The sequence below is a fragment of the Triplophysa dalaica genome, chromosome 5 (genome assembly GCF_015846415.1).
Source record: "Triplophysa dalaica isolate WHDGS20190420 chromosome 5, ASM1584641v1, whole genome shotgun sequence".
Taxonomy (NCBI): Eukaryota; Metazoa; Chordata; class Actinopteri; order Cypriniformes; family Nemacheilidae; genus Triplophysa; species Triplophysa dalaica.
This window is the reverse complement of record NC_079546.1, coordinates 25637538-25709626: the sequence shown is the minus strand read 5'-3', so window position 1 is coordinate 25709626 and position 72089 is coordinate 25637538. Positions and strand designations below refer to the sequence as shown.

Here is a 72089-nt window from a genome sequence, read left to right as displayed (position 1 = left end):
GTTAAAATTGAAGTTCCAGCTAAGTTCGAGGATGCTATGTCCCCCTACCTACCTACCACACACACACACATTACTCGAAGGTCAATTTAAATTCTACTGATATGCATGTTTGACAGTACTTATAGAGCAGTCAAGAAAAGAAGATTAGTAGACAAAAGCCTGAATCTAGAGATAATGTACAATCTTTTAAATGAAGAACTTTCTAAGAGCCGAAACTAGAGCACATCTATCTTGGAGGCTCTTTGTGTTTTTGAAACATTTAAAACACAATTTACAGCGTTTCACAAGACACATTGTCTACAGAAGTAGCACAATTGCCTGCTTGTTAAAGCCATTTTTTTTTATTTGTACATTTATTTCAACTTTAAGTCTAGATTTTACATGTAAAAAAATATTTTAAATGTAACTCAGTTTTACCACTTACGCGTAATTCCCAATCCAGAACACAATCTGTCGGATCTGTCTGGAAAAAAACATAAAAAGCACTTTGCACATGGAGAAAAATATAGACTTTTATTGCTCTCATTCACAGGAGGTCATTGACCAAACATTCTCAAACCAATTCCTTATCACTTCCGCTGTGAAGGGGTGTGTGACAGCGAGGTCTGGACATTACAAACATCTTTTATGATCAACAACAAAGGGTCATAAATGTACACACGGTGCATGATCAAACGGGGTCATAATCATAAAACACAGCAGGGGGCCATAAATTAGGGTAATAAATCACAATTTTTGACACACGGTGTATAATATATTCATCTGCTGCTGTTAGTCAAATAAATAGTTTGACCATACATGTACTGTGGAAAATATTGATTTCCATTTTGTATTAAACATCAAAGACAGTGAGAAAAACTGAAGCAAAACAGTCACATTGATGATCATCTGTTAAACAGTCAGGGTTTAATAAAGCAACTACACTGTAACCCACTGCTTCGCAGGGCTTATTACTTTTATAAAACGTGTAGCAAGGTTTCATAAAATAAAGTAAATAAATGATATTTAGTCTATGTAGTGCAGTCAGACGTTATAAATCGGGGTTTTTTATAACAGGTTATAACTGGGCTTATCCAATCAGAATCAAAGACCAGAACTGAGCGTTTTATAAATAATAATAATGTGTTGAGACTTGTCTGTTGTAACTATCACAGTGTAATAAGAAAGTCTCCTCGACTAACAAGCAGCACAAGAGAAGAAAATCCTGTTTTAATGTCAGATGTGCAGCTATTGTTAGTGTTCTACTGTATCTATCTGATTTGTTCTTCTGAAATGTATTTTTGGTTAAAATGTTGAAGGATGAAGGAGCAATGAAGGAGAAATGAAATAAAAATTCATGATAAAGATTTATATATGAGCTCCGATTTTTCTTAATCTGTTTTTTTTTCTGGTGTAAATTCCAGCAGAAACACTCGGGAGACAATATGATGAATTAATTATTATTATTTATTCATTCTTCCTTAATCTATCCTAAAGAACAGTTGTTGTTAAAACAAAATGAGAAGTTGACAAATGATTATTTCCATTTGTATTAAACACATGCAGCTGTTGTGTTAAAAAGATTGACTGTAGATTTGTGTAACTGTTGTGATGTTGTTTTCTTCACACTTTATATTAGTTTAAAATTAAAACAGCTTTTAATTTTCCTGCAGAGACCAAGAAACAGATTGTGAGATTTGAGGTGAAATCTGGTCAGAATGTCAATGATCCTGCAGTGATGGAGACCATCTTACAGTCGGTGAGTATTCAACTATTTGTGTTGAAAGTGTGTCCTACACAACACAATGAGCTGACACACAGATAGTAGAGTTTTTCAGACTCACTCAAGCATGTTTGTTTCTGGCTGAAGACACAATCACACTTGACTTTGCGTTCTATTGACTTTCATACATACTCATGCAAAGTTGTTGGAAGATATTTTTCATTTCGCTGTGTTTCAAAGTTCAAGTTTGGTGAACTCAATAGTTTGGGGTGAGACCAATAGACGAGGGGTTTTCAACTGGTTCTGTGCCAGGGACCACCATTCTGACTAATAAGTAATCTGCGGCCCATTATTGTGTGTGTGTGTATGTACCAGGGTTGCCAGGTCCAAGAAATATTTAATTATATGCCCATAACCCCTCAACCCGCCCAAAAGGAATGAATACTAGCACAATTTTTTCCCGGTGTCGAATCAAAGTTAACAACTCCCTAAAAACGTTTCTATTGCCATATTTGTTTTATCTGAATGGTTTCCTGGATGTTGTATATATCGTTTTGTTCTGTTGAACACAAAATAAGTTTTGGGATATTTAGGAATCAAACAACTATGGGTCATGTTTGACTACCATTATTTTTTTCTGCTATGGTAGTCAATTGATGCCAAAGAATTTTCAGCAGCTAACATTCTACCAAATATCGTTGTGTTCAAAACCGAACAAATACATGTATACAAGTTTGGAACAACTAGATTAATTCATAACAGAATTTTAATTTTTTGGGTGGAGTGTCCCTTTAAAAATTATTCCACGTGTGCCACGCACGCAAATGGACGAGAAACATGTTTTCTCTTCGTAAGACATTAAGAAACTTGCTTAAGAAATAAGGATGGTTACATTTACTGCATAATGTATAATTGTGTACAAAGACGACAATGTTTTAGTTGTTCTAGACTACCTTAGCGCTGCTCAAACGTTGATATTTTGGCAGCGGGAGAATCAAGTGTTGTACACTCAACGAGTGATTTCTTTCATTGTGCAACGTGACATTCACCTGATGAAAATATTGGTGTTAAAACAAATTCGTATGTACTGTGGCTTATACCACCGCTAATTTTCTCCTCTTTGGTTGAGCTGAGCTCCCGCGATTCCTCCCTGTACTGGAGCCTGTCTGTCAGACTCGTTCTCCACACTTTTGAGAACGTGCTGGTCATGGAGTTGCCAGGTATTCATTCGGAGTTTGAATACACAATTAGAAACGCATAATTATCGCCTTAGATAATTAATAAACATTTTGGCGGCCGCAGTACATTATGAAAGTAGCCCAAAAACTCGCAACCCGCGGCTCCATAATTTTTCCCGCAACTGCATTCTCAACATAGCCCAATTGTGCGGGAAAACCACGACCCTGGCAACACTGGTATGTACATATATGACGTTGGGGAGGCAAAACACAACGTTAGCAAAGCATAAGATAGACCTGATAGGTGCAAAGCAAGCCTATCCTGTGTCAGTTTGAATCTCAAACTCAAATTATTTTAAATATTTTCATTAAATTTAGTATTCACTCCAATGAGCAAATATTCTGGAAATGTTTGGAAAAATAACTTATGGAAAAAAAGTGATTTTAATAGTGAAATTAGGTAGGCTGGAATGCATGTCACGGACCACATGCAATGCCGCCGCGGTCCACCCGTTGAAAACCCCTGCAATAGACGATCAAAACATCACAGTGTGACCTCTCTGTACTGAAATGTAAAAGATGGAGGAATAACTGATGCACATTTTCACACCGTCTGAAGGAATTAAACATGCTCAAGTCTAGTGTGACCGCAGTATTACTGTGTCACTGTGATTATTGTGTTGTCACCTGGGGCCCGTTTCAATAAGGAAGTTCAACCAACACCGAGTTAAAATCTGATCAAATTGAAGGAACTGTTACAAGCGTACAGTGAATATGAGCAGATATTTAGAAAAAAGTGCAACACAGCCGCAGCAGCAAATGAAAGAGAGTTGGCGTGGGAGAAAAGTGCTTGACGTGTTAATGCGCAAGTTTATATGTCAATCACTTTTATATTTATTTTGTTGAAACTGTGAAAATGCGAATTATATTTAACTCTCTCGCTTTCATGTAGGTGCTATCCTTCTGCAATAAAAAGATCTTGGCAGCAGCTGAATATGAAATACGACGGTGTAAAAAAAAAAAGATTTCGAGAATAAAGTCGAAATGTTACGAGAATAAAGTCGAAATGTCAAAATCTGACATGAACCACGAATTAACTCACTGATTCAGATGACGTACTTAAACATAATTTAAACTCTAAAACTACAACTTTCACGAAAATAAAATACGTATTACGACGAGTTTATTCTCGTAGCATTTTGACTTTATTCTCGTAAAATTTCGACTTTATACTCGTAATCTTGAACTTATGTTATTTTTAACGTGGCACTAAAACGCCGTGGTAGAAATACAATAACATCATTCACTCAGGAAAGTTTAAAGAAATAAAATGCTCTTGCTAGGATGCCTGATTGGGAAATGTTAAATATACTTCTTGAACTGGCCTTAAAAGTTAAGATAAAACGTCCAAACGGGGCCTCACAATTCCTTCCCGACATAAATGTAACTCTGCGAATTAATGCAGCTTCCTCATCTATGGGTTCCTGAATAAACGAACATAACATTTTAAGTTCTGTGTCACTAAATAGAGCGCGATTAGGAACACGAATCAATAAACAGATGACGTATGTCATTTCAACACCGCTCGCGCTTCGAAAAGGGGGCGTAGATTGTAACAAACCCTGCGTTTGCGGAATAAAACCTGCTCCCGACCAGGTTAGGTTCACGGAGTGTGTTACTCTGGTTACTCACTCGGAGTATAAAATACCTAGATTTCTGAAATGGGCTTGACTTAGTCCGCGGTCGTGGGTTTGACATACCTCGCGTTCTGAAACCAAAAACCCTGAGTATTCCGTTTTCTGGGGTTGACTTACTCTGAGTTTGCACTTACCCTGCTTTCTGAAACGGGCCCCAATGCGTTACTTAAGAAAAGAGTTTAAAGATACAAACAAAGATAACTCCAGAAAGCAGTCTTGTGACTTCACTGACTTTACTGGTTCTTTTCAATTGCAAACTTCTGTCAAAAGCAGCTCTCGCCTTCTTTCATTTGATTGTTCAACTCTGTTAAGTTCATAAGCGCTTGTAGAAAGCTGAGGTAAATCAACCGCTAGATGTCAGTGTACCAGACGGTTTCTTTAAATATCACAAAACTACAGGAGCCATTGAATATTAATAAATGTACATTAACATAAATAAAACTAAATAGATAATTGTTAGATAGCCAGACCGATAAACAAACACAGACCGCAAGTTAACTGCAGTCCAAGCACAAACTGAAGATAAAACAATCTAGTCATGGCTCCAGTGAATATTTAACACCCACAATTTAAATTCTGTCATCATTGACTCTCCCTCAGATTGTTCCAAACCTGTTTAAATGTATTTATTCTGCTGAACACAAATGAGGATATTTAGAAGAATGTCTGTAATCAAACAGATCTCATCCCACATTGACTCCCTTAATATTTACTGAATGTTCCCTATTATGGCCATAAATGTGGGATTAGATTAGATTAGATTAGATTCAACTTTATTGTCATTACACATAAACAAGTACAGTGTAACGAAATGTGGTTTAGGTCTAACCAGAAGTGCAATTAGCAAGTGCAGGATATACAGTTTGAATAAATACAGAATACAATACAAATGTTCTATGAAAATATGACAGTCTGTATGTACTATGGACAATATATACAGAAGGATATATACTGTGAACAATAATGTACAGGTGGTTATGAACAGATAACAATATAGACTATACACTAGTGCATGTGACTTAAGTGTGCATTAATTACAGACATTAGTTATTAAAGTTACAGTGCAGTAGATGAGTTAATGCAGTTATTAAGGTTACAGTGCAGTAGATGAGTTAATGCAGTTATTAGGGTTACAGTGCAGTAGATGAGTTAATGCAGTTATTAAGGTTACAGTGCAGTAGATGAGTTGATGCGGTTATGAAAGGTACAGTGCAGTACATGAGTTAATGCAGTTATTAAGGTTACAGTGCAGTAGATGAGTTAATGCAGTTATTAGGGTTACAGTGCAGTAGATGAGTTAATGCAGTTATTAAGGTTACAGTGCAGTATATGAGTTGATGCAGTTATTGAAGTTATGGTGTAATAGATGAGTAGATGCAGTTAATAGAGTTACTGAGATACTAATACAGTTATTGAAGTTATGTTGCAATAGATGAGTAGATACAGTTATTGAAGTTATGTTGCAATAGATGAGTAGATGCAGTTATTGAAGTAACAGTGCAGTAGATGAATTAATGCAGTTATGAGAGTAGTCCATTAGTGCAAATGAGCATTCAGTATAATATTCCTTGTGTGCAATTGAGCAGTATAGAGTGCAAATGATGCTGTGTGTGTGTAAACAGTCCGGTAGAGCAGATAACATGAAGTACTGGTGTGTACAGTTCGGTCATGCATGGCAGCCCTGTAGTGCAGTGTAAACAATGTAATAGCAGCATTAAAGTTATGAGGGTAGTGGAATCAGTAGAGGAGCAGAGTTCAATAATGAAAAAGCTGTTTCCTAGTCTGCTGGTTCTTGCACGGAGGCACCTGAAGCGCCTACCGGAAGGCAGGAGAGTAAACACTCTATGAGCGGGGTGAGAGGAGTCCTTGAGAATGCTGCGAGCTCGACGCAGACAGCGTTACTTCTGGATGTCCTCAATGGAAGAGAGTGTAGTCCCTGTGATGTGCTGGGCTGTTTTCACCACCTGCTGCAGTGCCTTGCGCTCAGCAACAGAACAGTTCCCGTACCAGACTGTTACACAGTTGGTCAGGATGCTCTCTATCGTGCAGCGATAGAAGTTCACCAGGATAGTTGAAGACAGTTGGTTCTTCTTCAGTGTCCTCAGAAAGAAAAGACGCTGGTGACCCTTCTTGACCAGGCATGAGGTGTCAGTGGTCCAGGACTGGTCCTCCGAAATATGGGTCCCCAGGAAATTAAAACCTGAAACACGTTCAACAGCCATCCCATTAATGTGGATGGGGTCGTGTGTAACTCCTTTTGCCTTCCTGAAGTCCACAATGATCTCCTATGTCTTGGAGGTGTTAAGGAGCAGGTTGTTGTTTGAGCACCATGTGGCCTGGTGCCGTACCTCCTCCCTGTAAGCAGTCTCATCGTTGTTGCTGGTGAGACCAATCACTGTTGTATCGTCTGTGAACTTGATGAAGGAGTTAGATCCATTCACAGGTCTGCAGTGGAGTTTGAAAAGGGAGTAGAGAAAGGGGCTCAGTACGCAGCCCTGTGGTACGCCAGTGTTGAGGGTGATTGTGGTGGAGCAGATGTTGCTTAACCTAACAAGCTGAGGCCTGTTCGTCAAGCAATCCATAATCCAGTTGCAGGTTGAGTTGTTAATGCCTAGGTTTCCAAGTTTGATGATTAGCTTGGAAGGGATGACGGTATTGAATGCAGAGCTGAAGTCTACAAACAGCATGCGTGCATAAGTCTCCTTATTGTCCAGATGTGTGAGCACGGACTGCAGCGCCATGGACACTGCATCATCTGTGCTCCTATTGATACGGTAGGCAAATTGGTATGGGTCCAGTGTGGATGGTAGAGAGTCTTTTAGGTGTGACAGGACCAACCGCTCGAAGCACTTCATAACAATGGGTGTGAGTGATACAGGGCGGTAGTCGTTCAGGCATGTCGGGGTGGAATTTTTTGGAATGGGCACAATGGAGGTGGATTTAAAACATACTGGAACCTCTGCTTGGGCGAGGGACAGGTTGAAGATGTCCGTGAAGACCCCAGCGAGCTCCTCCGCACATGCAATGAGTACGCGACCAGGGATGCCATCTGGGCCAGCAGCTTTGCGTGCGTTTATCCGGCTTAGTGCAGTGAAAACATCTGCTGAGTTTAGGGTGATGATTGGGTGGTCAGTAGAAGGTGTGAGCCTGGTGGCGGGTTCCTTGTTGTCTCTCTCAAAGCGTGCATAAAAGTCATTAAGCACGCTCAGGAAGGCGGTATCTGTGGCTATGGGGGTGGAGTGGTTGGTTTTGTAGTCGCTTATGGCCTGGATGCCCTGCCACATGCGTTGAGGGTCAAAATTGGAAAAATGCTCCTTTAACTTCAACTTGTAGCAGTGCTTGGCCTTTCTGATGCCCCTCTTCAGATTTGCCCTTGAAGCACTGTAGGCATGTGCATCACCTGATCTGAAGGCAGTGTTGCTTGCTTTCAACAGGAGGCACACTTCCTTGTTCATCCATGGTTTCTGATTGGGGTATATGGTGATCTGCTTCTGAGTTGTGACACTATCAATGGTGGTATTGATGTAGTCCAATACAGAGAAGGTGTAGCTGTCTATGTCCATGTGAGAGCCACTGATGGCCTGAGAAGCAAACATACTCCAGTCTGTGTGGAGAAACCTTTCCTGGAGTCTGAAGTCTGCCCCCGCAGGCCACACCTTGATGGTCTTCACTAATGGCTTCACACGATTAATGAGAGGTGAATTCTTGGGGGTGAGGAACAAAGAAAGATGATCAGATTGACCCAGGTGGGGGAAGGGTGTCGCGGCGTAAGCTTCAGCCATGTTTGTATAGATATGATCCAAAGTTTTGTTTCCTCTTGTGGCAGGAAACATGCTGGTGAAATTTAGGGAGCACTGTCTTTAAGTTAGAGTGATTAAAATCTCCCGCAACAATAAATGCAGCCTCCGGGTGAGCAGTCTGTTGTTTACTGATGGCTGCATGAAGTTCTTTCATAGCAAGCTTGGCATCAGCATCCGGTGGAATATAAGCAGCCATTATAATGGTGGAAGTGAATGCCCGTGGCAGATAAAATGGTCAACATTTAACCATGAGAAACTCAAGGTTATCCGAGCAGTGTCTCCCGACAATAACAGAGTTCATGCACCAAGAATTGTTGACGTAAATGCACAATCCATCTCCTCTTGTCTTACCGGATTCTTCTGCAGTTCTATCCGCGCGGTGTGTGTTGTAGCCCGCTAACTCAATAGCGTTGTCCGGTATGCCGCTGTGTAGCAATGTTTCCGTGAAGATTATGACATTGCAGTTCAAAAGTCTTTTGTTGTTTATGATGCCGAGTCGAATCTCATCCATTTTGTTCACTAATGATCGTACATTAGCAAGGAAAATGCTGGCTAAAGAGAGCCGGTGTGGTGTTGGCTTAAGCCTAGCTCTTAGCCCTCCGCGCTTCCCCCGCCTTTGTTTATGATCTCGGCGCCGCCGGCGAGCACTTCCGCCCGGACGTGTGAGGTGTTTGTTAAAATTAATTAAGATGATCTTTTGTTTCTATTTGGCTCTCGTTTGTCTCTGTGTCTCTGAATTGATATAAAAGGACACTCAATATACTTTACGGATGCGAAAAACCAAAGAAAATCAAACTCAGTCGGAATTATTTTATGACGGACGAAAAATCGGCGGGAGTGTGTAAATGTGATTGACACAACGTGAGGTCATATTTATTTTTTAACGTAGGGAAATTTCTGACTCTATGTGCAATGGGCTTAAGAGTGTGTGTCATGATTCTGTGTGTTGTGTAGATTCAGCAGAAACTGACAGATTTGGGGGTACACAAAGACACAACAGTGACCTGGAGAGTGCAGCCTGATGGAAATGTTTTCACACCAAAACATGAAGATGAAGAGAAACAGAAAGTGTGTTCAGACTTCTGACCGATCACGTCACAGTCGTTGTGTTTAAAGACGTCATTTTCATCACTTGAGAGAAACTTTGAAATACATGTTTTATAGGATTTTTGATTACATGTAGATGTTTATAATAACTTCAGTTAGTCTCATTATTTTGTTATCCAGTCAAATATATTTAGATATTCTTTATTGATCTTATAATTCAGCTTTGAAGATGTGTGTTATTAATGATATTATAGTGATAGTAGCGTGACAATCTATTAAACTACAATCTAATGATTACAGATTAAGTCAATGACATGTGACAATGTGAGTTAAATGTTTATATTCTGTGTGTTTTATCTTGTGTGTTTGTGTTTGGTGAGGTGTGTAGACTGTAGCAGCTGAACATGTAATGCTTTTAGATAAATACTTTTACAACATACAGTAGTAGTATTCACAACATATAGTAGTAACCATGTGTGAAGGGTAGTTCAACATTCTGATAAACTGTTTTGAATCATTTGGTTGTTTGAGAACATGAATATAAATTAAAGCTTCTTTATAAACACTGAATAGACAAAATGATCTATGAAAATATTTGTGTTGAAATAAACTGTGCAAACACATAAATAAATAATAAACATGTTAAACATATTGTTGAATGATGTTTTTCTGCCTCTCAACAACACAATAAGATATTTGTATATTTTGTGTAGTCGACTCTGTGCTGGTTTGTATTGGCCGCCTCCAGTTTCCCTTTGGTTTTTCCTCCAGCTAATGTTGTGATGTAAGTGTGACATTGACACTAAAAGAGTCTTTGGTTTACTTCATAATTTGGAAAAAAAACATCTGCAAACTTAATAACTAAATAATTGAATAACAGAATAACAGAATTATATTAGTAAATGTTTTTAATGGGGTTCTTTGTTACATAAAAAGATAATATTCATAATACAATTATACTTATCAGGTGAGGTGACAAATATATCTCAAATAAACACCTAAAGCTTGAAAGTAGTTTGTGGTTGTAGTAGAGTAAGCAGGGCGAGACCGTGGTTCGAGACCGGTGAGTAATTGTAAATAAGCGCCAGCTGTGCACACACTGGGCTCGAATCACGTAGGAGATTGGAGCATATAAAAGGAATGAGCGACCGGACCGTCGAGGAGAGAGCCCGAACGTGTGTATGTTTGTATTTATGTTTATGTTATTGCGCCGGCAAATCTACAATGGCGGGATGATCTTCAACAGTCGAGATTGGTGTAGTGCGCAAAATGAGTGATTCACACCTGTGGTAAGTGACTTATTACGTTTTTTTTCATATTTGGTAACTATCATACTGGTAACTTTATATAGAGGTACATTCGAATTTCATATTGGTAACCCCGGATTCAACCTCCATCCGCGGGGGGCGAATAATTCTTGCGCGGGGTTTCAGCAGTGCCGTCGCTGTCATGATTCCACCTCTCCTTGTCATGTATTTCTTGGTCTAGAGGTGGAATCATACAGGATCCTCTGTTTCATGTGGGAGAGAGACGATTTTGGCACCTAATTTTCACCATACTCTCTCTCGGGTCTGCGTCTTCGTTCCTACCCTCCTGTTTCCTAGTTTGTGTTGATTAGCTTCACTTGATTGTAATCCCTTGCACCTGTTCCCTCTTGTTATCTCTCCTATAAAGAGCCCTCGTGTTCATTGTCTCGTGCGCGTTCATTGTTTGATGTAAGACTTACCTTGTCTGTAAGCTGTGGTAAATTGTACCTGTAGTTTGTACCTTACCTTGTTGGTGTTGGAGAAACTGTATTTGTATCCTGTGGAATTACTTGTTACCTCATTCCTGTCCTGTTCTCCCCTGTCTAGTAAGTGTAAATTTAGTGTTCACATTCAGTGTTTGTTTTGTTAGTTTAGTCAGTCTGTGTCCTAGTTTACATTATTATTTATCCTGTATTGTTTTCCCCCATCGTGGGTTTTGTTTTGCCTTGTTGTTATGTCTTGTTATCTATATATTAAATCTGTTAACCCTGTACCATCTCGTCCTGCCTGCAATTGGGTCAATCCCTGAGTCATAACAGTCGCGGTAAGATTTCATACATTCTCCGTCACTATAGCACCTGAGGACAGAAATTGTTCATATTATTTAGAGTTTTTGTTCACACCAGGAGTGAAGGCGGTATGTGACGAGCTACAGTTCATTGTATTAGTAAATTGACGGTTGTTTTTTTAATGTTGAACATTGCGCACGCCCTAGACACGGTAAAAGTTGCATGCTTCGACTGTTGGGATTCACAGGAATTTAGTGTTGAATACCACACTCGGTCGTGATTGTGTGTGGTGTAATTCAAATTTGCATATGCAGTATCCGTTAAATCGAGCACCCAAATTAAAACGAGTCACCAAAGCTTACGGTAAGTCGATATTCACAGAGGATAGCCCAGTATAGTGATTAATGTACGTAACCATCTAGATATACAGTATATATATATATATATATAACGGAGGCCAGCTGAGAGCTTGAGCAAAAGACGTTAGCGACACCCTCATCGTTAAAGCGGGTCTGTCTCCCAGATACGACCGTTGGAGGGTAGGAGTGAGGCGGCCCGTTACAAATAACAGTGTGACAATCTCTTGATCGTGACATCCCTTACGTAAATGGCTTACATTTCTGTATAAGTACGGTTTTAAGTGTAAGTTACTCTGTGTAATTTGCTTAGCGTTTGTTTGTGGAGTCACTTATACTTAAATGTAGTTTAAATGTAAAAAGCTTAAAGATAAAATTGTATAGTATCTATTAACTATTGTTACATGTGGTAATGTTTGTTTTAGGACACACTTGCAGGCCACTGGATGCTGACTACTGAAGGTTAGGTTGTGTGTGACGGTGCTCAGCACAGCTTCATGTCTGGCCTTGTCACTCTGTTCATAGCGTGTTACATATTCAATCTTCAGTACCAGGATGGGGCAGCGTCTAACTTGGAGTCCACTGAAAGGTATTAGTTGAAACCACTTCCTTACCTGCATTTTATAGCTATGTTAATGTTATATACCTGTTAAGACCTTTAAAACAGTATTTCTCAACGAGAGAGGGATTTGTTTAGGGCAAATTATTTAGAAGTCTGCCCTATTTAACAGTAGCAAGCTGATCATTTAATTCATGTGTTTTAATATAATATATTTTGTATATTTAATATATAACATTTGTTTTTCCTGACTCTTTGTAGATATTAATCCAGAGAGTGGAACAAGAAGCGTCATCTAAAATGCCAGGATACAGAAGAAACAGGTTGCAGTGAACCCACATGTTGCCGCTCTTCATTGATTTCACTGAAAATTCATCATTGTGTGTTTATGTGCGTTCTTTTCTAAACACACACACACACACCTCATCATTGAATTACATCATTGTCCTATTCTCTGTCTCTGACTGTATATGTTGTCCTCTGTTTTTCCTCTGACTATAAATATCTAAAATTATTCTTTTTTTTTCTTTTCCATAGTTCTAGCTACTTGTTGTGCTCTGATGGATCAAGATGTGGAACATTTTACAGATCACTTGGGCTTTGTTATGCGATGTTGTTACATGATGGTTATGTTGGTCAACGTATTGTTTAAACATTCCTTGTTTAAAGAGCCATGTTGGCTACTATGAAGTTGTAACTGAATAAAAATATTTTATGTACAACAAGGTCGAAATTTGTCTAATTTATTTTTGTATCAATTAAACATAAATAAACAGTGTATATCCAGTATGCAAAACATACTGGATATACAGTGATTATGTATTTCTTCTAAAGTAAATTAAAATCAAGCAATTGGCTGTAAAAAATACAGCATTATACTGTTGCTATTCAAAATTTGTTTTTTATTTCCTGTATGCAATTACAGAAAATGACTGTAAATTACAGAACTGTGGCTGTAAAATTTACAGTATCTTGCTGGCAACCCTGCTGCCAGTAATTTAATGTAAATTTTACAGGATTATTTCTACAGTGTTTAGGCAAAGATTTTACATGTCAATTTTTGACGAACAGTGTCTGTAAAGACATTTTTTTACTATTGTTGAATTTTGTTGTAAGAAAATTGTGAATTCATCAGACCACGTCACAACTCGAAGTTTGCTTATTTTAAAAGAGCATTTGAAGGGAAAATGTTAAAACACATTTCATTTGAAAAAAAAAATGTATCTGTTGACACCGTGTCCACAGCGGACGTGGCGTGATGCCACAAGTATCAATAACACAACATGGAACACATTGTATTTTAAATATTTTTCACACCAGACTTGACCTGACAATCCTATTAGATGAAGTCAAGTGTCAGGTCACATGGTTATGAAAGTAAATGATTAACTGGGGCCTATATGTCGAAATTAGGACACATGCCCGGTTCCTGTCAGGTGTAAAAGGGTGGGCTTGAAGATATACTGTGTGGACATTCACACAATACATAGACTTTTAAAATGAAGAGACCATTTTCAAAAATAAAAAAACTCTGATAAGAATCTGTTTTGGTAAATGATAATTAGTGGTGGGCATAGATTTTTTTTTTAATCTAGATTAATTCCAAGATTAATCTAGATTAATCTAGATTAAAATGGCTCATTTGAATTCTGCCAAAGGCATTCAGATATGTGTGCTACCAAAATAATGACTAAAAGTAAGTCTTTGAGAACGGGTTTCTCAAGCCAGGTGGCGCATTAGACCAGGGGCTCATCTGTTTCCAAAATGCATCACAAACTGCTTGAGAAAGCTGTTCTACTATGATAATTGGTGATGAAAATTAAATTATGTTCAATAAGATGAACTTGTGTTTACTTTCGCATTAGCTAAGCGATGATTTGCGTTTAGGTGGTACTTGAGACTGGAAGAGCTCCTACAGTACATTTACATTTAGTCATTTAGCAGACGCTTTTATCCAAAGCGACTTACAAAGAGTGAGGGAGCAACAAGCGATATGTCATACAGGAGTCATAATACATTAGATCTCAATACAAAGTTACTGGTTTCAACTAAAGCTAGACCAGTACCTGTTGAGAGAAAGTTTTTTTTTTTTAAACCAATTCCGCATTGCACAAGGTGCAAACAACCTTAGTCTTATCGATGTTTCTATTGGGAAGCTTCTTAAAAATTAATATTCCCTGAGGCAAACCCGGCGGCTTCATAGCTGCATCCATGTTAGCACGTCACGTTTGATGCGGTAATTTCACAGTAACATTATGTTGTGTTCAGACCAAACACGAATGGCGTGTCAAGCGCGAGTGATTTATATGTTAAAGCAAAGAGCCAATAGACCTATTTGCTGCGCGAATCGCGCGAATGAAGCCCTGGTTATGAGATGATGAGGCGGCTTCTGCGAGTTAAAAAATCTCGTTCTCGCCCCGTACAGTGCAGTTAAGCTGGTATACATCCGCGCTAAAATATCAAGGTGAAAGTCATCATAGCTTGCGTAGTATAGACCCAGCTCCCAACCCAATTTTGAGAATAGATTAACGGCGACATTTTTTTATCGTGCGATAACGCCGTTAACGGCCCACCACTAATGATAATCTTTGTTTATTTCTGTAAAAATCGGACAACTTTTCTCCTAAATTCCATACAAAGATGTTTTATTTTTGAACTGGAGAAAATGAACTGGAGAAAAAAACTACTTCAATTTAAGTTTTTCAGTAACACAAAACTAATGTTTGTAAATTTGAGAAAAAGTAAGAAAATAATGTGTTATGAAATGACCCAGATATTTTTTATTCAATTATTAATTATTATCATGATCTCAGTCTTTCTTAAGGTTTGCTTTTGTTGGAATTCAACAAACACTGAAATATATTACTGCAATACATGCAGGATTTAAATGATTAAGCATGTTAAAAATATAAAAACACGCATTCATTACAGAAGACTAAAAGATTAAAACAAAAATAATTATTGTTGATTAGAGTCCTTGATATAGTGTGTGTGTGTTTGATTTTACTGATGTTTTAAGCTTTAATAAAGTGGTTATGTAAACTGGACATAAACAGAAGCCTTTAAAGTGGGCTCAGAACAATCCCCATCACTGGACGATCACTGCACAGTAAAGTCTCTGGTGTAAAAATGAGTTCATACCTATTATTGTTAAACTTACACTGAAGCAGAGTCTTTCTGGTGTGAAATGTTAATTTATTCATGCAGTTAAATAATCAATTGAGTTCACATTACAAGTGACGATTAATCATTAATGATGAACACCTGCTGTTAACAAACACAATCACTGAAGAAACATCAACAATAAGAATTCACTCTGATAGTGTTTAGTGTTTCCTTTAGTTGGGCTCTTGATCCTTATTTTTCAGTATGAATGTTTTTCTCCAGGTGTAATATTGTGATTTATTTGTGTCTTTATTACAGCAACACTGAAAGAAATAACATCAACATATATCAAAAGTCCAAGGATAAGAGATTAACTAAAGGAATCACTGCTCCTATAATAGTGATCTACTGTTATTTTTTATGTTTTCTTCAGTGATTGTGTTTGTTAACAGCAGGTGTTTATCATTAATGATCAATCATCACTTGTAATGTGAACTCAATTGATTATTTAACTGCATGAATAAATTTACATTTCACAACAGAAAGACTCTGCTTCAGTGTAAGTTTGTACACCTGTAGGTACAGACTCATATATAAACCAGTGTGTACATTTTACACCAGTGACTTCTGTTTAATGTTACTAAAATAGTCTAATTAGAATCGAATTACACTGCACAATGAACTTTACATTGTATCTGCTGTTGTTTATAAGGTCTGTGAGTGTGCAGCGCGCCTAAACTAAACTATTTTGCACAGTGTTTCGCAACCTGTAGCATGAATTGGGGTGTTTGAGATGGAGGGGATAAATATATTTCACAATATGGAGCTTTCAGTCATTACTAACGCTCAACAGGTTAAAATGTTGCCTATTGCAACCAAATAATAGCTATTTTGTGGCAGTGTTCATTTTTACCCAAATATTTTAACACAATTAATACAATAACACATACATATTTCGTTTCAAGACAAAACATTAAATTTACATTCACATTTAGCAGACGCTTTTATCCAAAGCGACTTACAGTGCACTTATTACAGGGACAATCCCCCTGGAGCAACATGGAGTAAAGTGTCTTGCTCAAGGACACACTGGTGGTGGATGCTGGGATCGAACAAGCAACCTTTTGATTACCAGTTCAGTGGTTTAACCCACTAGACCACCATCTCCATCTCCATCAAAACATAAGTGTATTGTGTTATGCTAAGTCAAATTGTTCTACTCTCTGGTTTACTTAACTACCAATCTTTAAACGTAATTAGTTGAATTTTTACTATTCAAAACAACCGGATGTGACGTTTTCTAACGACTCTCATGAAGACGGCGCGAATCTCGAGAAGACGGCGGGCATGAGATTGTGTCAAGTATCCGGTAAGAAATCTTAAGATTATTTTCTTCCGCAGTCAATCTTTAAACATGTTGTGACAATTATATGTGGCAGTTCAGGATTGTGTTTGATGATGATTATTTCACGCAGTAGCACGAGGTGCGTTAAACTTAGCTTTTCCGTCGTGTTTAAGGAGTATTGAACTTGATGTTTAACTTCGTGTAATTTTTATGCAGCAGTGAGGATAGCTTTAAAGTATAAGTTTAATCAGCAATGAACGTTTTCTATATTTGGGTAAGTTACGTTTTAGTGTGTTATGTGGCAGTGATGTACAGTTTATGATTTATTCGTTTCAAATTTGTCACGAGGTGCATATAGCATTTCCTTTTGTGTTCAAACGTATTAAACTTGTTCTTCAATTTCGAGTCATTTTAGTGTTTTAAGCAGCAGTTATGTAAAGTGTAGGATTTGTACGTTTCAAAATTTATGGATGGCTTCAAATGTTAGCAAGATGTGCGTTTAAGTTAGCTTTTCCCTCGTGTTTAGTTTGTAGCTTTGAACTTTTTATCGGGTGATCGTGGTGCATTTGAAACGTCTTTTGCTTCAGTTAGTCAGTGCTTTTCCTCAAGGAGTTACTAAAGTTACATTTTTGTAATAACTTTAAAATAATATTTTTTCAGAAAATATTTGGAATTGTTAAATTTGTTGATTGGGGTTTCAGCACGATCTAAACTACTTAAAGTGGACATTTCATGAAAAATAGACATTCCCCTTCAGTCGGTCTCTCAACGATGTGTTGAGAGACAGACTGGGGTTTGATTCTGAGAACCTATCATCTCCGAGGTAAACTAAAACGCCAATGGGGATTGGTCAATGTCCCGCCCATGCCAGTCTCCGCCCCAAACATATGGTTGTAAAAGGAAGATAGTGGCTGTCATTCATCATACTTTGTTCTTCGGAACCTTCTCGGCGTATGATGTTGAGTTTATCTCTTCGAGTTCCTGCTGGACTCATGACGCAGAGCAACGGACTTCTCCCTTTGGACAGCAGTTCCCCCACGGCGAACGGACTCTTTCCTGTCGGCGGCGGATTTCTCCTCCGGAGCGCAGACTTCCCCTGGGCGTCTCGGCAGCGAGCTACAGATCTAAAAGAGCAGGTCCTTTTCAGGGCCAATAATTCTCACAGTTTCCACTCTCATCCAGGAGGGGGGATGGACACAATGGCTACCCCAGGTGTTGGGCTTCCAGCATGCTGGGGCAGCCATTGTGGATCAGTTCTTTCCGCACTGCGGGCGGCTGTATTCCCACGGAACTCAGCCGCCAACTCGCTACTTTCTGTTCCGTGACGACAGTGGCTACGGCCCTGGCGTCCGCTGCGGGGAGGGGCTAGGGTGATGTGAGCCACTGCCTGGCGGACCGTTGGCACCCCGCCTCTTCTGACCATTCCCAAAGAGACGGTCCCACCGACTTGTTCCTACTTTCCAGTGCGTGGTTATGATGAGATGTTGCAGCTGTGTTCTTGGGTATGACAGACCCATCTTCGAGTCTGACGGGCACGACACCTGTACTGCACATTGGGGTTCCAGCATGCAGTGGCACGGTTTGTAGTTAGGTGTAGCGGTCACAGCGGCTACATTCTCCGTAATGTTGCCACAACCCTGTCTGTTCCCTGTGCGCGACTGCCGCCTCGGCAAGGTTGAACGCTTCAGCGAACGGCGGGGGTTCCCGTGGTTGTCATTCTGCCAGCTTCGGCTCGCGGGTCATCAATGCTACCTCCGTTCATCTGATGCGATGCATGCTTCCCTTTGTTGCCGCGAGCGTCGTGTTGTAGTGGCCTCGCCCTCCCCGAACTCTCACCGCTGACCTGGATATGCATGTGGAGCTCATTAGACGTGGAGTATGACACTCAGGGAGCTATTACTTTCCTGGGGGGTGAAGCAGCTAAAGGGCTTAGTCTACCACCCAGGTGGACTAGCAGCCATGGTGCACCACGGATGCTGCCACTTGGAGGGGTCGACCAATTCTCCCTTCCAGGACATGTAAGCTCTTTTACAGTCGTGTCAAGGAGTTATGATGCTATGGGTGAAGCTGCTTTCACCTTCCACGCTATGGCGGTCAATAAGGTCCAGGATGCTATGGCGACCCATTGGGTCATATGCCAGCGCATTTTGCATCTGGTTGATGGGAAGGTCCACCCGGCTGCGCACCACCTCAAGACCTGTGCCTCGGGCGATGAAGGTCATGGCGAGTGCCTTGGGTCGGACGATGTCCACGATGGTGGTCCAAGGATCTGTGTCTCAATCTTGTGTGATGAAGCTCTGAAGGTCCGCCTTCTAGGGCATCGCACAAGCAGGGCTGTATGGTGACACTGTGGAGATTTTTCGTGTTGAAGAAGCAGAATGTTCCATGACCCAGCCACCTATTGGTTGCTGAGGTCCGGAACACAGTCTGCCCTTCAGCAGCCACGCCACCCCGCAGTGGCCCCTCTGGTACTAGGCCCTCCAAGGATGGCCCATCAGAGATTCAGAGGCTCGCAGGAAGGGGCCTCTACCCCGTCAGGTACCCGCCTCAGAACGGCCCTGACATGATGAGCCGTGAGGATGGAGAGTATACTCTCTCTCCGGGCTTCCCCCCGGTGATTTCGCTGCCTTCCGCAATCTCCACGTGACATTGCGTTGGCCGGCGGTTACACTAAACAGGTAATTAGGTGGACCCGTCAACCTCTCGGGGGTCCCACCATGTGCAAGGTGACTGCTCTGTCCGCCACTAACCAGCCTCCCACGGCACGGTGAAGCAGATCATTCCTCCAGTTCGGCTACCCCAGTTCTTGGGCGCTAGATGCACCAGCCCATTACGCTGGAAGACGATCCATGTTGGTTATGCGATCCAATTTCGCCAGGCGCCCGCCAAATTCGGGGCATTCTCCTCTAAGGGGGAGAGCTCCTGTGCTCAGGCCTAGGTTGCTGCTTCTGGCGGAAGATGCGATCGAACCTGTCCCTCTAACCGAGATGTCTTCTGGTCCGGACTTCGTAGTGCCTTTAAAGGGGGGAGGCTGCGCCCCTCTCTGTATCAATGCCTCCTGAACTACCACCTACACAAGCTGCCATTCAGGATACTGATACAAAAGCGCTTCTTGGCCACAAAAGACCCGTATGACACTTACTCTTACCTCTCCTTCCTTCCGCGACAATTCATGTTCGGGGGAAGAATGTGTTAGTAATAGGTCAGGCCCTGTCTCCACGAACGGTCACAGGGACCTAGACCTTCTGGGTCTATGGGTTAACTGGGAAAGAGCAAGGTCTCCCCAGCAGGAGCTCTTCTTATCTCAGTGTGGAACTAGACTCTGCCCTTATGCATTAAGCTCACCTACAAGCTTCTGCAGTCGGTGCTGAACTGGGTGAAACTGGTCAGCCGGACTCCGGGTCCCGCTGTATCACTTTCAGAGGCTCATGGGGCACGTGGCGTCCTCGACGGTATAATCCCGCTTGAGTTGATGCACGTAAAGCCACTTCAGCACTTGCCTCAGAGTCGGGATCCTGGGATGGCGGCACACCGGCACCAGGGGGATTATGCTACGCCTCAGTGTCTATGCATCCCAGACCCTGTTCAGATCTGACCCTTCTCTGATCTAGGCCCGCTCGGGCAGGTCCGAGGCGTGTCATGACAGCGCCTCCCTGCGGGTGGGGTGTAGTTTGCAACAGGCACACAGTATTGGGCAGCACGGGTTCCCAACTGCCTAGAGTTGTTGGCAGTCCCATTGGCACTATGGAGTCTAGGCCCCAAGTGCAGCAAAAATCATGTGCTAATCCGGTCTGGCAGCACGACTGCCATGGCGTACAACAATATACGCTCGCAGCAGATACCACAACTTGCCTAATGCCTCCTCTTATGGAGTTAGCAGGATATAAATTCCTGCGGGCCACTTTATCCCTGGCAAACTGAACCAGTCAGCCATTGCGCTTTCACGTCAGTGAACCCCCTGCAGTGAGTGCCGACTTGCTCAGTCCAGCTCTTAGGGGACCGCTGTGGCCAGGATCAGATCCTGTTGCCCCCCAGAATCCCCTTTTGCCCGCTTTGGTACCCCCTGACGTGCACCTTAGCGCACAGCGTCACGGCGGAGACTGGCTTTGGCGGGCCATTGACCAATCTCCATTGGCGTTTTAGTTTTATCTCGGAGATGATAGGTTCTCAGAATCAAATCCCAGTCTGTCTCTCAACACAACGTCTCGTTCCCTCCATCAGGGAACGAAGGTTACAGACGTAACGGAGACGTTTTCCTTGTTTAAATGCTAAAATCTGGTCTCTTGTGCATCTGTCAACTCAGAAAACGTGAAAAAAGACAAATCATTAACTTTTTTTATGTGGCTTCGCGAATGGCCCGGGGAAGCCGGTGTGCTTATCGGAAACAATGTGTTCGATGTTCAAAGACGAGACCTTGTTTCTCTTTCGCTTTATGTGAACATACTTAGTGTTTTGTCGTTGGATGCACAGGCTCACAGCATGGTTTATGCTGAAAAGTGGGCGGAGAGCAGCAACTAAAAATGTAAGTACGTAATAACCGGTTATGGTATGTAACTGAACCGATACCGAATCGTCCTTGTTTGCATCGCGATGCATCGTACAAACGATTAATTTTGACGCCCCCTGAATTGGGGGCGAATCACTGTTTTTTCGACTGCGGACGTAGAAAGGGGTAAGTGGCGATCTTTTATGTTTCATTTTGGAAGGTGATTGGTTGGGTGTTGATTGGTAATTAGTGATGCAGGATTGAGTCTTCCTGGCAGAACTAGCGCTGAAGCTATATTTCTTGACTGTCACCTAAAATGAGAGGCGTGTTAACATCATTTGGCACCAGACAGGCTCATTGGCGTATTACGTCGAATCACTCTCGTTGTGTTGCGTGGTCTAATGAGTGCGATATGTTTTTTCAAGAGCACTAGACAGAGCATCTTGCTTGTGATGAGTGTGCTTGTCCTTCTCCTTCTTTGTGTGTGATGCCAATTGGAGGCACGCCGCTCATTCACTTAGTTTTTCTATTGGCAATTGAAACTCGTTCCGGCTGCATGGAGTTCATATATCCTGTGTCTAGAGCCACGTAATCTTCGATTTGGCATGTGTCTGGCAACTGCAATTGCGGAGTTATTTTTTCTTTTTTGGCCTACCGGATTGGGCCAAACTGTTTTGGCTACCTGGGCAGGCATGGCATGTAGAATTACGGCACCTTGGCCTCAAATCATGTATACACATTGTATTACATCGAAACAAACGATAAAGTTCGGTTCAGCTGTATCATATCACCCCTTTAATTTATCTCTGTCTTCATAATGACTGAATAAGCAAACTAAGCTGATTGCCCAAATAACGCAAACAAGACGAAAACAGATGGAGCAGCAAACGCAATCAGCGCAACGCTGTAACCATTGTTTGTTCCTGCAACAAAATGTATAGTTACATTTCCATTTAGTCATTTAGCAGACGCTTTTATCCAAAGCGACTTACAAGTGGGGTAGGTAATGGAAGCAATTAGGACAGCATAAGTACAACAAAAGCATAAGTGCAATCAAATAGAAGACTGGTCTCATAAAGCCTAGCACAATATACGGAACCATTCATTCATACATTTTTTTTTTTGGGAGTATAGAAGGAAACGGAGTCAGAACAGATCAGTCAGATGTTGGCGGAAGAGATGTGTTTTCAGGCGTTTCTAAAAGATGGCTACAGAATCTGCAGATCTTGTAGCAGCGGGCAGATCATTACACATAGGTGGAACAGATCCGGAGAAGGTGCGCGAGAGAGATTTTTTACCTTTATGGGATGGCACCACAAGACGTTCTTTTGCAGAGCGCAGGGATCTGGCGGGTACATATGTCTGCATTAGCGATTGAAGATAAGGTGGTGCCGAACCAGTAGTGGTCTCGTAGGCCAGGAGCAGAGTCTTGAATTTGATGCAAGCAACTATAGGGAGCCAATGTAGCTTAATGAGTAGAGGAGTGACGTGTCCTCTCTTGGGTTCATTAAAGATAACTCTTGTCACAGTATTCTGGATCATCTGTAGAGGTTTGGTTGTGCAAGCTGGAAGTCCTCCCAGTAGTGCATTGCAGTAGTCCAGTCTGGACAGGACAAGAGCCTGGACTAGGATTTGTGTAGCATGCTCTGATAGGAATATATATATATATTCGTTTAACAGTAAAACATGCTCAACATGGATTCTCTGGTAAAGAGGCAACCACAGAATCTAATCATTGACCGCTCAACGTTGTACCGTGAAAATACTACTGCTACTACTTCTATTACATTTTATTTACAGGCGCCTTACTGACACTCGAGGACACGGTACAGCAAATAGTCACAACAGTCATCAAATAAAAACAATAAGTACAAGCTAGATATAAAAATGGGATAGGCACACAAATAAAATCACAGAAAACCCAGCCTAAAACCGTATGTTTTAAAACGAGGTTTAATAACCTTCACATGTTGCTACTTTCAACATCCTGCCGTATTGAGTTCCGAAGGTAGGGAGCTGTGTGACTGAAGCTCGAGAACCCATAGCTGTGCGTGTTCGACGAAGAACAAGATTAGATGCAAAAGAGGATCTGAGAGTGAAAGTGGGAGTGTAGTTTTGAATGAGTTCTTCTAAGTAGGGAGGAGCCATGTCTGTTTACTTTTTTTTTGCTTCAAACAAAATGCATAATACAAATACAATAACATAGTACAAAGAATGATATTTTTTTGTATATTACATTACATTCACAATATAAATGTTCACCATAAATTTATATTAACATCGTGACATTTCAGTATAACATAAAACTTGAAAAATAATAAAGAGAAAAAAATAGAAGAAAGAAACAAGGATTATTACCAAACCAACTTTGCTTTTAAACAGATATTGCGTTCCTGACAGAGTCAATTAAACATAGTATTACTTTTTCTTGAGGAGTAGATTCAATATTTTGAGAGTTTTAATTACTTTCTTTCTTTTATTCATATTACAAAGGGTTTCTTTAAAACATTTAAGTTCACTACATAAAACAAAAATATTAGGGCTAGAGCCTGTAACTTTACATTTGTGTATGTAATTTTTTCCAAGCAAGCATACACTTTTTAATAGCATTGTCTATTTCAACTATAAACATAGGACCATTTCTTCTTTAATGTAAATCAACTTCATCACCACGGAGAGAACATTCTGGTTGAATATCCATGAACTTGGACAAAAATAACTTGCAGGGATAAATTTTATGGAGAATTTTAATATGAATTTCGTTAGCTTTGTTTGGAATCATAAAATTATTGTTTGTAGACCAAATATTGTACGAAATGAATGAAGGATACATCTGTTTCCAAAACGTTGTAGTTCTCGGGGCACTACTATTTATACTGACTATTTATACTACTATTTATACTACTATTTATTGTTTTTCTAATATGCCAGTTATTACAATTTTTACCAAGTAAGTCTACTCCACCTATCATTAGACGAGGCATTTCATCCCTTGAATATTGAAATGATGATTTGATGAGGTGTAAAAGTTTAGGAGATATCCCCTTGATTACCCTTCGATATTCCATTCTTGTGATATTGACTTGGTTATATTAAATGAATTTTTCGAAGCTCATTCGGTTTCCATTTTGTTCTATAAATTGGGACATGAAAATAACATTCTTTTCAAAAAAGTTTTTGTTACAGATGGTCCTATTTTTATATAACACATATTGATTATTCAACAGAATGCATTTATGGCGTGAAAAGTTGTACTTGAAGGCCAATTTGCATTACTCCGACGCCTTCTTGTGAAAATTTTCTAACTTGACTGTTAATTTACAACATGCAAAATTACAGGTCAACAAAAACTTTTGCCCCCCACATCTATCAAACAACAGACCAAGAACCAAGGAACAGACCAAGAACCAGTATTAAAAAACAAAGAAGCAAGGAACAGACCAAGAACCAGTATAAAGAACCAAGGAACAGACCAAGAACCAGTATAAAGAAACAAGGAACAGACCAAGAATCAGTTTAAAGAAACAAGGAGCAGACCAAGAACCAGTATAAAGAACAAAAGAGCATTTCACCCTAGAATACAATATTTAATCCAGTTAATTTTGAAGACCTGGTTGATCGTTGTGAAATCAATAGTTTATAATCCTCCTTCAGCATAACTCCTGATAATTGTCTTTCTTTTGATGTACTCAGTTTTCTTTTTCCAAATAAATTTGAATAGAAACGAGTCGATTGAAGATATTGCTTTTGAGTCCACGTACAAAGATGAGGCTGGGTAAACCAATCCGGAAATTCCGTCAGCCTTTGCAAACAAAGTCCTTCCTTGTATAGTTAAGTCCCTTTGAAGCCATCCATTGAATGTAGTCCCTGCTTTTTTAACTTAAAAGTAAAATTGTGGTTCATTCTGTCCTTTGCAGATTTATTAATTGCAATTCTGGGATATTTTACAGATTGTTTGACCTTAATTCCGTTTTAATTGGTTTTGTTGGATTCATGAATAAATAATATTTCACTTTTGTCTGTGTTAATAATGAGACCAGAAGCTTTTGAAAAGATCTCTAAACCTTCCAGAATTTTAAACACCTGTCTTTCATCCTTAAGAAAAATACAAGTGTCATCTGCAAGCTGAGAAATTAAAATGGAATTGTCACCTTTTTTTATGCCTTCAGCATTGATACAGTTGACCATATAAAGATTTAATTATAACAAATATCTGCAATCCAAAATAAAAAAGGTGAAATAGGGCAACCCTGTCGAATACCTCTGCTAAGAGTGAAACGTTTAGATGTACCTTCCGCTAATGATACACTACTATTGATATCTTTGTATACAGTTTTTACCATCTTTTTAAATTCGAGTCCAAAACCAAATTTATCTACAGCAATGTTTATGAAATCATGTTCTATCGCATCGAAGGCCTTATAAAAGTCTATGAAAAAAATAAGGGCCTCTTTGTCAATGAGACCGGAATAATCCAATATGTCTAACACAAGTCGTATGTTATTTGCTATGTGTTTTCCCTTCATAAATCCAGATTGGGTAGTAGAGATAATTCCTTCAAGGCATGGTTTTAATCGATTTGCAAATATAGATGTTAGCAATTTATAATCTGAATTTAACAAAGTTATAGGATGCCAGTTTTCAATGTGATGACCATCTTTATTTGGTTTAGGCAATAGAATTATGAGACCTTGTTTTTATGGACTCCACTTATTCACAAGAATTTAGGCATTCTTCGAAAACTGATAGTAACATTTCTCTAATATCCTTCCAAAACATTTTGTAAAATTCAAATGGTAGTCCATCAGGCCCAAGACTTTTATTTAAGGGAGTCTCGGACAAAATATTATCTAACTCTTCTAATTCTAGGGGGCTTTCACAATCGTTAGATTGCTGCAAGGACACTTTAGGTATTGTCACCGTTCGGGAGGCCAGGAGGGTGCTGGCCGTTCGGGAGGCCTGGAGGGAGCCGGCCGTTCTGGAGGCATGGAGGGCGCCCGCCGTACTGGAGGCCTGGAGGGCGCTGGCCGTTCTGGGAGGTCATATGGCTAACCCCCCAAAAATATTTGGGCTTAGTCCGGGAGCTCATAAGGGGGTTGGGCTCTGGCGGCTGGGCAGCGGGCTCTTCCAACCTCTATATTGAACCTGTTTACAGATATATCTTTCATATCTTTGTATTTCTCTATGATATCTTTTATCACCTTGATAAATAAATTATGTTCTAGAAAGGAACAGCTCAGTTTTCAATAGCCAGAGTTTACCCTTTTTGTCTTTTTATCGTTAGAAAGTAACAAAGAGATACCAGAATGGTCTGTTAAAGGGGTAGGATAAATTTCACAAGTACTTATAAATTGAGAATGACAAGCTGAAACTAACCAAAGGTCTTTTCTGGATTTACTAGACATATCACTTTTAAACCATGTTATGTAATCTTTAGTAGCAGGGAAAATAAATCAAAAAGGATCCATTAGTGAGAGATTATCACAAAAATAATTTATAATGGGGTTGATGATATGGCCAGTAGTCCTTGATGGAAATCTATCAGTATTATTGTTAGGGGCGTCATTGAAATCACCGCCAGTAATCAAGTTAGCCGAAGGGTATATATCTTTCAACTTCAATATCTTACAAGAAAGTTCTTGTAGCGAGACATTATTTGCATCAGAATTATTAAAACCATAAACATTTGCTATTATAAAAAAAAACATTCAGTCTCTATTACAATTGTAATCCATCTTCCCCCGGAGGAAAAATGGGAATTTTCCTTTTGAAATTCCTTTTATACAAAATAGCTACACCACCGGATTTATTAGTACAATGACTAAAATAAACCCCCCCCCCCACTGATTCTGCCAAAACGTTCATCGGTTTTGTTTGAATGTGTTTCTTGTAAAATATAAATGTCCTTATTTAAGGAATGACATAATAAAAATAAAGGTTTTCTCTTAGTAACATCTTGAATTCCTCGTACATTAACAGAAAAACAAGACAATGAAAACATTAATCTAACTGATAACTAAACAGATTAGCAAATTTACTTTTCAACATAATCAAGTCCAAACCATAATTTGTACGGAACTCTTACATTACCTATCTAATGTGCATTAACTATTAATAACCAACCTTCAATTCCATTCCCTCTTTACTTTCTTTATCCTCCACAGTGAATATCGTCCATTGCAGCCTGACTTATCATGTACATTCATCTTCCTCCTGATGATATTCAATCCTGAGAATAATACGTATTTATCCAACAAGACTGTGTATATATCACTGTAACAAATCTACGTAAAAGGGAAGGAAGGAGTCGGGAACCGGAAGACATTTTCAAACATTTAATAAAGTAATATAACAGCCGGTCGGCCCCTCACGGCCGCCCGCCGGCGAACAAAACACAACACAATTACAAATACAAATACAAACGTAACACAAGTTCGGGCCCAGTCCTCTCTCATCGACGTTCCGGTCGCTCCTTCCTTTTATATGCTCCCAATCTCCTACGTGATTCAAGCCCGGTGTGCGAACAGCTGGCGCTTATTCACAATTACTCACCGGTCTCGAACCACAGTCTCGCCCCGTATACTCCACTACAATCACCTTATCACAAGTCCTCCACAGTAATCATTTTCCCTTCTATAACTGCAAAAGGACCTTTGAATCCGGCTTTCTTCTTTTGGCGTCTTGCTTCTTCCACCAGAGGCCATAGTTTCGCTCTCGCATCTTTCACATACTGTGTTAGATCTTCGGAGATTTTAATTTTCTTAAGTTTCAGAACCTCTGAATTTTAGCATCGAACCACACACGATCCCTTGTTGTGCGCGCTAAAAACTGCACGATGATTCTTCGTGGTTGCGTTGAAACGGCTCCTTTTTTCGGTCTGGGCCCCAAGCGGTGAGCTACGTTCTCCGATGACTGTAAAGAATCCTTTATAGTTGGAGATACTCGAGATAAGATATCTATCACAGTCCTTTTTACATTTTCATCCTCTTTTTCTGGAATTCCAGATATTTTTAGATTCCAGCGCCTTTGATATGACAATATTTTGTTTTCTGCAGTGACGGTTTCTAACTTTTCCTCTGTAGCATCCAATTGGTTGCCCATGCCACCTAGTTGCTCTTTGAAATCTTTCAGTGTGTCCTCCATTTTTGTTACCTTTTCTAGAAGTGATTGTTGTGATTGTTGTGTTGTGCTTTTGGAAACCGCCTCCGGTCTTTCGATTCTTACCGTTTTCTTGGCCGGACTGTTGATTAGTGTGTCTGAAAGAGAATGAACCTCTTGTACATTGTCATCTTGTTTGATATCGTCATGGAATATTTTTATCCTTTCCATATCTGTATCCATTGAAGTGTAGCACTGAAAGTTGTCGCCCGAATTTCCACAAGCTGCCTCCATTACCAATGTAAACTTTATTTGCGTCCACGTGGAGACTTTTTACCATTATAATCTCGACGTATAAGGGATTTGAGTGTATAAAACGTAGTTAGCGTTCGTTAAAACATATATCGCAACACTTTTTGTTATTCACAGTTGTAATTCGAGTTTCCAAAAGTTAAAAGTTTGCACAAATTCAAACAGCGCCATTCAAAACATGACTACACTCGGCGCCATCTTCAGCACCTCCGTTTAACGCTTTGTAGACAGGAGAATTTTAAATTTAATTCGACTTTTCACCGGAAGCCAGTGCAAGTGTTGTAATGTGGGAGTAATATGCTCAGCTCTAGAAGTCCGGCAGATGATTCGTGCGGGAGAGTTTTGAACCAGCTGTAATTTATGAACGAGATTTAATGGCGAAAATAGGCCCTGTGGCCACTGAAGTAAATGATGTTTCCCCTTATCTTGCTATAAATCCGCCGTCATAATTAAACACCACAGCTAAGTGCAGAGTATACCACAGTATACATCCAGAGATGCCTTTTGAGAGCTTCCAACACGGTTGTTGATGAAAAGACTGCCGTGGACTTTGTGATGTTTGAGCGACGAGTGTCGCCGTCCCGAATACGGGACGCCTGTGTTTCCTTCAATATTGTCCATGTTAATTCTAATCAAATCGTGACAAACTATATACCGTCTGAAAGGTCTAAGAGTCTAGATTACAGATATAAGCAGTGTTCGACAAATTAACACTCCAAATCCTCCAAGTGTCTTTTTTCAAAAGAGACCAACCATATGTCCCTCCTCCAAAGCATTCAATAGTTACAGCTGTTTAAGTTTGCATAGTAAATTTTTTTGTGTTGCTCAAAATATGGACCGACACTTAACGGGTTTTGAACAACCATAATTAACTAAATCCCAAACGTCTGTGGAAAGCAAGTGGCTGTATGACCTGAAAGAATCGCAGCAGATCGGCCTAGCATGAATTAGCAATAGCTGTGTAGATAATAAATCATCTGTAACATCCTAAATCACAGCTGACCGAGCGTGCGAATCTCTGTTGCTTCGACTGCGGACGTAGAAAGGGGTAAGTTGCGATCTTTTATGTTCCATGTTGGAAGGTGATTGGTAAGGTGTTGATTGGTAGTGAGTGATACAGGATTGAGTCTTGAGTTTGATGAAAGTGATGAATTTTTTTCTTTTTGTAATATCTTCACATTTATGATTTTGTACAGAACACACTCTTTCTGGCTATTTGGGGTGAGTAAATCAATAGTTTATCCCTCAATTGTCTTTTACTCATTTGTAATACGAAAATGGTAACTCAATTGTTTTTCATGATTTTTTTTTTATAGAACAAAACCAAACAAATTTTGAATTGATGAAATTGTGGAGAAGGCACCAGACCCTTAAAAAAGGAGGGGTCAAATTTGATGATATTCAGTCAAACAAAGAAGGCTTCTGGGGTCAAGTGGGTACTTCTTTTGGGATACTCAATCGTATAATAAACCACTTTAGACTACAAGATGCTTTCAATAAGGTGAGCAAGTTTGATTCAATGTTTGATCTTAGATTTTAATGCAATTAGTATTGCTATTTTATTAATATTTTCCTAACAAATTTCTATTTGTTTTCTGTAAACAGAAAGTGTCCAAATCTGTCAAATCCTCTGCTGAACCTAGGCAACAGTATCCAGAGCAGGTTGGCATGTTGTGTAATACAAACCAAGTGGACCATATGTAACTTTTGCTATATGAAAAATTTTGCCATCTCACATCAAAACAACATAAACATATCAGTCACAATATCATTTTATATTGCCTTTTTATGTTTGGGTTGGTAACATTTCAAGCTAGGTATTGCTGGTCTTTCTTTCATTGGTCCAAACAGAAAGTGTACCATCTCCTTTTCCGACCAGCGAGGAAGAAAGTGTGGAAGAGCAACCTCTGCAAAGCTCTCCTGAACAAGTACGTTTCCAGATTCCTCCTACATAGTTGTTAACAATTTTATGTACTTCCGTTAAAAAGAAATATACACATACATGCACATACAATATAAAAAACCACACAAAACCAAACTTGTTAAGTTTAACGTAACAAGTGAAATGGAAATTTATCACTGATTACATTTTCTTCAGAGGTATCTGAAAGACGCATTGGACGAGGATGGATTTGTCAGAATAAAAGTACCAGAGAAACCAGTCTACTTCTTCATTGATCGTAGTGAGTGGGAAAAAAAATTAAAACCTAGAGGAAATAGAGGATTCAGAGGATTGCAGCGGACAAACATAATTTCATAAGGATTGAGAACGGTAAATCCCTACTTTTCTATTGCATTTAAAAGGCACAGACTGAAGGCTTTGGGATCAACACAAGCAAGCCCTGAATTCTGGTGCCTTGGTTATTGCCAGTTTGATGATTGCCCAGTCACTCTGACTGTAACTGAAGATGTGTGGACCTAAAGGCAACAGTGGAGTTTCAGGGCGGGGAGAGCATTCATAACCGCATGGAATTAAAAAAAAAGATGCATCCGAGCACAAGACAAAGAACAAATTGGCAAAGACCTACAAAAGCAATGTCCCCGAACAATGTATCTGGAAAAACTTTGGAATATGGATGAAGATGTATAGACCTTAGGCTGTAGAGATGAGGCTTCTAGTCCCATCCATCCATCCATCCATCCATTTTCTACTGCTTATCCGAACAACCTCGGGTCACGGGGAGCCTGCGCCTATATCAGGAGTCATCGGGCATCAAGGCAGGATACACCCTGGATGGAGTGCCAACCCATCACAGGGCACACACACTCACTCATTCACTCACTCACACACTCACACACTCACACCCTACGGACAATTTTTCCAGAGATGCCAATCAACCTACCATGCATGTCTTTGGACCAGGGGAGGAAACCGGAGTACCCGGAGGAAACCCCCGAGGCACGGGGAGAACATGCAAACTCCACACACACATGTCGGAAGCGGGAACCGAACCCCCAACCCTGGAGGTGTGAGGCGAACGTGCTAACCACTAAGCCACCGTGCCCGCTTCTAGTCCCAATGTGCTGAAAAATATATCCTGGAAAGTGCAGGAAAAAAGTCGTCAGCACAGTAATGACATTGTCAGCCTACAAATAATGCTGGACAAAAAGAAGAACACTCCAGACGAGGTGCTACAGAAGGTAATACTGCACCCCAAAGGTGTTTTACTCTAGTCCAGAAGGAGTGTAGAGATTTATCAAGAGCGATGTCGAGAATACATGGTTTATCTTGATGCCACAGGCAGCATTCTAAAAAAACAGAAAGGTTCGCCTCCTATCTACGTGTTTGAGCTGGTGGTCAGGAATCCCAATAAAAACTACTCCCCTCTTCCGCTTTTCCCATTGCAACATATGTCACCTGTGATCACACAACAGCATCAGTAACCTACTTCCTTGAGGCATTTCAAACTGATGTTGCAAAGTGTTTCGGGCGGAAAGCCATGCGGTCACAATTGATGATGATTATCTGTGATGGGTCAATAGTGCTAATGCAGGGAATATATTTAACATTCCATTCCATTCCATTTTCTACCGCTTATCCGAACTACCTAAAAGCATTTACATGAAATCTGCAAGTGTTGGATAAAGGTCACAGTGGTTATGATTACAGTCCAATAATGTAATGTATTTTAATGCACTTATGATGAATTTACACATCTAAACATAACAACCAAATTCACTTTTTCCATTCCCCAGTGCACAGAACCACTACCATCTGGCCATCACACTTTTGGTCTCCTCATAACTGCAAGTACTGTGGCAGAACTGGACGGAATGGTACAACGTGCTACAGTAGTTGAGAAACACTTCAAGAACCTGCAGTCGTGGATCTAGAAAACTTGAATAGAAGTGGATTTAAGTGGATTTGAACTTTGTCACTAGAAGTGCAAAGGTAACACAGAGGACTTAAAGCTAAATGTCCATCCTGGTTGTATCTGGTTGTATCTTCCCTATGCTCTACTGTGGAATGGAATAATGCTAGGTAAGTCATATTTAATTACGCATCGTACTCTTCTTTAAAGGTACACTGTGTAGGAATTTGAAGGATTTATTCACCAAAATGTAATATATAATACAAAACTATGTTGTGAGTGGTGAAGAAATACCTGACAAAATTAACCGAAATGTTTACATTACCTTATAATGCGCCATTTTATGTATATACACCGCGGGCACACCCTTACATGTAATTTATTACATACTAACAGACTAGTTCTTCTTCGGCTGTGTTTTGAGGCAGCTTTCCACGCCACTACATAGAAGGATTCGCAGAAGAAGAGAAAGACCATAACACAATTTAGTTGTCGTGTTTTATTAGAAATAGAAACTGTTCTTTGTTGCGGTAAGAAGTATGTGCGCTAATGGCGGACCACACATACTCTGCACACGAGCCGATAGAGCGTCAATCTGTGCAGCAAGGCGAAATCGACACAAAAAACGGCAGAAAACCCGAATAAACATCGTCGTGGTTTTTCCCAAACGGAAGGCACTGAAGCAGGAAAAGGTTTGCTAAGCGACGCCGAAGCTGCCAGCTTTCTGCTGGACCGGTAAGTTTGTCTAGTTTCCGCTATATAAGTGAAGCGTTTGTTTGATAGCTTTAGCTAATAGATGAGCTGATCATCAAGAGAAGTCGCGTTTTTCCTTGTAAATGTTAAGCACTTTGTAATTGTACTATAATTCCTTGTTGCATGGCCATGTGCAAATCAAGTTAGAAATCATGTTTACAATCATAATTTACATAAATCGGGTGTAAGTTATATTATAATACTGCTTAGCTTCCACACTCTCTCTTGTGAGGTCCTGCCGGGTAACGTTAGCTCCTCTGCCCCTCCTCGCCCTGCCTGCATCTCCAACACCCCTAACTCTCCAATCTCTTCCTCTCCCTCTTACTACCTGTGTTAAGTCCTCTGATTGACTCTGTGATGATGAGAAAAACGTCTGCTAAGACTTTCGCGGATAGATTACACACATTTAGCATTAGCAAGCTGTGTCAATAGGCTGTAAGTTACGAACCAAGTTACCATGCCAAAAAAAGCTATGCGAAATAAGCGAATAAATCACAGACACAATGTTAAACAAGTAACAATAATATTCACTATAACGATAACAGTAAATGATAAATTAAGTAACTTTTATTTATTTATTTTTCTTTGTAAATAAGCCTGGTCACTTGACTTGCAAAGGTTACTCTCTGCTGTCTCAGACGACATCATCTCTGTCCTGTGTCCGTAACTTCAGTCTCTTGTTCGCCTGTGAGACGTAGATTGCACTGATCAACACCACCGATAATGTCCGTTGTCATTTATGGAACCCTTTTGTCATTTGACGGCAACCGTAGCTAGCGTAGTTGGAGCTTGCATTTTCCAACTACTCCAAAAGTGGCCTCTGTTACTTACATACAGAGCCTTTAAAAAAGTTGCTATGCACATAACGCATAACATTATTTTGATATTAAGGTGATCTTGGACGCCATGGCAAAGGTCAAGCATATGTGAAGTTCACAAAACATTATGATTTGCTGAGAAACCTTCAAAGAGAAGTAAGTAAAATATCTAATATAGGTGAAGTATTTCATATTGATATAATTGCTTTCAACTTCTTATTTGTGTTATTCATGGTTCTGTATTTCTCCCTCAGAACGTAACTGTAGACAACAAGACACAGGGCATTATGGAGAACAGCCAGTGGGATTTGAAACATATCCGTTTCCCCTCTGACAGACTCACCCGACTAGACGACTTTGTAGCTCGATACCAACATATTCACACTGCTCAGCTTAAAGAGTATGAAGACTCGAAACGAGTTTTTCAAAGAAAGGTTTGCAAATTGCTTTAGGTAGTATCATTAAAGATGTAATAGACCTGTGGTCAGGTGGCTGTTGTCTGATTTTTGACACTTGATGCATGTTTCGCATGCATGGCCATCCCACATTTATCGCCAATAAGTACACTCACAATAGGATTGATACTTTGAGGCAATACATTTGTATATTGAATATTATGGACCAATTATGTATGTGAAAATCAGTTCTAAATCTTAAATAATGCTTCCAACAATCCAATTGACTTACTTTGTCATTTTAAACCTTATTTACCTTATTTAAACAGATATTTTAAGAACATTTGCTATTAAAATAATGCAATGGTCTAAACAAAGACAAAACATGTCTTAAGTAGTTAGTTTTCAAAGACAATTAGGGTGAATCAATAACATTTGGTGTTTAATTTGTATGGTCAAATTGAAATTGTGCATCTAGTAATATAAATATACATAAATAACAAATACATGAATGCTATATATAATTTAAAATATTTATAAATTTGAATGCCATATTTGCTGCACCAAATTAAAATATGTTAAGCTAAATCGGTTAATTGTTCACATATTTTTTAGTGTTTGATGAGGCCAATAACTGTGCCATGTGTTCAATGGCAAAACCAATTGGATCTGGGCCTCCCACTACACATTGGGTGAGTTTTTTGTTTCCTTTCAAATTTCAGTGTCATTTCACATTCTGGTCTCATATTTTAGTCTGTGCTGGTTAAGTAAAGGCTGAATATGAATGATAAATTAATGAGATTAAGTAAGTTAACTTGTAATTTGAAGATATTTATAATTTCATTGAAATTGTCCACTCTAGATCCAATGGGTGGTTCCATGAACAGTGTCTGGGATTTAAAAAAGAATTGAAACGAGCAAGAGAACACAACTGGAATTGCAAGCTATACTCTTTTGAATGTCTTTGAAACCAATAAAATTGTCATTACAATGTCTGAATGTTTTAATGAGCGACAAGAAGAGATTGTGTACGTGAATTCTAAAAACAGCATACTGTATATAGGAAATTTTGGGGGGGGTTATTTAAAAAACGTATCCTGATATTGTTTGAATGCCAATCTGAGATGCTGTACTATGATTCTGAGATGAAATCATTTTCAAGAAACCGGTAGTTTATTTTTATTTTTTATCTGACTATAGAGAAAAAACATTCTTTATAGGACATCGAGGGGACTTTTGTTGAAAAATATCTCATCAAACAGTCCTGATATGGTGTATGAAAAGTGACCTATTTGTCAGTTATGGTCAACCATAATCGAAATGTGACCTCTGCATTTAACCCATCGTGTAAGTTGTGAACACACACACTGAATCGTGAAAACAGACACACAGAGCAGTGGGTAGACATAACTTTTTTGTTATGAGTCTGTCTCTTTAACCACTAGGCCACAACTGGCCCTATAGGTCAAAACCAACCACCTGCCTTAGCAACGGCCTGGCAACCACCCAGAACGCCACACAAACTGCATAGCAACACTCTTATTACCAACAAAATACTTTATCAACGGCCTCGAAATCACCTAGAACAATATAGAAACTGCATAGCAACCCTTTAACGTCATCTCTCATTGCCCTAGAAAGATCAGTCACTTTGATGTGACGGAAGGAGTGCCTCCTGACTTGATGCACGACTTGTTAGAAGGTGTAATACCATTAGTAGTCAAACTTGTTTTGTGTAAGGCACACCGTGATAAGCATATGACTATACAGGAAGTAAATGCTGAAATGAGTCAATTTTCCTAAGGTCAAAATGATAGAGCAAACAAACCATTCCAGCTTTCAGAGAATTTTTTACATAATTCAAATCTCTCAGGGTCAGCCTCACAGAAATGGTGCCTGTTTAAGATTTTACCCTTTTTGATCGCACAACGCATACCACCCTGTTCAAAGTATTGGAATGTCTACCTTCTATGTCGAGAAATTACAGATATTGTTATGGCACTTACAATAAAAAGAGAAAGCCTTTTGATTCTTGACCTGAAAGTGAACGAGTTCTTGCAAGAGTTAAAAGATGTATTTGATGTCATCACACCAGAGTGTCATTATCTAATACATTACGCAGACTTATTTCATCTCACGGTCCGCTGCGCCCTCTGTTGTGTAAGCGTTTTGAAAGCAAGCATTTGTATTTTAAGAATGTTTCAAGCACCTGTAAAATCTTCATGAACATCACTGCTTCTTCAAGCAAAAGACACCAATTCAAACAGTGATGGGAGTTTTCATCCAGAAGCATGCTGTGTGATTATGAAGAAGTTACTGGAACAAATTTGAGCACGCCTTTCACATCTTTACCCAAAGAGCTTCAAAATACATTGAAAAGTAACAAAAAATGTCAAGTCTTAGATTTTGCAGGTAAAACAATTCATTGTGTCAAAGAGGCTTGTCTTAACAATGTAAAGTATGCAACAAAGATGTTTTTGTTGTTGATGTTGTGCATACAGAGGAAGTTCAATCATTCTGTCAGGTTAAGTATGTCTTCAACATCGACACATTGTGGGTACTGTGTGGAAAACTGTCACTTCCACATTTGTTTGATTCTCATTTTCATGCATTTCATGTTTCATATGACAAGGACTGGTTTTGTATGATGCCAGGAGATAAACTGGAATACCACGCACTTGACCTTCATATGGTTGATGATGTTTTGTATGTGGGAGCCAGATATGTGTACTTAATTAATAGTAGAATTGTTACAATGTTTTTTTGGATGTTTTTGCGTTAAACATCACATTAGTTTTTATCAGGAATACTTTATGCTTTGATTGTTCATCTTAAAATTGTAGTGTTAATGGTATAGTTCAGGCAAAAATAAAAATGATGTTATCATTCACTCCTCCTCATGTACTTCCAGACCTGTATACATTTATTTGTTCTGCTGTACTCAAAGATATTTGGAAGAATGTCTTTAACCAAACAGATCTCGCCTAGCATTCACTGTGATAGTATTTTTTTCCTGCTATGATAGTCAATGGTGGTCGAGAACTGATTGGATACCAACATTCTTCCAAATATCTTCCTTTGAGTAGCGCATGTATACAGGTCTGGATCAGCTTGAGTGAATGATGACGGAATTTTCATTTTTGCCTGAACCATACCTTTAAATGACTGGTATAGCATGAAAAGCAATACAAAAAAAATATTAATTTGTTATATTGTATTGCAGTTATTACAGTTTTGTCACATTCAATTGTAAGTGTTATATTGTTGGTGGGATATTGTATTTTACATGTTACATTTTAGTTAAATGTTTTGCATCAAAAATAAAGTTTTTAAAGTGATATAATTTTTTTACATTTTATTGTAAAGTACAAATATGGTGTTTGCAGGTTTCCACTATGTGCTAGACCAGTGTTTGTTCAAACACTTATGTATTTGATGGCATGTATTAACATTTATTTATATTAAAATGATGTCTTCTCAGTTAAAATCTTTAATGTGTTACTTAATTGATAAATGGCCTGCAATAGTGCTCAAAGGAACACATTTGCCAAAGTCGTGGCCTAATGGTTAGAGGGCTGGACTCGTGACCAGAAGGTCGCCGGTTCCATCCTCAGGTCAGGCAGGTTACGATTGAGGTGTCCTTGAGCAAGGCACCTAACCCCTACTTGCTCCCCGGGCGCTGCAGTGATATCTGCCCACTGCTCAGGGTGTATGTTTGTTCACCACTTGCTGTGCGTGTGTTCACTGCTCACTGGATGGGTTAAAAGCACCATAACTGACAAACAGGTCACTTTCACTTTCATCTCACTGTGTCACATTTACACTTCACATATCTATAGAATAAGAGTCAGTTCTGCACACGACTGTTTAGTTTTGTATGAAGATCAAACACAAGAGCAGTGAAGAGAGATCTTGATCATAAATACTATAGATGACATGAATGTGTGATGATAAAACACCTCTATGTGTGTAAAACACTACAAGAATCTCAACTAGACATCAAACACTTTCAGACTTTATTAAAGTTTCAGATAAAAACACACAAACTGATCAAATCTACAGACTGACACAGACTTTCTGTAACAAGTCCAGACTGAAAACTGAGCAAAAGTCTTGTAGTGTATTTCAGCCTTAAAGCAGCTGAAGACCGAACTCTGATAGTTTATATCCGGTACAATACCGCCACATTCTGCGATAATCGCGCAACAATAACCAAAGTCAGACCTTTACATTTACTTTAAAGCATGTTCTTTATGATAAAACAGTTGGTCAAATTTTCAAACGCCGTATGTCGCGTCATAATCTAAATGATAATACACATACACAGTAAATGCTTACAAACATGAGAATCTCTTTAAAGGAATAAGTGTGTGGCTCTTAAAAGAGCCTTTGTGTGCGGCGGATGAAAGCGGCGCTTTACTTGGAGCTGGTGTACTTGGTGACGGCTTTGGTGCCCTCGGACACGGCGTGTTTGGCGAGTTCACCGGGCAGCAGCAGACGCACGGCGGTCTGGATCTCTCTCGACGTGATGGTGGAGCGCTTGTTGTAGTGCGCGAGACGAGACGACTCACCGGCGATGCGCTCGAAGATGTCGTTGACGAAAGAGTTCATGATGCCCATCGCCTTGGAAGAGATGCCGGTGTCGGGGTGGACCTGCTTGAGCACTTTGTACACGTAGATGGCGTAACTCTCCTTCCTGGACTTTCTGCGCTTCTTTCCTCCCTTGACGGCGGTCTTGGTGACGGCCTTCTTAGAGCCCTTCTTGGGCGCGGGTTTGGCTGGTTCAGGCATGATAGTGCTCGTATGAAGTCAAGACTAATAATAAATGACACTAACTGCACAGGGGTATTTATTCACTCCCGCATGCAAATGTTTAGCGTAACGGAGCCTGTTGTCTGATTGCGTGTCTTCGTCGGCCGAACCCATAAAATGTGTTTATTGGTCAGATCATAGTTCGACGGGTCGGATAGAGAGCCAATGAAAGTGTTTCCCGCCCACAGTCTCGTGTTTGAAGGTGACCCTCCCACAAGCGATTCAGTTTCCTTTGTTTGCTCTTCCCGCTCTTTTTCGAATTTGATAAAAAATAACCTTTATATCTGAATTAACTCTACATTATGTACTTCATCGTGTCATAAAAGTCACTTAAAGAGTTCATACAGAAAGTATTTCATTCTTTTATGAGTTATTGAGAAACTTTGGTCAGCTAATGTTTATATAGTTAGATGATGATGATTGTGATTCTTTTTCGAGCACCAGAAGTGTGTAACACAACAGATTAATCTCATCAGTTGAGGTTCTCCAAAACGCATCTGGGATAATAAAACGTGACATTCATAACATTTCGTTTGTTATGATATAACTTCTGAAGTTATAAACTCCTCGAGTGATAAAGTGGCTTTTAGAAGAGCAGTTGGGTTTCATAAGTCTTGTTTTAAAGTGAAAGTACGTCATCGTGTCATCACAGTCCGTCAAAGATTTCGTCCAGAAAGCATTTAACCCTATTACACGTTATTCACGATACATTGCACGTGCTGACGTTTATAGTTACGTCATGATGATTGTGTTTCTTATTCGAGCGAAAGAAGTGTGCAACACAAGTTCTAAAAGTTTGAGTTCTCGTCAATCTTGATTTATTTTATAAAAATTCATCTCCTCGAGTGAGACAGTGGGTGGCTCTTAAAAGAGCCGTTGTGTTCAATGTTTTACTTCAGAATAAACGCGTTTAACCTCCGAAGCCGTACAGAGTGCGTCCCTGTCGTTTCAGCGCGTACACGACGTCCATGGCGGTGACGGTCTTTCTCTTGGCGTGCTCGGTGTAGGTGACGGCGTCACGGATAACATTCTCCAGAAACACCTTCAACACACCGCGAGTCTCCTCGTAGATGAGACCGGAAATACGCTTAACACCACCGCGGCGAGCAAGACGACGGATGGCAGGCTTGGTGATGCCCTGGATGTTATCACGCAACACTTTGCGATGACGCTTCGCGCCTCCTTTACCGAGTCCCTTTCCGCCTTTTCCTCTTCCAGACATGAGTCTTACTTCAGTGAGTACAGTGTAACAAGGAATCGAAACCGTGAGCGGAGGACTTAAACCTGTGCTTATAGGACCTAATAGAAACAGGGGCAAGAGGGCGGGACCAGCCACGTCATTTACACGTTTGTCTTAACGCCTCTGCCCTCACAAAGCTCTCAGTAAATCTCTTAACGGTGTAACTTACAGGAAACACGAAGTTTAAGATTTAAAAAAAAAAAAACAATAAACTTTAAGTGATAGTTCACCCAATAAAATCTTTCATCATATATTCTGCCTTATATTTCTTACCCGTTTAAATGACTTTGTTCTCACAAAACACATGTTAAGATATCCCTTTATATTGTAATAATATATTAGATTGAAATGATAGATGACCACTAGCCAAATTTAGCTTCGCTTTTTATCTACTATATCCAAATGAGTATTAAAAGTGTTTGAGGAAGGAAAGTGTTATTGACATGTGATCCGACGCTCTTAAGAGGAATGATTTAGCGCAGACTAATAGATGAACAAACACACGGGGTATATCTGCTGCTTAAAGAGACACTGATAAGATAATAATCATTCTTAATATTGAGCAATCACGTTTTCTAAAATAATATTCATCATTGACAACTTGCGTTACTATTTATGTTTGTAAAAAACGGTGGAAATCGTGTCGTTCAGTTGATGTGGTGGCTCTTAAAAGAGCCGTTGAGTTGTTATTAAAGCGGGACTTAAGCGCGCTCTCCGCGGATGCGGCGGGCCAGCTGAATGTCTTTGGGCATGATGGTGACCCTCTTAGCGTGGATGGCGCACAGGTTTGTGTCCTCGAACAGACCGACCAGATAAGCCTCGCTGGACTCCTGCAGAGCCATGACGGCGGAGCTCTGGAAGCGCAGATCCGTCTTGAAGTCCTGAGCGATCTCTCTCACCAGGCGCTGGAAAGGCAGTTTGCGGATGAGCAGCTCGGTGGACTTCTGGTAGCGGCGGATCTCTCTCAGAGCCACGGTGCCGGGCCTGTAACGATGAGGCTTCTTCACGCCGCCGGTGGCGGGAGCGCTCTTACGGGCGGCTTTGGTGGCGAGCTGCTTCCTCGGGGCTTTGCCACCGGTGGACTTACGAGCGGTCTGCTTGGTTCTTGCCATTGCTGCGGTACTTGCTCTCTTCTGCGTTCAGTACAGAATATGTCTGCAATTGCGATGTGCCTGGTTTTAAAGGCTAGAACACGCAGCGCGTCAATGACACGGAGACACTCGATTGGCTGATCTGTGACGTCCGCTCGAGACAATGAGCCAATGGCCGCGGGATAACGTTCAAATGAAATTGGCGGGACATTGAGTTTCCTTTGTTCAGATCACGCTTTACGTACGCAAGACAAGATCATCATCATCATCATATACTCTTTATTTACATTTAGTCATTTAGCTGACGCTTTTTTATTTTATAATCGTGTATTATTCCTCTGATCAAACGTTTGCACGTTGCTATTGAACAAAGTTCACATAGAAATGACTTTAACTACAAATCAAATAAAAATAATCCTTTCTTAATTTAAACCCGTTAAAACAAGACGCTGAACAATTATTATTTTACTCTGATAAAACGTCAAAGACATCTTGTTAGCTACCGTACGAGTAAACATAAGTATATCTGGTACAATATTTGGGGCAGGGGTCTGTTTAAAATGCGACATCATTTATATCAGGTCTATGATAATGTATTAATATACAAACTCGATGGATTAAATCAGAAACCTCGTCGCTCTCTCAGTGATAATGTGGGTGGCTCTTAAAAGAGCCTTTGGTTTGAAACGAACTGTCCCCCGTTTACTTGGTCTTAGCGGGTTTGTCGGTCTTCTTGGGCAGTAAGACCGCCTGGATGTTGGGTAACACACCGCCCTGAGCGATGGTCACGCCGCCCAGAAGTCTGTTCAACTCCTCGTCGTTACGCACGGCCAGCTGTAGATGGCGGGGAATGATCCGACTCTTCTTGTTGTCCCGAGCGGCGTTTCCAGCCAACTCCAGGATCTCAGCGGTGAGATACTCGAGGACAGCGGCGAGATAAACTGGAGCTCCGGCACCGACGCGTTGTGCGTAGTTACCTTTGCGAAGTAGCCTGTGAACACGGCCGACGGGAAACTGAAGACCCGCTCTGGATGACCGAGTCTTAGCTTTCGCTCTTGATTTACAGCCGGTTTTACCTCTTCCACTCATTGTTGCTTAAAAATAAAATCCTCAAGATTATAGAAAGACGAAGGAAATGTGAGACATAGTTTTAGGTTTTCAGCATTTATACGTGCCTATCGTTCGCTTATTGGTTGGAGTCTGTGAAAAGTTCAAACCAATCACTGAACTTCCCTCCAAAAACCAAAGCCCGCCCATTTCTTCCCGTCTGCCTGTTTTGTTTCAGTTTTTGATCACGTGATCTTTCACTACATTAAATCTTATATCTGCGGTCTTTTCAGAGACGTCAATAGGAAACAACAGTATGAACAAAAGAAAACATTTATACTGACAACATAACTTCAGATGTTGCGCCGATTATGAATTAAATGCTCTGACGATCATATCTTGTGCACTTAATTTGAACCAGATTTCTCAGCATATTCATATATAAAGAGTTTTCCTGTAGCTTAGAAGAGCAAGGTTGTGGGTTCGAGCCCAGATATCTATGTATAAATGTAAAGGATAATGCACTGTAAGTAGCTTTGGATAAAAGCGTCTGCCAAAGGAATAGATTTAAATGTGAGAACACAACCATAATATCAACACATCACTGAAACACAACTCTTTAGTGGGCTGGTGGTGGCTCTTAAAAGAGCCTTTTGTAATAGAAAGTCTGGAGAAGTAAACTACTTCTTTTTCGGGGCGGCCCTTTTAGGCTTCGCTGCTTTGGGCTTTGTCGTCTTGGGTTTTGCAGCCTTGACCTTCTTGGGGCTTTTAGCTGCTTTCTTTGGACTCTTGGCTGCCTTCTTGGGGGCCGCTGGCTTCTTCGCCTTCTTGGGGCTCTTCGTTGCCTTTTTAGCGGCGGTGGCGGCAGGTTTCTTGACCTTCTTGGGAGACTTCTTTGCGGCGGTCTTCTTTGCCGCTGCGGTCTTCGGCTTCTTGGCAGCAGCAGCGGGCTTCTTCACTGCGGGCTTCTTTGCTTTAGGAGCGGCTTTCTTCGCTGGCTTCTTAGTCTCGACTTGTTTTTTGTTGAGTTTGAAAGATCCTGAAGCACCGGTTCCTTTGGTCTGGACCAGCGTGCCTTTAGTCACGAGGCTCTTGATGGCGAGCTTGACGCGGGAGTTGTTCTTCTCCACATCGTATCCGCCGGCGGTGAGAGCTTTCTTCAGGGCGGCCAGAGACACACCGTTTCTCTCCTTGGAGGCCGTCACGGCTTTAACGATGAGATCACTCGCGCCTGGACCCGCTGTCTTGGGTTTGGCTGCAGATTTCTTCTTGGGCGCTTTCGCCGGCGGGGCTGCTGGAGCTGGAGCGGTTTCTGCCATTTCTCTGTTCAGATCTGTACTGTCACACTACAGTTGATCAATAATGCGGCGCTGCGCTCTTAAACACTACATGAGAACCATATAGACTCAGCTCGACCTGTCAGTGCCTCTGTGAGCCGCAAACTCTTGTGTTTTCTCCTGCGACATTTCGTGTTAATATCAGAGTTTTAAAATCATTTGACGGAGTGAAAACAGCGTGAACACAGAGCAGAGATCCAGAGCTTTATTCAGAGACTAAACTACACGACAGTAAAGGGTTTATTATTTCACTGTTACATTAAAAACACGACCAGCATCGATCTCTAGAGAAAAGCTGCGCGTGAATTTCATGTGATTTGTTTGTGTAAACATTGATGAAACATTAAACATGTTTTCTGTTTATTTAACATACAAGTAATAAATGATTTGAGTTAAGTTAATGTCATTCAGGGACTTGTAAAGTGTTTCATACAGAAGTTGTTTTGATCAGATTGAAACCTCTCGAGGTATTTGTGTGAATGACACAACGCTGTTTGTGTTACTGATGTGTAAATGTTTTATATTCAGACTGACGAAACGTAAAAACGGACAATAAATATGGATTAAATATAATAAAACTAAATCTTTTTGTCCAGTATTGACATTGAATTATTTTTTCTTACAGACAACCAAGTTTGCTGCAGTCAGTCTTGGGTTCTGAATGATTGAAACGTTAAAGCAGTTATTATTATTACTTTTATTTAGTGTTTTATCTTCTGTAAATTGTTTTTTTTTGTTTTGCAGACATATTGAAAACAAGTTCTTTTTATTGTTTTTTTTAGTCTGTCTGTAACAAAAAAAGAAGAAAACTGTGAATCTGTCCTGGATGTCTTTGGCATATGTACATAAACTGACTTGTTTTAAAGATTAATCTTTTATTAATTTAACTGCTTTATTCAGTCACTATACACTACCAGTCAAACGTGTTTGAACACTTGAATGAAATGTTTCTCGTGGTCTTAAAAATGATTTAATCTGAAGGTGTTTAAATGTCTGAAATTATACAACGACAGGAAATGTGCTAAATTAAATATCTTCATTATCAACTAATATATCTGTGTATATATATATATATATAAACGTTTTTGAAATGGATGACTTTGACTAAATAATGCAAAAGAGCAACCAATAAGAGCTCACATGAGAACTTGTTTAGTGGTGTTTGAAAGAATCTTCTAGGTGAAACGTCAAGCAGTTGATGATAAAATTAATTTCTGCAAATATCAGGCAAACAATGACTACATTGAAGATGTATATAACAGGTTTATAGCAGATACATAACATTTTTTATTTGATTGTTTAGATTTTTTCAGTCACAACATCTTCAGTCCACAGTTGCCTTTTTCTAAATGTGGAAAAAATATGAATAAATGAGGGATTAAGTGTTTGAAAATTTTTGACCAGTAGTGTAAATTGCTTTTTATAAAAATGTGCTTACATTTAATCATTTAGCAGACACTTTTACAATGAGGTAAACAACAGAAGCAATTGAAACAACATCAGGACAAAGAGCATATGTGCAGTAAAACTGGTCTCATAGCCAGGGACGGCCCTAGCATTTTGGGGGCCCTAAACTGAATCATATCTGACAATGTCAAATTAACAACACATTATTATCCCTTTACAGCTTTCCTGTAGCTCAGTGGTTTGAGCATGGTTCTTGCAACACTGAGATCATGGGTTCGGTCCCAGGGATTGAACGCTTACCCTTTTCTTGATCCTTTATTTTCTACTCTTCTTTCCTCTTCTTCTTCTTCTTTCCTCTTCTTCCTCTTCTCTGCACCAGACAGATATTGCCGCCTTAAATTTTTAATCTTTGCACAGTTTAAAGCTAACGCACATGATGATTGACAATGACACATGGAGGCCCCATGCAACTGCCTATATCGCTTATTAGGTAGGGCCGGCACTGCTCATAGCCTAACACAAAGATAAGATTGTTTTTTTGATTGAAAGAGTAGAAAAGAGACAGAAGTCAGAACTGATGGATCAGGTGTTGACAGATGAGATGTGTTTTCAGATGATTCTTAAAGACAGACACAGAATCTGATGATCTTGTAGCAGCGGTCAGATCATAACACACATGTGGAACAGATCCACAGAAGATGAGTGAGAGAGATTTTTGACCTTTTTGTGATCACAGCACAAGACGTGGTTCATGTGCAGAGTGGAGGGATCTGACTGGTACATAAGTCTGTATGAGCGAGTGAAGATATGGAGCTGCAGAACCAGTGGTGGTCTTGTAGGCCGAGAGCAGAGCTTTGAGTTTGATGAGAGAGACTACAGGAGTCGATGTAACTGAATGAAGAGAGGAGTGATGTGTGACATTGATTGAATTTCCCCTTTAGTGTGTGTTGATAAGAAAAGAATGTGGTGGCATTTCTTTATTGCAGGACAAATATTTTATATTATAATCTTTAAAGAACACAAATAATATAAGCCTATTCAATAAACTTCACCTCCTTCATCTCTTTAGCTGCCTTGAGACTGCAGAAGTGTAAACATGTGACAGAGTTGATTAAACTTTAAATGATAATCAGGAAATAATTGACTTAATGAGAAAGAGAGATGTGACTTTAAATGATAATTCACCCCAAATTTAGTAGTCTGTTATCATTTACTCAACCACAGGTTGTTCCTCCAGTTTAAATTTGCAAATGGGGGATGAGATCTGTTTGGATACTGAAATTCTTCCAAAAAGCATCCTTTGTGTTTAGCCTAGTGTTAGTTTTGGAACAATCTGATGGTAAGTAAATGAAGACAGTTTTTTATTTTTGGATGAACTATCACTTAAAGTTTTCTCATTATATCAAAACTGTTGTGCGTCACACAGCATCTGTGAGGAGAAAGAGGGGGTTGGGCTGTTGGGAGTTTGGAGGGAAGTTGGCTGATTGGTTTAAAAGTATTAATGACTCCAACCAATAGTCAACAGGCAGAGGGTTTGAAATATTGAGAACTGCAGAGCAGAAGCTTCGTCTTTCCTTCCCACCTACTAAGTAAAATTCCACAGCTGAAGGAAATGAGCGGCAGAGGCAAAACCGGCGGAAAAGCGAGAGCTAAGGCCAAGACTCGCTCCTCTAGAGCGGGACTTCAGTTCCCCGTGGGTCGCGTCCACAGGCTCCTCCGTAAAGGCAACTATGCGCATCGTGTGGGTGCTGGCGCCCCAGTGTATCTGGCCGCCGTGCTCGAGTATCTCACCGCTGAGATCCTCGAGTTGGCCGGAAACGCCGCTCGTGACAACAAGAAGACTCGCATCATCCCCCGTCACCTGCAGCTGGCGGTGCGCAACGACGAGGAGCTGAACAAACTTCTGGGCAGAGTGACCATCGCTCAGGGCGGCGTTCTGCCCAACATCCAGGCCGTGCTGCTGCCAAAGAAGACCGAGAAGCCCGCCAAGACCAAGTAAACGGGCGACAGTTCGTTTCAAACCAAAGGCTCTTTTAAGAGCCACCCACTTCACCTATAAGAGAGCGATGCGATTCCTGTGTCTCCCTGGAGGTTAATTACAGACTAAAACTGCACATTCTGCTTTCAATTCATAAACCTGTATTGGATTATTACTGGTCTGAGACGACTAACCGAGTCTAATGTTCAGTCAAACCGCTGAAGAATATTTGTAGTCTCCCGAGTCATGTATAACCGGCTCTCATATATACAAGTTGAGCGCTTGTGTCAGTAAATGTGTTCATGCTGCACTTATGATGCGATGTGAAGAAATGTTATTTTAAATCTTAGGCGATAATCTTTTTATCGTGACGTCACGTTTGTTGATCTGCAAAAGTTGCAAATTTCTGTTCAGATAAAATGACACGAGTATAAAATAAAGAAGTCAGGAGAAATATTTATAGTTCAATTTTATTCTGTTTCTCATAAAATCTTAAAAGTCACGCTTCTTTGTACATTAGATTATGTTGTACTCGTCTAGAATAGAACAACGCCCAGGTCATGGGTTCGATCTCAGGGGATTAAACACTCAGAAACAAATGTATAAAATAATGTGATGTACGTCACTGTGGATAAAATCATCTGCTAAATACATAAATGTATATTTAATGATTTACTGAAGGAGCGGTGAGGAAAATAAAAAAGTGACGTGCCACTAGCACCGCCCTCGCACGCGTGTGTTTCAAATAGGTCCTGTAGGTACATACAAATTTTATCCGCTGTCCTTTGTTAAAGCATAACGTTTGTATCTGTACTCTCGTGCATCATGTCTGGAAGAGGCAAAGGCGGAAAGGGACTCGGAAAAGGAGGCGCGAAGCGTCATCGTAAAGTTCTGCGTGATAACATCCAGGGCATCACCAAACCCGCCATCCGTCGTCTCGCTCGACGCGGCGGAGTGAAACGTATCTCCGGTCTCATCTACGAGGAGACTCGCGGTGTGTTGAAGGTGTTTCTGGAGAATGTTATCCGTGACGCCGTCACCTACACCGAGCACGCCAAGAGAAAGACCGTCACCGCCATGGACGTCGTGTACGCGCTGAAGCGACAGGGACGCACTCTGTACGGCTTCGGAGGTTAAACGCGTTTATTCTAGAGTAGGAAACATTGAACACAACGGCTCTTTTAAGAGCCACACACTGTCTCACTCGAGGAGTTTAATTTCAGAAGTTCTATCATCAAACGAAATGCTGTGAAAGTCACGTTTTATTATCCCGGTTTTGTTTCTGAGATCTCGTTCTTTATTAACTGATGAGATTAATCTGTTGTGTTAAACGCTTCTCTCGCTCGAAGAAGAAGAAACTCCATCATATCAACTATATAAACGTAAACACGCCCAAAGCTGCTGAATAAATCATAAAAGGGTGAAATGATTTAATGCTCGAAATCTTTAAGTGACTTTGATGACACGATGACGTAATTCTGTTCTAGTGTAGAGTTAATACAGAAATAAACGTTTTATTTTAATTCAAATTCGATAAAGAGCGGGAAGAGCAAACAAAGGAAACTGAATCGCTTGTGGGAGGGTCACCTTCAAACACGAAACTGTGGGCGGGAAACACTTTCATTGGCTCTCTATCCGACCCGTCAAACTATGATCTGACCAATAAACACATTTTATGGGTTCGGCCTACGAAGACACGCAATCACACAACAGGCTCCGTGACGCTAAACATTTGCATGTGAGAGTGAATAAATACCACAGCGACGAGACTCTTCAACATTCAGCATCTACTCATCCGTGAAGAAGCATCATGCCTGAACCAGCCAAACCCGCGCCCAAGAAGGGCTCTAAGAAGGCCGTCACCAAGACCGCCGTTAAGGGAGGAAAGAAGCGCAGAAAGTCCAGGAAGGAGAGTTACGCCATCTACGTGTACAAAGTGCTCAAGCAGGTCCACCCCGACACCGGCATCTCTTCCAAGGCGATGGGCATCATGAACTCTTTCGTCAACGACATCTTCGAGCGCATCGCCGGTGAGTCGTCTCGTCTCGCGCACTACAACAAGCGCTCCACCATCACGTCGAGAGAGATCCAGACCGCCGTGCGTCTGCTGCTGCCCGGTGAACTCGCCAAACACGCCGTGTCCGAGGGCACCAAAGCCGTCACCAAGTACACCAGCTCCAAGTAAAGCGCCGCTTTCATCCGCCGCACACAAAGGCTCTTTTAAGAGCCACACACTTATTCCTTTAAAAGAGATTCTTATGTTTGTAAGCATTTACTGTGTTTGTCTATTATGATTTAAATTATGACGCGATATACGGCGTTTAAAATGGCAACAAATCGTTTTCTCATAAATAACATGTTTTAAAGTAAATATAAATGTAAAGGTCTGACTTTAGTTATTGTTGCACGATTATCGCAGAAGGTGGCGGTATTGTACCGGATATAAACTATCAGAGTTCGGTCTTCAGCTGCTTTAAGGCTGAAATACACTACAAGACTTTTGATCAGTTTTCAGTCTGGACTTGTTACAGAAAGTCTGTGTCAGTCTGCAGATTTGATCAGTTTGTGTGTTTTTATCTTAAACTTTAATAAAGTCTGAAAGTGTTTGATGTCTAGTTGAGATTCTTGTAGTGTTTTACAGACATAGAGGTGTTTTATCATCACACACATTCATGTCATCTATAGTATTTATGATCAAGATCTCTCTTCACTGCTCTTGTGTTTGATCTTCATACAGAACTGACTCTTATTCTATAGATCTATGAAGTGTAAATGTGACATAGTGAGATGATTTCATATGAAAAATTGAATGTCAAATATGTTTACATTTGATGGTTTTCCCTTCGATAAAATAGCCATGGTTGATTTTCATAAGGAGATAATTTGTGTGACAAAGTTATTAAAAATGTTATAATTAATGTTGGTGCATTACGGGCACTAATGTAAAACTTACTGCAGTAAAACACAATTAGAAGTCTTTAAAAGTCAAATCTATACATTGTTTTGACTTGCAGATAATCTTGATAAAATGTATTTAATTTAAAGATGGTTTGAAGATGTCTTTATAGATAGATACCACTGATAAATTGACAAACAATTGTTCAACTTCAAATAAACTAAATATGTGTTATTTTAATAAGATTTTATCTCAAAACTTAATGAGCAACTTGATGACCAACTTCACTGGTTTTGCAGATATTAAATACAGTGATAAGTCCAGCTACTCTTTCACTGAAAATATGAGAGATAATCCTGACAGAAAGACAATTATATATTCAGTTTAGTTGTTATGTTTTATTTAATTTACATTGGTGAGAGTTGAGATTCTGGCAAACACAAAGCGTTCATGTATCATTAGTATAGTGACTAACACAACTTTCCCAGAACACTTGTTTTTAGTTTTAGTTTTTTTGCTTTTTCTAAAGTTTAGGTTGAAAATACTGAAAATATGGCAAAATAATAAAGATGTGTTCAAGATCTTCAGCTGACACTGTGTATGTATATATCACTTTCTCTTAACAATGCATTGCACAACAACACACACCACCACTGACCTCTGCTGGTCTTCTGATGTATAACAATAACACAACACAACAAATGAATGAATTATGTGGTGACAAAAGAGGATGCATGTTTTCGAGAGACAACACTATTTCTGTGAAACCAGAAGCAATAATATTTGACAAATGGAGAAGTGATGTCTCTTCATAGACCACAACATAGTTCATTTGAATTATCTTCTGTTTTATGTGCTCATTTATGAGAAATATACGTCAAACCAAAATGTATTCAGACACCTTCAACATTTTTCACAGAATCACAGTTTATTAGCTATAGTTTAGAAAACAGTAATAAAATATGTCAAGAACTCAGAGTTAAACTGTGTCAGAACTAAACCATGTTGATAATGTCAGGTGACTTTGACAGAAAGGTTTGTGTTAGGTTAGACTCATGTCTCTCACAGGAGTGAGTGGTTGTGCTTCTGTGTTTCACTCCTCTAGTTTTGAGGAGGTAGATGAGATGTGGTGAGAATGGATTCAGGGGATGTAGACCAGTCACACACATCTTGTGTTCCGCCTATGAGGAGCTTGTGGAGGCAGTCGCTCAGTTAAATGTTTACTTTAGTTAAATGTTGCACTAGACTGATCCTTCATGACTTCGCTGCTAGATTTTTTATTTGCTCTTTCAGAGGTGTGTGGAGGATTTATGGCCACTTCACTCTCATTGGCTAGTGAGTTTTTGATTGACAGCTCCCTGACCAGGAAGCTGATACTGAAGACAGTGCAGTGATTAGAGACAGATCTGCATGCAGTTTTCAGCATTGTTTTTTATTTAGTTTAGCTTGTATAGCAGGGTTTTAGACTCTAACGCATCTAGAGTGGGACACACACTTTCAGGCTCCTCACTCTGTGACAACAAGCCAACGTCGAGTTAATACAGAATTGTTTCCATTCATTTTTATTGGCATTTTTAATTATAATCTTGAAACTTTTCCACGGTTGTCTTGCTGTGGATGAACCGGTCAGGCTGACAGGTCATGTGGTCGCTCTATGGCAGCGTTGGTTGTCAATGAGAGGCATCTATGGCTAAACCTCTCTGATATTAAGACATCTGACAGTTTTGACACACCGTCGTTGACAGATTTCATAGCTCATGTAAGGAGGTCACAGCACTCTAACAATATCTGTCTAGTCGTGATCTTTCATGTGGAGCTGTGACCTCAACCAGCAGAAAGCTCCTCATACGGTGCAGTGCAAACAGTGAGTGTCACTTTCAGAACAGCCTCTTCCTCTACATGTTCAGTTACTAACATTCATGTCTCTGATCATTTCTTTATCCACTTCACTGTAACTCACCCTGTAATCTCAACATCCTTCGTTCACTCTCTCCACCTGCATTTATCCATGGTGCCGTCCTCCCTCCCTACCCACCATAACACTTTACTGATCTATTCATGTTGAATGAATGAATGAGGTATTCATATAGTGCATTATTGTGTTGACTTGACAGAGATCTTTGATCTAAGCTTATTATTATTATTATTATTATTATTATTAAGCTTTCAAGCAACATCCACCAAACGTTCCACAAACCTTCAAACTGGTCTGAGTTGAGTTGCTATATTATCTTTTTAAACTGATCCAGGTTCTGGTTTTGAAAACCGGACTTTCAAAACCACCAAATTTCCCATAGACTTAACATTGGGTAAAACGGCAAATAACTCAAAGTAAGGATGTTATAGAAACGTAGGAGTTACCACGTTTGAAGAGTCTGTCAGGCTCTATAAGAACAAATATCACAATGGGGTGTCAGTTGCACCCCTGGGGTGTAAGAGCTCCCCAAAATCCCCCCTATACTTATAATGGAGGAGGAAATATGCCCATATAAGGCGCTATAACTGTCCCGTGTTGAATATCTTTGCAGTATACCCACTCAGAGACAAGGGGGTGGGCTCATTTTACTCAGGCAACAAATCGGTATCCCAGAAACTTTATTAAGTTACGAAGCCACGCCCATAGCAACCATTTATAGCAACCCAGCAACTGCTCCCATAGACTCCCATTATAAAAAGTCCAGATGGATATCTTTGCAGCACAGTGTCGTAGAGACAAGGGGGTGGGCTCATTTGACTAAGGCAACCAATCAGTATCCCTGAAATTTCATTAAGCTACGAGGCCACGCCCATAGCAACAAAACATGTTAAATTAGCAACCATTTAACAAGACCTATAACTCTACATCAGAACATCGTAGAGACATGGGGATTGGTTCATTTCACTTAGGGTTTGACGCATCATCAATTGGCTTATGCTAAACCACGCCCATAGCAACCAAATAGGTTGCTCTAGCAACCATTTTGCAATGCCTATATCTCTGCATGAGAACATCGTAGAGACACGGGGGTTGGTTCGTTTCACTCATATCTTGGAGTATCATACTAGCAACATGCTAATTATGCTTACAACATTCTAAGCCCAGTTTTTACACACGGGGGTCATGTTATTTTTTTCATTATGTTAGAAAAAGTTGAACAATAAAACCTTTCAAACTATTTCAAACTCTTCAGGACAGGCTTTGTCAAGCCAACATAAAGTTTGTAGTCGAACTTTACAATCTAGTTTAATTTATATTATTTTACGTACTGCATTGCTAATTAAAGTAATTAAAAAAAACTTAATAAAAGTCACCTGTTTTAAGTTTAGATTTTCATATTCTATAACATTTGTATGTGTTGTTATAGTTTACACTATTAAAGAATGCTGAGTATTTTAGTATCCGTTAGTTTTGTGGGTTAATATGTTGTATTTAAGGTTTACAGGCAAAATTGGATTTAAGGGCAACACCAACCAAACACTTTAAAATTGTATCCACATCCACACTATATAATAATTTATTACTTATCATATATATATATATATATATATATATATATATATATACACTGTTTATTTATATATATATGAAGAGATTGGTTCAAACTTTTTTAATCATATTATTTTCTGTTAGATTGCTGTATTTTCTATATTTTTTGTAATGCACCAGTGAAAAAACTAAAATTTAATTCAATCTCAATTTGGAAGTATTCATATATATTAAATTATTATTCATGTTACTCATGTTAAGAACTGTATGTGCTTATTTTTCTTTGTTACTCTGAGTTCTAAAGCTATATATTGTTAAATTATAAATTAAATATACTAATAAAGATTATAATAACATTTCAGTGAATACAACATCTGACTGACACAGTCGGTGTAGGGATTTTTATTGTCCACCAGATGGCGAAGTAGAGCACTGTGTCAAAAGCGTCATAGCACTGATGTTACTGAGAACCGTAATGTAAAAATAAACAAGTTTTAAGAATCAAGTGCCTAACTTAAGAAAACACTGATCAACATTTTCTGAAAAGCAAAGAACTGTTCATTTTTAAAAAGAGCTTTTGTATACATATATGACAGATAAAGTGAAAGTGTCTGTAATAAGTGAAGATGTTAATGGTGTTTTATTTCATTATCTGGTGAGATCTTGACAGATTTCATGTGTTCATCTGTTATTTACACTTGATGTTCATCTAAAGTTGTGTGACTGTGACTCAGTTGTATTTGTTGTGTTGTGTTTATCTTTTCTTCAGTGATTCTGTTTGTTATCAGTAAATGTCATCAAGGATCTTCACTTCATTATTCACTCTCATTAATCTTTGTTGTGTAACGTAACTCAAAAACAAGATGACTGTTTCACAGGAATATACTGTAATGTTAGTGTTAACAATAAATACAATATTTAGTCAAATCTTTAACAGTGTGGGTGAAGAACAATCGAATGTTGAACAAGTGGCAACCACATGTGGGATTCATACTCGTATCCACATTATTAAGTGTATATGTTCTAAGAATCACTATTCTTGTTATTTTAAGAATATGTGAATGTTAAGAATGAAACAGGTGAACTGAAGAGAACTGATCACATGACTGAACTGTTTAAATATGTTAATAAACAGACGCTGTCAGACGCATCTGAAGAAAGACACAAAGCGTTTCTTGTATATATCCATCCATCCATCCATCTTCTTCCGCTTATCCGGGGCCGGGTCGCGGGGGCAGCAGTCTAAGCAGGGATGCCCAGACATCCCTCTCCCTAGACACTTCCTCCAGCTCTTCCGGGGGGACACCGAGGCGTTCCCAGGCCAGCCGGGAGACATAGTCCCTCCAGCGTGTCCTAGGTCTTCCCCGGGGGTCTCCTCCCGGTGGGACATGCCCGGAACACCTTTCCGGGAAGGCGTCCAGGGGGCATCCGGAAAAGATGCCCGAGCCACCTCAGCTGGCCCCTCTCGATGTGGAGGAGAAGCGGATCTACTCTGAGCTCCTCCTGAGTGACCGAGCTTCTCACCCTATCTCTAAGGGATCGCCCAGCCACCCTGCGGAGAAAGCTCATTTCGGCCGCCTGTATCCGGGATCGAGTCCTTTCGGTCATGACCCACAGCTCATGACCATAGGTGGGAGTAGGAACGTAGATTGACCAGTAAATCGAGACCTTCGCCTTGCGGCTCAGCTCCTTCTTCACCACGACAGACCGGTACAGCGACTGCATTACTGCAGAAGCTGCCCCGATCCGTCTGTCAATCAGGACAGGAACTCTCTACCTACCTGAAGTGAGCAAGCCACCCTTTTCCGACTGAGAATTCTTGTATATATTTCTCATGGAATTTCAGGTTTTTAATCTGCCTACGAGTTCCACAGACGGGACCCGTAACACAAACTCATTGTCTTAACAGAGCCGGCTCCAGGCATGGGCAGGTGTGAGATGAGACCACCTACATGTATGTTTTGCCCACCCAATGAGAATTAAAATAATAACACCAAAAATTCAGTATGTTTCTATTGACTGGAACCAACGTCACTGTTCACTCACACAGCGGCTTTAGTTTGTTACAGAGAAGCTACATGATATGGAGAAAGAAAAATACTGTGCAAAGGATGTTTAGACGCACTGCACACTTGCTTTGAGTTTATTATAAACAGTAAAGTACAGTACTGTAAAGTCTGATTCATTTATTATATCCGGAGTTTTTGCAGTTTTATTTTGTGCTGTTAACAAACAGCTATTATTTGGTTGCAATAGGCGACATTTTAACCTGTTGAGCGTGATGATTGATCATTAATGATGAACACCTGCTTTAACAAACACAATCACTGAAGGAAACACTAAACACTATCAGAGTGAATTCTTATTGTTGATGTTTCTTCAGTGATTGTGTTTGTTAACAGCAGGTGTTCATCATTAATGATCAATCATCACTTGTAATGTGAACTCAATTGATTAGTTAACTGCATGAATAAATGAACATTTCACCCCAGAAAGACTCTGCTTCAGTGTAAGTTTAACACCAATAGGCATGGACTCATTTTTACACCAGAGACTTTACTGTGCAGTGATCGTCCAGTGATGGGGATTGTTCTGAGCCCACTTTACAGGCTTCTGTTTATGTCCAGTTTACATAACCGCTTTATTAATGAGTAAAACATCAGTAAAATCAAACACACACAATTACTATATAAAGGACTATAATCAACAAAAAATATTTCTGTTTTAATCTTTTAATCTTCAGTAATGAATATGTGTTTTTTGTTTTTTTAACATCCTAAATCATTTAAATCCTGCATGTATTGCAGTCATATATTTCAGTGTTAGTTAAATTATATCAAAAGCAAACCTTAAGAAAGTCAGAGATCATGATAATAATTAATAATTTAATAAAAAATATCCGGGTTATTTCATAACACATTATTTTCATACTTTTTCTAAAATTTACAAACATTTGTTTTGTGTTGCTTAAAATTGGAAATATTCCACACTATCTTCCCTATGTAACAACTATTCATTTGAATACCATGCTGTTAATATCACTTTTCCCACTCAGCTCAGCGTTGTTGTAGTTTACCGTCCACCAGGTCCTCTTCACGACTTCATTGAAGAGTAAGATGTGCTGCTCTCATCATTTCCGGAGGATAGCGGCCCTCTTGTAGTCTTTGGGGACTTCAACTTCCACCTGGAGAAACCCTATGCTTCTGACTTCCACACCCTCACCGCCTCGTTCGACTTCATGCGCCTTGTCACAGCCAGTACTCACAGATCTGGAAACAAGCTGGATCTCATCTACATCCATAACTGCACCACAGATAACATTCAAGTCTCACCTCTTCAGATCTCGGAACACTTCTTTATCACTTTCAACATGCTCCTTCCTACATGCACTACACCAACACCACCACCCGTTCACTTTAGACGGAACCTTTGCTCTCTCTCCCCTAGCACACTCTCTGCTGACATCCTCTCTTCCCTCCAACTTTGTTTCTCTAGATGCTGACACTGCCTACGACACCATTTTGCTCAACACTTACATCCTGTCTAGATAACCTTTGTCCTCTGTCCTCCAGACCGGCTCGTGCCACTCCCCGCTGCCCCTGGCTGTCTGACATCATCCGTGAACAACGTAGTACACTCAGGGCCGCTGAAAGGAAATGGCGCTAGACCAAGAACTCTGCTGACCTAGGGGACTACCAGTCACTACTCTCCTCTTTTTCTGCAAGTGTTACCACGGCAAAAATTTCTTTCTATACCACCAAGGTAAGCAATGCATCTAACACTCGACAGCTTTTCAAGACATTTAACTCTCTTCTTTGCCCCAATCCTCCCCCGCCCACTTCATCATTGACTGCGGAAGACTTCGCTGTATTTTTCACTGACATCCATCAGCAAACACTTCTCGGTACCTCAGACCTCAGGAAACATCTCCCACACTCCAACCATCGAACTATCCTCTTTCACCCCACTTAAGGACACTGAAGTCACCAGGCTTCTCTCCAGCCACCCCACCACCTGTCCCCTTGACCCTAATCCCTCCGATCTCCTTCAGGCCATATCCAGCTCGCTTACACCTGCACTCACACACATCATCAACACCTCCCTGCTCACCGGCACTTTTCCATCCACATTCAAACAGGCCCAGGTCACGCCCCTACTGAAGAAACCAACATTGGACCCTTCTACTGCCGACAGTTACAGACCTGTCTCTCTCTTCCCATTTATAGCAAAAACACTTGAAAGGGCAGCTTTCAACCAGGTGTCTGCCTACCTTTTCCAGAATAAACTACTGGATGACAAGCAGTCTGGCTTCAAAACAAACCACTGCACTGAGACTGCACTGCTATCGGTCACAGAAGCACTGCGGCTTGCCAAGGCGGAATCTAAATCCTCTGTCCTGATTCTGCTAGACCTATCTGCAGCGTTTGACACTGTCAATCACCAGATACTGCTAGCAACCCTGTCATCACTAGGAATCACAGGCTCTATCACAGGTTGGTTCAAATCCTACCTCTCCGACAGATCCTTCAGGGTGTCATGGAGGGGCTCGCTGTCCATGGCTCACCACATGATCACTGGGGTCCCTCAGGGGTCGGTGCTTGGACCGCTGCTTTTTTCCATCTACACGACATCACTGGAACCCATCATACAGGCACATGGCTTCTTGTATCACTGTTATGCCGACGACACCCAGATCTACATCTCGTTTCACCCAGACGATACCACTGTAGCAGCTCGCATTACAGCCTGCCTCGAGGACATCTCAGCTTGGATGAAAGGGCATCACCTCCAGCTGAACCCTGCCAAGACAGAACTACTCGTGTTTCCGGCACACCCTACGACCCAACACGATTTCAACATCCATCTTGGCAATACCACAATCACCCATTCCAAAACAGCCAGGAACCTCGGAGTAATATTTGATGAACAGCTGTCATTCAATGATCACTTTGCAAAGACAACACGGTCATGCCGATATGCCTTATTCAACATTAGAAAGATCAGACCCTATCTCACGCAGCATGCGGCACAATTCCTTGTCCAGGCCCTGGTAATCTCAAGGTTGGACTACTGCAATGCTCTCCTTGCTGGTCTTCCTGCAAAGGCTATGAAACCACTTCAGCTGGTTCAGAACGCAGCAGCACGCCTCGTCTTTCAACAGCCCAAAAGGGCTCACGTGACTCCCCTTTTCATCTCTCTTCAATGGCTATCGGCTGCAGACCGTATCAGATTCAAGTCACTAATGCTTGCCTACAGGACTATCACTGGATCTGCACCGGCTTACTTCCACACTCTCCTGCACTCCTATACCCCATCAAGATCCCTGCGTTCAGCAAACCAGCGGCGTCTTGTATTGCCTTCCCATAAAGGCAGTAAATCGCTCTCCCACTCGTTCTCATTCACAACTCCTTCCTGGTGGAACATTCTTCCTAACTCTGTCCGTTCAACCACATCTCTCACAACATTCAAAAAACGACTTAAAACCCATCTCTTCTGTGAATACTTGACAAAAAAAAAAACTTTCTCTCAACAGGTAGTGGTCTAGCTTTTGTTGAAACCTGTAACTTTGTATTGGCACCTAATGTATTATGGCTCCTGTATGAACTATCGCTTATTGCTCATAAACTCTTTGTAAGTCGCTTTTGATAAAAGCGTCTGCTAAATAGAAAACTAAATATGAAATAGTTTATTCTCCAGTTAATTTTCTCCAGTTCAAAAATAAAACATCTTTATATGGAATTTATGAGAAAAGTTGTCAGAATTTTACAGAAATAAACAAATATTCTCATTTACCAAAACACATTCTTATCAGATTTTTTTTTTGAAAATGGTCTCTTAATTTTATTGCATCTATGTACTGTGTGAATGCCCACACAGGATATCTGCAAGCCCACCCTTTTGCACCTGGCAGGAACCGGGCCTGTGTACTAATTTTGACATATGGGCCCAGTTAGTAATTTACTTTCATTACCATTCGACGCGTAATGACTTTTCCATTCAAATGCTGTTTTATAATAAGCAAACTTCCGAGTTGTGACGTGGTCTGATTAATTCACAATTTTTCTTACAACAAAACAATTCAACAATAGTATTTTTTTTCTTTACAGACACAGTTCATCAAAAGTTGACATGGAAAATTTTGATCACCAAATTATGAAGTACATTTGTGTTCAAAATTATTCAACCCCCACTGAAATTGATTGTTTTGGTCGATTTGACATTGATTATGATCATTCAGTCATCCTGCTTACAATTAAATCAAAGAGGCACGTGTAGGTCAGACAAATATAACATAACATTTATAATGAAATAACCACAAATGTCTTTTCTGAGCTCACATCATTATCAGTTTTATTCAACCCCCAAGTGACATTCAATCTTAGTACTTAGTACAACATCCTTTTACAGTTATAACAGCTTTTAAAGCATAGCTTGACACAAGTGTCTTGCAGCGATCTACGGGTATCTTCGCCCATTCATCATGGGCAAAAGCCTCCAGTTCAGTCACATTCTTAGCCTTGTGCACTGCAACTGCTTTCTTTAAGTCCCACCAGAGGTTCTCAATCGGATTTAAGTCTGGTGACTGCGATGGCCACTTCAAAATGTTCCAGCCTTTAATCTGCAACCATGCTCTAGTGGACTTGGAGGTATGCTTGGGATCATTGTCCTGTTGAAATGTCCAACGTCTTCCAAGCCTCAGGTTTGTGATGGACTGTATCACATTGTCATCCAATATCTCCTGGTACTGAAGAGAATTCATGGTACCTTGCACACGCTGAAGCTTCCCAGTACCTGCAGAAGCTAAACAGCCCCAAAGCATGATTGACCCCCCGCCATGCTTCACAGTAGGCAAGGTGTTCTTTTCTTCATAGGCCTTGTTCTTCCTCCTCCAAAGATAGCGTTGATCCATGGGCCCAAACAGTTCTAATTTTGTTTCATCAGTCCACAGAACACTATCCCAAAACTTCTGTGGATTGTCCACATGACCTTTGGCATACTGCAGTCAACTCTTCTTATTCTTTGGGGACAGCAAGGGGGTGCGCCTGGGAGTTCTGGCATGGATGTCTTCATTACGCAGGGTACGCCGTATTGTCTGAGCAGAAACTTCAGTACCCACATCTGACAAATCTTTTCTCAGTTCCTCAGCAGTCTGATGTAGACTTTTCTCCACTCTACGCTTCAGGTAGCGCACAGCAGTCGAAGTCAGCATCCTCTTTCTGCCACGACCACGTAGCGTTTCAACAGTGCCCTTTGCCTTGAATTTGCGAATGATGCTTCCTATGGTGTCTCTTGGTATGTTTAACATCTTTGCAATCTTCTTATAGCCATTGCCCTTCCTGTGAAGAGTAATCACCTGTTCTCTTGACCTCACCATGTTTGTAACCACACCAGTAAATGTCTAGAATGAGCTGAGTATCACAGTCATTTTAAAGCTGCCTAATTGGTGCTTATTAGGCTTTATTGCTGCTCCCTGATATCCACAGGTGTTTTCAATACCTGAGTGAAAACACTTCATTGAACCTCTGTTCTTCAGAATGGTAGTCTTTAAGTGGTTGAATAATTATGTCAATGAAGAATTCACAAAAGAAACATTTACTACTGTATTACAAAACTAATTGATGTCATTTTAGTTGCATATGGTTCTTTAAGAAGTCCTTGTAGGATTTCATTCTGAATACAATTACAAATGTACACTAAATTCCCTAAAACCATTTACAGCATTGGGGGTTGAATAATTTTGAACACGACTGTAAATCGAAGACCCTTTTAGTGTCAACGTCACACTTATGTCACAGCATTAGCTGGAGGAAAAACCAAAGGGAAACTGGAGATACAAACGGGATACAAACCAGCACAGAGTCGACTACACAAAATATACAAATATCTTATTGTGTTGTTGAGAGACAGAAGCGATTGATGAGACTCAGAAAAACATCATTCAACAATATGTTTAACATGTTTTATTATTTATTTATGTTTTGCACAGTTCACTTCAACACAAATATTTTCACAGATCATTTTGTCCATTCAGTGTTTATAAAGAAGCTTTAATGTAAATTCATGTCCTCAAACAACAAAGTGATTCAAAAGAGTTTTTCAAAATGTTGAATTACCCTTCAAACATGGATACTACTATATGTTGTGGATACTACTACTGTATGTTGTAAAAGTTTTTATCTAAAAGCATTACATGTTCAGCTGCTACAGTCTACACACCTCACCAAACACAAACACACAAGATAAAACACACAGAATATAAACATTTAACTCACTTGTCACAAGTCATTGTGTTAATCTGTAATCATTAGATTGTAGTTTAATAGATTGTCACGCTACTATCACTATAATATAATTAATAACACACATCTTCAAAGCTGAATTATAAGATCAATCAAGAATAACTAAATATATTTGACTGGATAACAATATGAGACTAACTGAAGTTATTATAAACGTTTACATGTAATTACAAATCCTATAAAGCATGTATTTCAAAGTTTATCTCAAGTGATGAAAATGACGTCTTTAAACACAACGACTGTGTTGTGATCGGTCAGAAGTCTGAACACACTTTCTGTTTCTCTTCATCTTCATGTTTTGGTGTGAGAACATTTCCATCAGGCTGCACTCTCCAGGTCACTGTTGTGTCATTGTGTACGCCCAAATCTGTCAGTTTCTGCTGAATCTACACAACACAAACAATCATGACACACACTCTTAAGCCCATTGCACAATGAGTCGTTAAAAACATAAATATGACCTCACGTTCTCAATCACATTTACACACTGCCTCCGATATTTTCGTCTTTTAAATAAAAATTTGGACCGGGTTCAATTTTCTGCGTTCTTCACATCCGTCAATAATTTTGAGTGTCATTTTATAACAATTCAGAGACACCAGACAAACGAGAGCCAAATACGAACAAACAGGTCTCATCCCACATTTATGGACATAATAGGGAACATTCTGTAAATACTACAGGAGTCAATGTGGGATGAGATCTGTTTGATTGACATTCTTCTAAATATCCTCATTTGTGTTTAGCAGAATAAATACATTTAAACAGGTTTGGAACAATCTGAGGGTCAGTAAATGATGAAAGGATTTTAATTTTGGGGGTTAAATATTCACTGGAGGCATGAATCGACTGTTTTATCTTCTGTTTGTGCTTGGACTGGAGTTAACTTCCGGTCTGTGTTTGTTTATCCGTCTGGCATTCATCTAATAATATAACTATTTAATTTAATTTATGTTAACATTAATTTATTTTATTGTTTTATTGAATGACAATTGTATTAAATAAACAGTTTGTTTCATTGGCTCCTGTAGTTTTGTGACAACATAGATTGTATAATATTTGTTGAACATGAGTTTACTTTTTTACTGACGCTGATAATAATGAAAGGACAAACATGGTTATCTGTTAGCTATTAGTATTGTAAAAGTCTTAAAATGCACATATATAGATCAATGAAGTCAGTGTAACGCCCTGATGTCTCTTCATGTGCCTGTAGGCCAGGACTGATTATAGAATCTCTTCTGTGGCATCACTCATTTCTGATATGAAAGTTCGCAATTTGCATAAAACCAGAGTGTAAACCAGACTACATTATAACACCGAAAGCTGTGCCGCTCTAAAAATGGGGCATGAATGAACAGTATACCCACTTCTCCAGGCACAACTACACCACTGATGGTGTTATTAAACTGTATATGCCCATCCATCCATCCATCCATCCATCCATTTTCTTCCGCTTATCCGGGGCCGGGTCGCGGGGGCAGCAGTCTAAGCAGGGATGCCCAGACTTCCCTCTCCCTAGACACTTCCTCCAGCTCTTCCGGGGGGGACACCGAGGCGTTCCCAGGCCAGCCGGGAGACATAGTCCCTCCAGCGTGTCCTAGGTCTTCCCAGGGGTCTCCTCCCGGTGGGACATGCCCGGAACACCTTCCCGGAAAGGCGTCCAGGGGGCATCCGGAAAAGATGCCCGAGCCACCTCAGCTGGCCCCTCTCGATGTGGAGGAGCAGCGGATCTACTCTGAGCTCCTCCCGAGTGACCGAGCTTCTCACCCTATCTCTAATGGATCGCCCAGCCACCCTGCGGAGAAAGCTCATTTCGGCCGCCTGTATCCGGGATCTTGTCCTTTCGGTCATGTAGATTGATCGGTAAAACTCCTTCTTCACCACGACAGACCGGTACAGCGAACGCATTACTTATGTGTCAGTGATTCCTCCATCTTTTACATTCCAGTACAGAGAGGTCACGCTGTGACATTTTGATCTTCTATTGGTCTCACGCACTCACGTGACACGAATTCACAGGTCAGAGTTCACCAAACTTGAACTTTGAAAGACAGAGAAATGCAAAATATCTTCTAACATATTTGCATGCGTATGTATGGAAGTCAATGGAACGAAAAGTCAAGTGTAATTGTGTCTTCAGCCAGAAAGAAACAATTTTGATTGAGTCTGAAAAACTCTACTATCTGTGTGTCAGCTCATTGTGTTGTGTAGGACACACTTTCAACACAAATAGTTGAAAACTCACCGACTGTAAGATGGTCTTCATCACTGCAGGATCATTGACATTCTGACCGGATTTCAGCTCAAATCTCACAATCTGTTTCTTGGTCTCTGCTGGAAGATTAAAAGCTGTATTAATTTTCAACTCATATAAAGTGTGAAGAAAACAACATCACAACAGTTACACAAATCTACAGTCAATCTTTCTAACACAACAGCTGCATGTGTTCAACACAAATGGAATCATTTGTCAACTTGTTTTCATAGCAACTGTTCTTTATGATACATAAAGGAAAAATGAATAAATAATAATTATTAATTCATCATATTGTCTCCCGAGTGTTTCTGCTGGAACTTCCACCAGGCCAAAAAAAAAAACAGATTAAGAAAATCCGAGCTTATATATGAATCTTTATTATGATTTTTTTTATTTCATTTCTCCTTCTTTACTCCTTCATCCTTCAACGTTTTAACCAAAAATAAATTTCAGAAGGACAAATCAGATCGACACAGTAGAACACTAACAATATCTGCACATCTGACATTAAAAAGGATTTTCTTCTCTTGTGCTGACTTGTTGTTTGAGGAGACTTTCTTATTACACTGAGATAGTTACAACAGGCAAGTCTCAACACTTTATTATTATTTATAAAATGCTCAGTTCTGGTCTTTGATTCTGATTGGCTGAGCCCAGTTCTAACCGGTTATAAAATACCCCGATTTATAAAGACTGAATGCACTACATAGCCTAAATATCATTTTATTTACTTTATTTTATGAAACTTTGCCACACATATGTATTAACCATTGTATAAAAGCAATAAACCTGTGTGAAGCAGTGCATTTTAAAACAGCTAATGTGGTTTTAATGAATTCGCTTCATGTTGTACAACAACGCCCTTAGCTGTTATATAATACACTGTAACCCACTGCTTCACATGACTTATTGCTTTATTAAACCCTGACTGTTTAACATCAGACGATCATCAATGTGACTGGTTTGCATCAGTTTTTCTCACTGTTTTTGATGTTTAATACAAAATGGAAATACAACAGTACATTTGTGGTCAAACTATTAAATTGACTAACAACAGCTATGTTTGTCTAACGTCTCTTCTCTCATTCTTTGTATTAATGATCTTTGTGTTGTGAGTAGTTTTTGATCACACATAAAAACTTACGTGTCTTGCAGATGAATGGAAAAGTATTTGAACACAGTTGATCATCTATAAGACCATCAGGACGTATAACACCACAAGGTTGGTTCAAGTTCATCAAGTCAGGTTGTCCAGTCATCCAGTTAATGGAGGACACATCCACAACATTTATTTCATCTGACCACTTCCATGAGTCTCTGAACAGACCAATCCATGAATAACTAATGCCTAGCATTGACATCTTCAGCGTCAGCACTTGATCCTCAGTGTGATTGTGAATGACGGCCAGATCTGTGTAATGTTGTCTGCAGTAACTCTGAGCTTCATGCCAGCTCATTGGGATATTAACAAAAACAAACCTGTCAGCTTCTGTTTCATTCTCTGTAGAAAGATGAGATTGATAAACAGCATTAGAGAACAACTTCAAAGAAATAACATTTTGATGTGAGTTTAATTTACTATTTTACTATTCATTTGCATCTCATAGTTTAGACACACAGACATTAATAATCAGTTTATAAATCTCAACACTGGTGACGATCAACAAACTATTCATATCAACAGATCAGCACTCAACATCACTAAACAAGCTGGACAATTGATTTGATCTTTTTGATTATGTGATAATTGGCTTTAAGAACTGTGTTTGGTAGACCGGTTCTTATCTCACAGAGCATGATGCTCAACTTCTGGTCCAGGCCTTTGTAATCTCTAGACTGGACTAATGCAATGCTCGTCTTTCTGAGGGCTGTTTCATAAAACAAGATATAAGAAAATAAGACAGGCTGAATTCAGTTTGTCAGACTTATTGCCGGTGGATTCGGTTTCATAGAGCAAACTTGAAATAGTTCAAACTCAGTTACTATAGCAACTAACACTGGGAACTAACCAGAAACCAGATTCACAAGAGCTCCGTTAACATTGCGTCATGAGGATATGATGATATTACAACTAATTATCTTTCATGACGAAATATATCATTACTATTAATAAACAAATAATCAAATAAAATAAATCATGGGCATCATAAGGACAAAAAATTAAATGTGTCAACAGGGGTGTATTGAGAAAGACGTGTGACGAGTTGTTTTGACACTTTATCATTTTCACATCACATACAGTCATGGCCAAAATTGTTGGCACCCCTGAAATTTTTCCAGAAAATCAAGTATTTCTAACAGAAAAGTATTGCATTAACACATGTTTTGCTATACACATGTTTATTCCCATTGTGTGTATTGGAACAAAACAAAAGAAGTAGGGAAAAAAAGCAAATTTGACATAATGTCTCACAAAACTCCAAAAATGGGCTGGACAAAATTATTGGCACCCTTAACTTAATATTTGGTTGCAAACCCTTTGGAACAAATGACTGAAATCAATTGCTTCCTATAACCAACAATAAACTTCTTACACCTCTCACCCAGAAAATTGGACCATTCTTCCTTTGCAAACTGCTCCAGGTCTCTCATATTGGAAGGGCGCCTTTACCTAACAGCAATTTTTTCTCTCCACAGGTGTTCAATGGGATTTAGATCTAGACTCATTACTGGCCACTTCAGAACTCTCCAGTGCTTTGTTGCCATCCATTTCTGGGTGCTTTTTGAAGTATGTTTGGTTTCATTGTCCTGGAAGACCCACGATCTCGGATGCAAACCGAGCTTTCTGACACTGGGACCTACATTGCAACCCAAAATCCTTTGGTAATCCTCAGATTTCATGATGCCTTGCACACAGTCATGGCACCCAGTGCCAGAGGCAGCAAAACAACCCCAAAACATCTTTGATCCACCACCATATTTGACTGTAGGTACTGTGTTCTTTTCTTTGTAGGCCTCATTCCATTTTCGGTAAACAGTTGAATGATGGGCTTTACCAAAAAGCTCTATCTTGATCTCATCTGTCCACAAGAAGGATTTTGGCTTTCTCAAGTACATTTTGGCAAACTGTAGTCTTGCTTTTTTATGTCGCTGTGTCAGGAGTGGAGTCTTTCTGGGTCTCCTCCAATAGTGTTTCATTTCATTTAAATGTCGACGGATAGATCGCGCTGACACTGATGCACCCTGAGCCTGCAGGACAGATTGATTTTCTTTGGAACTTGTTTGGGGCTGCTTATCCACCATCTGGACTATCCTGCGTTGCAACCTTTCCTAATTTTTCTCTTCCGTCGACGTCCAGGGATAATAGCTACAGTGCCATGGGTGGCGAACTTCTTGATAATGTTACGCACTGTGGACAAAGGAACATCTAGATCTCTGGAGATGGACTTGTAACCTTGAGACTGTTGATAATTTCCCACAATTTTGGTTCTCAAGTCCTCAGACAGTTCTCTTCTCCTCTTTCTGTTGTCCAGGCTTAGTATGACACACAATGCCATGACTAAGTCAACTTCTCTCCTTTTTATCTGCTTTCAGGTATGATTTTTTATATTGCCCACACCTGTTACTAGCCCCAGGTGAGTTTAAAGGAGCATCAAATGCTTGAAACAATCTTATTTATCCACAATTTTGAAAGGGTGCCAATAATTTTGTCCAGCCCATTTTTGGAGTTTTGTGTGACATTATGTCAAATTTTCTTTTTTCCCTCCTTTTTTTATTTTGTTCCAATATACACAAAGGGAATCAATATGTGTATACCAAAACATCTGTTGATGCAATACTTTTTTGTGAGAAAACTTAGATTTTCTGGAAAAATTGCAGGGGTGCCAACAATTTTGGCCATGACTGTATCTTACACTACAGCTGTTTATTTTCACTAAAATGAAGTAAGTGTTTGATGAAAGGTGTTTAAGAATAAATCGTAAGGTTAGGGGTAATATGGAGGTTATTATTGTCCCAGTTGGCATCCAATAAATCATTTAAATAAATCACTTACGCCACTATTATTGTATGTCATACAATAGGGCTGCGTTCAGACCAGACAAAAAGGGTCAAAACATTTTCTTTACAACAGAAACGGTGGTGCGATTAAACACCTTTTTCTTATGAAGCAAGAGTTGAACTATGGCAGCTGTGAAGACAATTTTTGTGTTTTTTTAAGCAGAAATTTGAAGTCTGATGAAATCAGTATAAATATGTGTTCAATACTGCAAAATACATGTCTTCTTATATATTCACTTGATGCGTGAACAAATTAATATACGACTTTACTTGGACCCATTTAGCGAGCTGTTTCTTTACTACTGTGTGGGTTATATACAGCCTGCTGGGTGGACGGACATTCTTGACAAACCCAAAGAGAAAACGGCTCTCACACACGTTGCAAACCATTTCCAGGAAACGTGTCGTTCAAAACGTTGCGCACCGGTTTGAGCTTGAAGATGCCTCAGTTCTAGCTGGTTCTCGAATCTGATTGTCTGAGAGCCATGCGATATTCCTATATATTCACAGTGCTCATGGTTTAAAAATGACATCAAGGGCTCGAGGGTCTCCATCAAGTGCTTTAGAAAACAGAAATTGTCATGTCAACTTGCAACACTAAACAAGCGCATGAGTTGCCTTTTAAAAGTCTCTCTCTTTCATTTCAACAACACTTTTCTAAGTGACTTTTATGAAACAGACCTCTGCATGGGTTATTAAACCACTTCTATTAAATCAAAACACAGTATTTCTGTGTATCTTCCAGAAGTCCAAAACAGCTCATGTGACACCACTCTTTATCTCTTTCTCGCAGCTGCATCAAGTTTCTCCTCACTGCTGGAATGATCTTTCAAAGTCGGCCCATCAACCATCTCTCACAACATTCAAAAAACAATTTAATTTTTATTTCTGTGAATATTTGACAGGAACACATGCAGTGACTGCTTTTTTATTCACCCAACAACATTTTCACTCAACAGGTTTTGTTCCTTATAACTTGGTTTAAGCACTTGTTGTTCTGCAGTCTCTGTACAACATATCACTTCATTGTTTAATAATTATTGTAAGTTCAAATCATTTAAATCAATGAGAGGCTTCAATCATATTACGTAGTTGAATTAAATGCAATAACGATACATTAACTACTTAAAATATTCATGTGATTGACATGTGTTGGTCTTATGTCATACCTTTGAAGCATAAAATGGGATATTTATTAAAGCAGGCTACATCATTCCATCCAATAGATGATATCATGACACATTCCTCTTTTCCATTAATGTTGTTTGGTTCAGCTCCATACCATCCGGAGAATGAAATGTCTTCATTTTGATATGACCACCGCCAGCTTGAAATGTTATTGTAGAGTCCAATCCAGACGTCTGAAGTCAAGTCTGGTTGAACGGCTCTATGTACATTCGTCCAGTCTTCATTGTTTTGAACGGTGACCAGATCAAAGTGATGCTGTCTGCAGTAAACCAGTGCCTCATTCCAAGTCATATTCTCCAGTATCAGAACATATTCACATGAGACACTCTGAATTAACAGACAAAGTACTGTAGATAGATAGAGAGAGAGAGAGAGAGAGAGAGAAGGAGGGAGAGAATGAGAGAGGGAGGGAGAGTTTTTTAACAAAACTTTTAAGGCCTAAATAAAAGTTCAACAATTGACATAAAAAAACATAGATTTCTTACATATTTAAAACCCAGAATGAACACTTCCAAAGAAATCATTTCACCACAACTTGCAAAAATATTACTTATTAACGAAAACAAAAGTTCCAGCCTGGCACAGTTAACAAAAGCATGAGATTGTTTTCTCTTTCATTGCAAAAAGGGCATTCAACACCAATCTCTGGGTTCAAAATTAAAATGAAAGAATTGACAGCAATTGCACCGTGAAGGATCCTCCACTGCAAGTCACCTGTTCTTTTAATCACTGGTGGTTTATACAATGCTCTCCATTCAGGTTTTCTCTCTACATCTAGTTTGAAAAAACTCACTCCATGGGGTGTCAATCTTCCTGTCTAGCATTATCACACAGTACTTATACAGTTTTTTTCAAATACAATAAAAACTCTTAAATATTTAAAACCTGATGTTCCCCACACTAAGCCCTCAGGAAGTCTCGGTTTTCCTCCCAACCATGTACCCAACAATAAGGCTTCACTTTTCCCCCAATTTATACTAGCAGAAGAAAAGCCCTTCAAGGTTGAAAGTAGTTTTGACAAAACCTGTATGTCGCTTTGTCTACTAATCATAATTATCACATCGTCAGCATAAGCTGCCATTGCTATTTTCCCTGGTTGTTCCTCTGTTTTCTGGTGTCGATCGTGGAGTGGGACCGGGTTGAACCTGTACGGTTTTCGGCAAGTGGGACTTTCTGGGTTACAGATGGTGGGCTCTCCCTCTTCCTCGTGGAGATTTTCTCAGTAGCTTTTGGTTGGAGTCACTGAGTGCAGCTATGACACGTCAGAGGGGATCTGGCCCTCCCTGCTGAGCCTGGTTTCTCCCGAGTTTTTTTCTCCATTAATCAATCATTGGAGTTTGGGTTACTTTGCCACAGCAGGGCAGTGTTGGCTTGCTCATCGGGAGAGACTGCATTTATTTATTTATTAATTAGGTATTATTTATTACAATGATCTTGCTCGTTCTATAAACACCATGCACTGTGCTGTGTTTTACCTTTTCTGTTTTTCCTGTTTGCTCCTGGAAAGCTGCTTTGGAACAATGCACATTGTGAAAAGCGCTATATAAATAAACTTGCATTGAATTGAAATGAATTCTAAAACTCTCCAAAGGTAACAATGTTCCACACGATCAAAGGTTTTTTCCTGGTCTAGGGAAATTAAACCACAATCTATAGCATCTTGGAGACCTCAAAAACATCACGGACAAGAGAAACATTGTCAAATATCGATCTGCCAGGAACACAGTAAGTCTGATCAGGGTGAATCACGGTGCTAGTCACCCCTGCTTACAGATTAGCTAATGTTTTTGAGAGCAGTTTGTAGTCACTACAAAGCAGTGATACTGGTCGCCAAAACTTGATGTCGGTAAGGTCGCCTTTCTCAGGCAAAAGAGTTAAAACTGCTCTGCGGCAGCTCAGAGGCAGCTGGCCTTCAGACAAGCTTTGACAACTGTGTCGTCTTATGGACCAAAGTTTGAAAATAACTATTGGCACCAGTCGACTCAGCTAATTTTGAAGTTTTAGAATATCGGCCTTCAAGCTGCTCATAACTAAAGTAGCCTCTCTAGTGACGTTTTGAGCATACTGTATACAAAACTGCTTCATTTCGACTTTCCCAAAGTCCCACCATTGACGTAAGGAGTTAAAAGATTCTTTTGTAGTATTAGACTCACCCCAAGATCCCTTAAACAAATCATTAAAATACTTGTCGCTTAACAGATTTGTTTTTAGCTGCCAGTATGCACTTTTTGGTTTACAGGAGTTTAAAAACACAAAACGCTGTACCATACTGTTATCAGTAAAACCCAACGGGGTGATTAAAACCCTTCTTACAATGTTGCAATGATATTTATAGATATAAAACCTATCCAGCCTAGCCAGGGAGATAGCACTTTCACGAACATGGGTCCAGGTATATTGCCTTTGTGTTCCATTAAACTGTCTCCAGATGTCACATAGTTCATGAGTCTTAACAAGCTGGATTAAACGATTCCGTGAGGGCAAATGGGGTTCAATATGGTTCCTATCTGTAAGAATATAACTTTTTGTCTCGGTAGGAGGTTGAAGATTCTAGTTGATGGAACACACAG

At 39.9% G+C, this 72089-nt stretch overlaps 8 protein-coding genes across 8 annotated transcripts; 3 read left to right on the top strand and 5 right to left on the bottom strand.

Annotated features, from left to right (window-relative positions):
- Positions 1 to 38491: 38491 nt before the first annotated feature.
- Positions 38492 to 39370, bottom strand: LOC130420775 (histone H2B-like). The gene has a single exon (XM_056748288.1). The coding sequence runs from the start codon at positions 39287 to 39289 to the stop codon at positions 38915 to 38917; it is 375 nt and encodes a 124-aa protein (XP_056604266.1). The 5' UTR covers positions 39290 to 39370; the 3' UTR covers positions 38492 to 38914.
- A 173-nt stretch (positions 39371 to 39543) lies between these two features.
- On the bottom strand, positions 39544 to 40540 carry LOC130420798 (histone H4). Its single transcript, XM_056748312.1, has one exon. It carries the CDS (start codon positions 40530 to 40532, stop codon positions 40221 to 40223), a length of 312 nt encoding a protein of 103 aa, XP_056604290.1. The 5' UTR covers positions 40533 to 40540; the 3' UTR covers positions 39544 to 40220.
- A 635-nt stretch (positions 40541 to 41175) lies between these two features.
- LOC130420730 (histone H3-like) lies at positions 41176 to 41794 on the bottom strand. The gene has a single exon (XM_056748244.1). The coding sequence runs from the start codon at positions 41660 to 41662 to the stop codon at positions 41252 to 41254; it is 411 nt and encodes a 136-aa protein (XP_056604222.1). The 5' UTR covers positions 41663 to 41794; the 3' UTR covers positions 41176 to 41251.
- A 549-nt stretch (positions 41795 to 42343) lies between these two features.
- LOC130420767 (histone H2A-like) lies at positions 42344 to 42730 on the bottom strand. Its single transcript, XM_056748280.1, has one exon. The coding sequence runs from the start codon at positions 42728 to 42730 to the stop codon at positions 42344 to 42346; it is 387 nt and encodes a 128-aa protein (XP_056604258.1).
- A 430-nt stretch (positions 42731 to 43160) lies between these two features.
- Positions 43161 to 44063, bottom strand: LOC130420723 (histone H1-like). The gene has a single exon (XM_056748236.1). It carries the CDS (start codon positions 44005 to 44007, stop codon positions 43369 to 43371), a length of 639 nt encoding a protein of 212 aa, XP_056604214.1. The 5' UTR covers positions 44008 to 44063; the 3' UTR covers positions 43161 to 43368.
- A 2981-nt stretch (positions 44064 to 47044) lies between these two features.
- LOC130420742 (histone H2A-like) lies at positions 47045 to 47431 on the top strand. Its single transcript, XM_056748255.1, has one exon. It carries the CDS (start codon positions 47045 to 47047, stop codon positions 47429 to 47431), a length of 387 nt encoding a protein of 128 aa, XP_056604233.1.
- Positions 47432 to 48229: 798 nt separating this feature from the next.
- On the top strand, positions 48230 to 48555 carry LOC130420814 (histone H4). The gene has a single exon (XM_056748327.1). It carries the CDS (start codon positions 48236 to 48238, stop codon positions 48545 to 48547), a length of 312 nt encoding a protein of 103 aa, XP_056604305.1. The 5' UTR covers positions 48230 to 48235; the 3' UTR covers positions 48548 to 48555.
- A 51-nt stretch (positions 48556 to 48606) lies between these two features.
- Positions 48607 to 50785, top strand: LOC130420779 (histone H2B-like). Its single transcript, XM_056748293.1, has one exon. It carries the CDS (start codon positions 49221 to 49223, stop codon positions 49593 to 49595), a length of 375 nt encoding a protein of 124 aa, XP_056604271.1. The 5' UTR covers positions 48607 to 49220; the 3' UTR covers positions 49596 to 50785.
- The last annotated feature ends 21304 nt before the right edge of the window (positions 50786 to 72089 follow it).

Bases quoted from the DNA above. Each gene is read 5' to 3' on its own strand.
- LOC130420767 (XM_056748280.1), bottom strand. From the start codon at position 42,730: ATGAGTGGAAGAGGTAAAACCGGCTGTAAATCAAGAGCGAAAGCTAAG.
- LOC130420723 (XM_056748236.1), bottom strand. From the start codon at position 44,007: ATGGCAGAAACCGCTCCAGCTCCAGCAGCCCCGCCGGCGAAAGCGCCC.
- LOC130420730 (XM_056748244.1), bottom strand. From the start codon at position 41,662: ATGGCAAGAACCAAGCAGACCGCTCGTAAGTCCACCGGTGGCAAAGCC.
- LOC130420742 (XM_056748255.1), top strand. From the start codon at position 47,045: ATGAGCGGCAGAGGCAAAACCGGCGGAAAAGCGAGAGCTAAGGCCAAG.
- LOC130420814 (XM_056748327.1), top strand. From the start codon at position 48,236: ATGTCTGGAAGAGGCAAAGGCGGAAAGGGACTCGGAAAAGGAGGCGCG.
- LOC130420779 (XM_056748293.1), top strand. From the start codon at position 49,221: ATGCCTGAACCAGCCAAACCCGCGCCCAAGAAGGGCTCTAAGAAGGCC.
- LOC130420775 (XM_056748288.1), bottom strand. From the start codon at position 39,289: ATGCCTGAACCAGCCAAACCCGCGCCCAAGAAGGGCTCTAAGAAGGCC.
- LOC130420798 (XM_056748312.1), bottom strand. From the start codon at position 40,532: ATGTCTGGAAGAGGAAAAGGCGGAAAGGGACTCGGTAAAGGAGGCGCG.